The 70,908-nt window shown below is 42.5% G+C and overlaps 5 protein-coding genes and 1 pseudogene across 8 annotated transcripts; 3 read left to right on the forward strand and 3 right to left on the reverse strand.

The window, feature by feature from the left end:
* The first annotated feature begins 4,072 nt into the window (after nt 1-4,072).
* PDZK1 (PDZ domain containing 1) lies at nt 4,073-11,115 on the forward strand. Its single transcript, XM_053455571.1, has 9 exons — nt 4,073-4,200; nt 6,195-6,406; nt 7,424-7,679; nt 7,937-8,070; nt 8,629-8,824; nt 9,046-9,242; nt 9,479-9,736; nt 9,888-10,175; nt 10,539-11,115. The coding sequence occupies exons 1-9, from the start codon at nt 4,191-4,193 to the stop codon at nt 10,653-10,655; spliced, it is 1,668 nt and encodes a 555-aa protein (XP_053311546.1). The 5' UTR covers nt 4,073-4,190; the 3' UTR covers nt 10,656-11,115.
* A 697-nt stretch (nt 11,116-11,812) lies between these two features.
* GPR89B (G protein-coupled receptor 89B) lies at nt 11,813-30,408 on the reverse strand. Of its 2 annotated transcripts, XM_053455572.1 has the most exons (14): nt 30,261-30,408; nt 29,498-29,557; nt 28,777-28,880; nt 28,100-28,206; nt 26,750-26,851; nt 25,849-25,969; nt 25,322-25,402; nt 23,513-23,622; nt 20,992-21,080; nt 20,687-20,779; nt 14,470-14,565; nt 13,757-13,846; nt 13,326-13,391; nt 11,813-12,628 (listed from the first exon to the last, which is right to left on the reverse strand). In XM_053455572.1, the coding sequence occupies exons 1-14, from the start codon at nt 30,300-30,302 to the stop codon at nt 12,422-12,424; spliced, it is 1,368 nt and encodes a 455-aa protein (XP_053311547.1). In that variant the 5' UTR covers nt 30,303-30,408; the 3' UTR covers nt 11,813-12,421. The 2 variants fall into 2 exon arrangements, with proteins under 2 accessions (XP_053311547.1, XP_053311548.1); XM_053455573.1 differs by lacking the exons at nt 28,777-28,880; nt 29,498-29,557; nt 30,261-30,408 and having other exon boundaries at nt 28,119-28,172.
* A 2,302-nt stretch (nt 30,409-32,710) lies between these two features.
* On the forward strand, nt 32,711-37,066 carry GTPBP8 (GTP binding protein 8 (putative)). The gene is made up of 6 exons (XM_053455577.1): nt 32,711-33,040; nt 33,433-33,531; nt 34,119-34,249; nt 35,154-35,253; nt 35,859-35,977; nt 36,648-37,066. The coding sequence occupies exons 1-6, from the start codon at nt 32,717-32,719 to the stop codon at nt 36,718-36,720; spliced, it is 846 nt and encodes a 281-aa protein (XP_053311552.1). The 5' UTR covers nt 32,711-32,716; the 3' UTR covers nt 36,721-37,066.
* Nucleotides 37,067-38,100: 1,034 nt separating this feature from the next.
* LOC128472416 (aquaporin-3-like) lies at nt 38,101-40,691 on the reverse strand. Its single transcript, XM_053454253.1, has 6 exons — nt 40,584-40,691; nt 39,902-40,028; nt 39,351-39,488; nt 38,692-38,810; nt 38,406-38,623; nt 38,101-38,281 (listed from the first exon to the last, which is right to left on the reverse strand). The coding sequence occupies exons 1-6, from the start codon at nt 40,689-40,691 to the stop codon at nt 38,101-38,103; spliced, it is 891 nt and encodes a 296-aa protein (XP_053310228.1).
* Nucleotides 40,692-44,749: 4,058 nt separating this feature from the next.
* Nucleotides 44,750-45,436, forward strand: LOC128472421 (60S ribosomal protein L7a-like; annotated as a pseudogene).
* A 1,808-nt stretch (nt 45,437-47,244) lies between these two features.
* GJA8 (gap junction protein alpha 8) lies at nt 47,245-50,567 on the reverse strand. Of its 3 annotated transcripts, none has more exons than XM_053455575.1 (2): nt 49,554-50,567; nt 47,245-47,792 (listed from the first exon to the last, which is right to left on the reverse strand). In XM_053455575.1, exons 1-2 carry the CDS (start codon nt 50,565-50,567, stop codon nt 47,784-47,786), a joined length of 1,023 nt encoding a protein of 340 aa, XP_053311550.1. In that variant the 3' UTR covers nt 47,245-47,783. The 3 variants fall into 3 exon arrangements, with proteins under 3 accessions (XP_053311550.1, XP_053311549.1, XP_053311551.1); XM_053455574.1 differs by having other exon boundaries at nt 49,479-50,567; XM_053455576.1 differs by lacking the exon at nt 47,245-47,792 and adding an exon at nt 48,668-49,105 and having other exon boundaries at nt 49,217-50,567.
* Nucleotides 50,568-70,908: the final 20,341 nt, after the last annotated feature.

Genomic DNA, 70,908 nt, shown 5'->3' on the forward strand with positions numbered 1-70,908 from the left:
GTATACAGCACTGGGGGTTATTATGTATACAGTGTTGAGGGGGTATATGACTGTATACAGCGCTGGGGGTTATATTACTGTATACAGCGCTGGGGGTTATATTACTGTATACAGCGCTGGGGGTTATATTACTGTATACAGCGCTGGGGGTTATATTACTGTATACAGCGCTGGGGGGTTATATTACTGTATACAGCGCTGGGGGTTATATTACTGTATACAGTGCTGGGGGGTTAAATTACTGAACACAGCGCTGGGGGTATTACTGTACACAGCGCTGGGGTTTTTTTATGTATACAGTGTTGGGGGGTATATTACTGTATACAGCACTGGGGGTTATTATGTATACAGTGTTGAGGGGGTATATGACTGTATACAGCGCTGGGGGTTATATTACTGTATACAGCGCTGGGTGTTATTTTTATTACTGTATACAGCGCTGGGAGTTATTATTATTACTGTATACAGTTCTGGGGGTTATATTACTGTATACAGTGCTGGGTGTTATATTACTGTATACAGCGCTGGGTGTTATTTTTATTACTGTATACAGCGCTGGGAGTTATTATTATTACTGTATACAGCGCTGGGTGTTATTTTTATTACTGTATACAGCGCTGGGAGTTATTATTATTACTGTATACAGTTCTGGGGGGTTATATTACTGTATACAGTGCTGGGTGTTATATTACTGTATACAGCGCTGGGTGTTATTTTTATTACTGTATACAGCGCTGGGAGTTATTATTATTACTGTATACAGCGCTGGGGTTAATGCTCGATGAGAAAAATATATTCATGGGGCTTTCCCTAGGGGAAAATCACCAAGGTTAAACTCCCAGATCTTAATGGCCACAACACGAGTGTGAGAAATTTAGGTAGATTACGTCTCTTTCTCTACTAAAAACCCACAGAGGAATTGAAATTCACTTTGTGAGCCACAAATAAGGTAGAAAAAAAAACTCCAAAGAAGAACTTAAAAAAATCAATTTCTGGCCGCAGGAGACATAACACCACGAAAAAAAAAAAAGTGTGAAATGGTCCTTTTTTATTAACTGGTATCAGCCGAATCGCGAGAATGTCGGTGCGTTCATTTGAGCTTAATATGTATTCTTCATAAACGAGGCTGCGTAGGACATTAGGATTGGGGTCAAAGCCAAATACCGAATGCTTTGAGGGAAAAGCATAAGGAGATGTCGTTTCAAGGCCTTTATTCTGAGCCTGGAAGGAATCACAATACAACACGTGATGAAATCCGAGGCTCCGCAGTATTAGAGCGTTGCGGAGCGAGGACATGCGCAGATACTAGATACATGGTAGATAAAGGTCCTCTGATGGTCAGAGATCGGTGGGGAGCTTGAAGCTCTCATTATTGAACTGATGAAGGACAATCTAGACAGCTTCTAATTGTCCTCTGAGGAGATGAAGCGACCGATGGCCTCACTGGCCGGAACACTGGCCGGGCACGTGATGATCTTCGTGGGTGGTATGAGGGGTACATTGACTGCTCCCCCAAACCCTCCCAGTTTATCCAGCGATAAAACTGGTCAAGACTTGTTAACTCCCAGCACTTCTCTCCCTTCATACCTAGATATACCCTCAATTACCGTGTAGCCCTTTAATATCTGGGTGTTATTGCCTTGTCCCGAGTCCTGTACCAGTTTCCAGTTCCTTGCCTATGAGTTTGTCTTATCCTGCCGTTCCGTCGCCATTGGGTTCTGAACCCTGTACCAGAATTCTGCCTGCCTTTACTTTCCTTCCTCCTTTTGGACTGACGTCCCTCATCTAAGACTAAGAGCCGGCCTTGCCCTTCTGCACTACGTTCCGGAACCGTCTACCAACGCTTGGTCCGTCTTGACTGCTCTTCTGAGTCCCGCTGTTCACACCGGGTCACAGAAACATTGAACATTGAACATTTCCTCTTAATTTATCTTCAGATTGGAAGGCTGCCAGGAGAGTCGACGCTACAAAAAAATATCATCTGCAATCTTATGGCAAACTTCCCTTTTAGTTATTTATATATATATTATTTTCACAGACAACAGTTTCTTGGTCTTAAATGTAATAAAAGTGTATCTGTATTAGGAAACGATGGTGATACTATGTTATCCTCTGCCGCCGGTGTTTACCAGTATGTATGGACCAGTATATTAGCACTATGGAATTAGATGGCGCTATTTAAAACAAGAAACAAAAACTGTCTGCGCTTCTCACCCTAATAAAGTTGGCAACAAATATATAAACATAATATAAATGAGAGGTTTTGGTTATATGAATTGGCCAAAGCATAATTAAGCTCACCCGCCACGTCAAGGCACACTCTCAATAGGGTGAGAACCGACTCTCACCTCCTACGTAGTGGGCACACAAAGCAGTTTATACGGCTACCAAAACCTTATTAATGTGTTGGGGGAGGTGCAATTAAACCTCCTCCCCATTAACCCCTGGACAGCAAGCTGCAACCAGACTGATGAGGAGCCAACAACCTCAAATACGTGCAAACAGGGAAAAGAAAAAGTGTCGGTGCGCTAAGCTAGTCACAGGCTCAAATAATACAAATGTGTAATACGAGGCCTACCAAACAGGTGTAACCATGCTGCAAGAAACAGTGTATTGGGTGTACAATAAATAATAATAATAATAATAATAATATTCCACTTAGGTTATTTCTCAACTGGTATGAGGAACTCCTGTTGGTTCTCTTTTGTTGTCACTCCACCAAATTACCCACAAATAAAGAAAAAAAAACACAAAAAATGAGTAGTTAACCTCCTCAGTGCCATCGAGTTGCATACTACTTTGCAAAGCCATGGGACGGTATCAGAGGAGAGAATCCACAGAATATGGATCCTATAATGGGATCATGTAAAGGATCCAGGCATAGTGTAAATGCTGCATAGAATACTTATAAAACATAAAAAGACTACTGGCAGTGGCCTTAGATGTTTAAATGAGAGCAGCCCAAGGGGGGGGGCAATTGCCCCCTCCTCCATCTCCCCTGGGTGAATTATATTTCCAAAAGTAACTTTTTTGGTATACAGTACCCAATATTGTCATATCAGTTACTCTGCATGGATAATAAGTACATATTTAGATGAGGTAGCAATCACAAGTTTATTTCTGTTTATGCTTTATTTAAAGGGACACTCCAGCCACATGGTAGCTAAGAGGTTAAATTTCTATGGTGCAGATACAGGGGTATATCTGGGAAGTCTTTTTGCCTTATTCTCAGAGTGAAGGGGCAAATTCCCTCGCTGCCAAAAAAATAAAATGAAGGACCTCCCTTGGGGAGAAAAGCTCTTCCGTGATCTGATGGTTCACTCCACCGATTGGCTGCTTGAAGCATCAGGTCACTGGCAGGAAAGTGGTCCCCTTCAAACCAATGGGAACACTTTCTGGACATGTGTATGGAGGGTCTTTCTAGACCCTCAGAATGCTTCTCGAGCCAATGCAGGAGATTTGGCTAAATAGCCAGGGGGAGGGGCAATTACATATCAGGGGTCTTGCAGGATCCCCTCCCCCCATACAGTTGCAATGAGCACAAAATTTAAAGGGACCACATTTAAGTGCATACGATGGCCATGCGTCCCTTTAAAAACCCGATGAGATTAGCGAATCGTATACATGTTTATGTAGGTGCGCATATATTTATATCTTGCTCGATCATTTCGGTAAAAATGTTACAATTGCAAAAAAAAAAAATACAGATAATTAGAGAATAATTGGAAATTTAAATGTGTCACGTTGCGTTCTGACCTTTAGTCCTCTGAGTTTATTGTTATTATCAGAGCTGGGAATTAACCCCGTTAACCTATGCTATGGAAGGGAATTTTGCAAAGCAAGCAAAACATTTTTCTAATGCATAAAATTAGATGGGCTGGAAACATTTCCTCCCCCTCTCCAAAAAAACTATTTTTTATTTCTTTCGACAGGTACATTTTAGTGAATTTTGTGCTTTTGATACTATGAGTCAGTGAGTTGTTGATGCGCTTGGAGTATAATAAATACAGAAATCTAATGGGCGTAGTAAAAATATAACCAAGGTTCCGTGATACGGAGGAGAGGAGTCGCTGGTAAATAGATCATCTTTTACTTCAACCTTTGTCCAACCAAAGTCCAGCTGTGCAGCGCCAGCTCGAGCTAAGACTCCATCCTCACCTAGAGGACTCTGAGCCTGCCTTCTCGGTAACATGCTTAAAGGTAAGGCGGCTTGCCCTGGGCTCGGAATCCGGGGGGTATTCGGGGATTAAGAAATTGCCCCAGATGCTCTGCACGGTATATCGATTACATTTCTGGGATTTAAATGTTTTACATCCAGCTGGAGAATGGTTGCAAGCCATAGTAGAAATCTAATATGTTTGCGTGTATATATATATATATATATATATATATATATATATATATATATAGATTTATTTTTTATTTATTGATTTATTGATTTTTATTTATTTATATATATAGCCATAGTGGATGTCCTCAACGGTTTACCGTTGCCGTAGGTCCAAAATTTAGAACCAGGAGTGTAAGATGGACAATCCATTTCACCAAATGCTCTATGAATTATCAGGAAAGACTAAAGGATTTCGATATGTATGACTTGGGGGAGAGAAGAGAGAGAGGGGGGATGGGAGAGACATTTAAATACATAAAGGGATCTGACAAAGTACAGGAGAGAAGATTATTTCAAAGGAGGAGAAATGTTAGAAAAATAAGTTATAATCTAACACTAGAGAGTCGGAGGCTTAGATGGGATGGAAGGAAGTTTTACTTTACTGAGAGGGTGGTAGATAAGTGGACCAGCCTCCCAGCAGAAGTGGGAGAGGGTAATACAGTGAGGGGATTTAAACATCATGGGATAGGCATATGGCTCCTGAATCTAAGTCGAGATCAAGGACTGATTAAGACGGGCAGACTACATGGTATCTCACATACCTGATTTTTCTGATGTCCTGGGGATCCAGGCGATAAAAGCTCCTTGTAATTAATTGCTTCCTCGTCCTGCACTCAAGCAGCCACTCAACGCTACATCGACCTGATCTTTAGATTAAATGCAATTCCCGTGGCTGTGAGTCGCGGGTAAATTGAGGTGAGAGGAAACATTTAATCTCGCTGTGTTTATTATGCATTATATTGGGTTAACCCTTGGAAGGAACATGCTGGCCCTGCATAGTGCATAGTTATATAATGCAGAAACCTCACCAATATAACTAAGTTTTACGCAAGACCATTTTTGCAGAAGAAACTAACCAGACTGACCCTCTTAATGTATAGTCGGGACAACAAAATCAAATGGTTTGGATCTTAATCCAATAGAATTGGCTATAAATGGCTTTTTAATGCTATATTCAAAATCTGACGACTGTTCAGAATTAGGCCAGGTGACCCACGGACTTCAAGATCCCGATAACCAGCCCATCGAGTATTTGCAGGATTGCCCGATGGCCGTCTGGATATTATAGATATGTCGTGTATATAGTCGTAGATGGTATATAAGAGATGTGGGGCCTACTAACTCTATTGAGGCTGAGGCACCACGTCCATGATTCAGGTCCTCCTCATGCTCTGTTGATATTCCTTCTGGGTGAAAATGAAGAAACGTCCATTTTTTCCATCAACAAGCGCGTATGCCAAGGGTGTAACTAGAAACCACAGGGCCACGGTGCAAAAATTGTCCACCCAGGGGGAGAGAGACAAAAGTCAAGGTCAGTCAAGGTCAGCCAAATGCCCTTGTTATATAACAGCCCCAAAACAGAAACTTGATGCAAATGAATCAATCCTTCCCAATACACAGCAACCAAAAGAGACTGCGGAGAAAACCCCAAAGGTAAATACATCACTGCCTCTATGGCCGCCATCTTTTATGTTGAGTCACCGAGTGTAGTTTCTACGGAGGTTGCGCTGAGAAGTCAGTAGACCGGTTTCAAAGGAGATTTCTAAATTTTTGCAAACCAACCCATGGGGTAGTAGATGAGCCTCATCACCAAATCTGACCATCTGGCCCAGGTATGGAGCGGCTGCCCTAGGCCTGGACTGACTGGAAGACGTCACTGCTGAGTACATTGGAAATTTCATGACGTCTGCGGTCATTGATAGTAACAATACACAAAACAAAATCATCGGAATCCCTGCCAAAAATTGAAAAATGTTGTGTCATACGAGTAAAAATAATAATGATCCATATTGCTCTGTTGTAGCCATGGCGTCTCCTTCCCAGCCTCGCGAATGCACCGTGACCAAACAAGACGGCAAAGGCTATGGATTTTTCCTGCGTATCGAGAGGGACCAAGCCGGTCATCTCGTCCGGTCAATCGAAAAGGGCAGCTCGGCCGACAAAGCCGGTTTAAAGGATGGAGACAGAGTCCTAAGGGTCAATGGGATGTTTGTGGATGAAAAGGAGCACAAAGAGGTAACAGAGCAATTCAGAGCTGTTGTTTTGGTTTCTTTATTTAATACATGGAATGATTTGCATTAAATAGAGGGTACAGAAATCTAAGCCTTCAGTCCGCCCCATCATTTTTATCAATTTTAACACCATTATACTAAAAATAATGGGTATACAACTTGGAACCACTTTGTTCTATTTTATGTTTGAAAGGCGAGGGAGTGAAGTGTGAGCTTTCCAAATCCTGGTGTTTGACCTGTTGGCCAAGCTCAGACTTGTAGACAATTACCGCACACGCGCTGGACTGATATATAGCCTCTCGTCCCTACAAGGCTTCTTAATGAAGATTCATTGGTAGCAAATAACATTGCAAAGGCAAAAGTTTTCAGCAACCGTCTGACGCGTTTCGCACACAAAGTGCTTAATCATCTGTTGGCCAAGCTTGAAAATGTTGCAAGAGCTGCTCATCGTTCACCTGTCATGGAACTTACAGAATGGCCGACCTCACCTTCTTTAGGGATCATATTAAGCCGCTACTTAAAACCACATAAAAGTCTGTTTTTTGGGGGGTTTTTTCAAATCGAATGCCATTTCCTTGAAGTCGGTGAAGCATTTCAGAGAGAAACGATACACGTTGTCTTTTCCTGCCAACAGCTAAATATCTTCCTGTTCTCTAGCAGCAACAGATGTATCATAAAAATAGTATACATTTTACTCAGTGCTCTATCTGTATTGTAGCTCATAGGAAAATGTGTAAAAAAAAATAAAAAAATGAAAAAAAATTTAATTTAGAAGTGGAAGCAGGCCAGGGAAAGCAGGCATAGTTGGGGGGTTATAGGTGGTCATGAGTGAAAGAGGAGACAAGGACAGGGCAACCTTTTAATTTTTGGATGACACCAACTCGTCCTAAATCTACCCACTTTCTGCTCATTCTGCCTTTTTTTTCCTAGGACATTTTCCAAATATCACCATTTCCCCCCATGTCAAAATAGGCTATCTGGAGCAGAATTAAGAGACCTCATTAATGTTTTTTTTCGACAGGTGGTAGAGCTCATCAAGGGCAGCGGAAACTCCGTAAGTCTTTTAATTTGGGACGGGGAATCCTACGAGAGCGCCAAGAGAAAGGGAGAAGATTTGTCTAAACTCGGCCAAGCGCCATCCCAACCTGCAAAGCAGCCAGAGGTCAACCAGCCAACGAGCCAAGCCGCGACAAATGGAGAGTCCACCCTAAAGCCACGGATCTGCTACCTGAATAAAGACGGCGTCAGTTTTGGATTTGCCCTAAAAACTACGAAAGGTGAGAAATCTATTCGGCTTCTATGTAACTATACTGAAACTATACGCAAGAAGGTTACAAACAACCGTTTATGCAAAGCCGCAGAATAGGATGGCACTATATTATAAAATTGTGAATTGCAAAAAACATCCTTAAAGACAAAACTTTGAGGATTGTCTGATGGAATTTTCTGAAAACGAGCGGAATTATTAGTGATTGGTTGAATATGGTACTATAACCATGGCTAAATATTTGACATTGAATGTATCGTGTTCCAGAGAATGACCTGATCCTGACCGCGCTGGTGCCGAACGGCATCGCGGCCAAAGCCGGAATACGCGAGGGAGACCGTATCATTGAACTGAACGGAAAGAACGTCGAGGAAGACACGCACGACCAGATAGCATCCAAGGTGCTTTGAGACAAAAATCTTTTACATATGGGTCTAGACCGTTATCCCGAACAGCTTTATATGTATAGTAGAAGAGGTGGGGATTGAAGACTTGGATCTGGGGACCAGATTTTCATAGGATAACATCGGGAGGTTCATCTCTAAAGCATTAGCCTGAACAAAATAGAAGAGACAGGGAGTGAAGACTCAAGTGATCACTGATCATTGATGTTCCCACTTGGTTCTAAAGATGGTTCTCTAGCTACCTGCCATTGGACAGTGGTCTATGGACCACTAGTGGTCTTGGCACCATCTAAAATATCCATGGTATTAACCCATTTTTGTTTTTGTTTCTGGCCTGTGTTGGATGGTAGATTGGGTCACCTTGAGGAAACACCTAATCAAGCACCCAACTTTCACACTTTACTGGTTTCTGGAGAAAACTAAACCCCTAACTCAATACATATCCTGACATAAACTGAGCTTCTGAGCCATGCTCCCCTGAGAATAAATAGGATAATCTACTTTGGTGGCCTGGGAAGTGGTCAACATCTTTCTTTATTGTGTTATCACGTTTAGGTGAAGGAATCCGGAGCTAGTGTTGTTTTCCTGGTGTCAGACAAGGAAACCATGGATTACTTCTCCAAACGGAAGATGAAGATCACAGGAGAAGCGGCTACTCTAGAACTCCTGCCGCACAAACCTAGAATTGTGGAGCTGAAAAAGGAGCCGAGCGGTTACGGGTTTTATCTGAGACAAGAAAAAAATCAGAAAGGTTAGAAGCGTGAGCTCAGCATTGTATATAATGACTGTGTTATACGCAAGTGCGGGATGACTATGAAAGAAAAACAAGGATACGGAAATGGAACCCCAAGCCAGCACTCAATAATTGCATTAAAGGTTATTTTATAAGGAGAGCAGATCTTTGTGTCGCCCTTAATTCTTTGTCTTCTTGTATACATCCCCCTTTGAATGGATCTGATTCTTCCGTCGCAGGTCACTTCGTTGTGGATATTGACGCAGGCAGCCCAGCGGAAAAGGCCAAGCTGAAAGACTACGACCGCGTTGTCGCTGTCAACGGACAGTCCGTGGAAAGCTTTGACCATGAGCAAGTGGTGGAAGCCATTCGCAAGGGAGGAGAAAAGACCACGCTACTGATCGTGGATAAGAAGACGGATGACCTGTACACAATGGTGAGAAGTAAACAATCATGATAGTCGTGCCAGTCATGATGGTTGTTTCTATGAGCTTGCGTTGGGTGAAGCCATAGAAGATGAGAGTGGTGGGGCAGTGGTACTTACAAAGTACTTTAGTATGAAGTCTACTGCATGGGTCGCCAGTAATGAGAAGTTGTCTGCCCAAAGGAAGACACAAACAAGGTGTCCAGTGAATGATATTTGCATAAATATTCTATTTCTTGTTATTTCAGGCCGGCGTATCACCTTATTTATATTTGCAAGAACTAAAGGAAGAAAAGAAGAGCGAGGTTCAAAACGCGACGGCTCCAGTGGTCTCTCCTACACCGACACCCTCCATCAGCCCGGTCCCGTCCGCAACAGCCGCGAAACCAACCCCGTCTCCAGACCCAAAGCACAAGCCCAGACTATGCCGATTACAGAAGGGCACCGGCGGGTATGGTTTCCACTTAAACGCAATCAAGGAGGTTCCTGGACAGTTTATTAAACAGGTAACTCAAACATAGAACATTAAATAGCTGCCGAGCACCCTCAGTTATTGGGGGTAGTAGAAAACTCCATGTAAGAAGGTTACAAAAAGCTCTCCAGTGTGGCCGAATCCAAAGGTTGACACTCATTTTATGTATCCCCCCCCCCTCACAGGTGGCGAAGGGGGGACCAGCTGAGGTGGCCGGGGTTAAAGAGGACGATGTGCTGCTAGAAGTAAACGGCGAGAACGTGGAGAAGGAAAGCTACGTGGACGTTGTAACGAAAATCAAGAGCGGCGGAAGCAAGCTGACAATACTGGTCATTTCCCAAGAGGGTTACGAATACTACAAGGCGCAGAAAATCCCTATCGCAGCTTCCATGGCCGACCCTCTGCCCGAAAAGGAGAGTCCTCCGAGCTACGGGGAGGTAGTCAAGTCAAGCCCGGAGAAAAAAGAAGAAAAGGTAAGAAATATCTCACAATAAAAATATTTCCGGAGCGTTCTCCATCTTACGCAATACCTAAAGATGGCTTCCGATCAAGATGGTGGATACTTCGCCTTATTAAGGATTTTTTTTTATTTACAAAAAACGCTAATTTCCCTACCTTTCCCAAACATAAAATTCTGAATACAAATTAAGCGTATAAAAAGGTGTTTACAGATCACATTAAGAAAGATAATTTGAATCTGTTTTTTTGGGACCTGAACGATTATTACTCGTTATCTCTCCGTGACAAAATTTAGAACTTTGCCCCAAACAACTATACTTTTTTTTTTTTTACACAAACAACAATAAATAATGAAATCCCCTTTTTCTCTTTGACAGGCGGAAACTCCAACCGCCAAGGATAAAGATAAACCGCAGAGCAAAACGGAGGATAAAGATCACAGCGATAGCGATAGCGACAGCGACAACAAAAGCGATGATGACACCCAACTGTAAACATCCGAGGCAGAGACTATCATCCGTAGCGGAATATAACACCCAGCATCCTCAGGCATGCACCGAATTACGTACGACAGAGGCCAGCTGTCACAGGACTTCTACTCCCACTAATCTCTACCACGTTCCAGTCCAAGACGTTTCCTAGACCATCCAAACACTCTCGACGGTCCAGCTTACTAATCCGTGCACGAGAAGGGCTTGGTCACGGAAAAAACTCAAGACTGAATGTTTTTGTCACGGTATTTGTTCACCGTAATATTACGTTAATGTGTAAACCAGCGGAAATTCTAGAAGAAGCCGTTATAATGCCCAAAAGTTAATTCCATTCGCAGATCTTCGGCTTGCCCACCAGCTAGTCACCCAGAAGACAGGGGCGTCACAACGAGCCCCACTGCCATCTTCTAACTGTTAAAATCACAGATTTTGGTATAAATAAAAACCATTTATTGAAACCGTCTGTATCTTGTGTGCGTTTTGTTTGTTTCAGGATAATTCCTTTGCAAGTATTTAGTTTAAAAATTCATCTCCAAGATCCTGAGAATTTTTTTTTTTAAACCAAATTACTAATCTCTCCGCCCAATCATTGTGAAGGCTGCCTGAACCAATCAACAGCCATCAGCAACTAAACAGAAGGGGAGAGGTAGCTACATGTGCAGGGAAACTCCAGCAAATGAAGGGAGTCAAAGCTACTTTACAGGTTATAAACCACGATGTATTCAACGGGGTAAACATCATCCCACCATCATCATACGCAAGATTATTTTGCATACAAAAGTGGAGAATTTGGGAAAAGTGAAAGATCAACTTTAACACCATGTTTATTACGTGGATTTGGCCCAATAATCCATTGGACAAGAAGGTCAGAAGAGGGAGAATATATGTTATTTTCAATATATAGCACATGATGCAGGTATAAGGTATAAGGTTACCCTTTCACTCACCTTCACCCCTTGGTGTCTAGAAGGTGGCGCTGCGGTGCATCTGCCATGTCTGCTCAATGGCTGTGCGTAACACTTTTGCGGTGGAATGACATCTAGGTGCCAAAGAAACACAGGTGCCCTGCAGCCTTTTCATATGCATTTGCAATAATTTGGAATTAATCATTAATATTTTTTTCCTGCGTTGTTACGTAAAATCAGAAGAGACATTAATAATAGTATATATGGATATTGTTTTATTGTAACAATATTTACAATATATTTGTTTAAAAAAAAAAAAAAAACTACTGTACAAGTATTGTACCAGTAAAACAATCCTTCTCCCAGATTTCAATGCACGTTTTCAGATTAATTAATTTGAGAATGCGTAATACGATTTTCAATGGATTTGATTGGCGAGAGTCATTTTTTTAAATCAAAATTAAAAAGGCTTTTTTTTTTATTTAATGGAAGGTGCCTGGTCCTCTGTCAAAAAAGGAGAAAAACTTCTCACATTGTGGAATATACCCCATGCAGAAATAGGCTTTTTCTGTGAATGGTAAAGCAGTTGATACTATGAGCTTTTGATGTGTATAGAGCTTAAATCAGTATAAGGCAGGCTTGATTTATCAGATTTATATGGATTTTAACGTATTTAGGTTGAAATGGAAACCATAAATCTATAGTTCTTGCGCAGGAAGGAGAAAATGTCACAATAGAGGGGCCGAGTGTGCATGCTGATCCGCGGTACAGTCTGTAGATCATCATCCTGAGGCTCTGGTGAGCCGTACTCTCAGAATGATTGAGGAGTCTCTCCCACCGCTCGGTGTCCATGCGCGGCTTTTGTTACAAGGCCATGTGTTTCTCGGGAGCCTGCTTGTGGGCCAGGTACAAGAAGAGGATGCTGGACAAAGCGCTGACCAAGAAGATCACGTCGAACCAGCGGTGGTAGAAGTTGAACTGGAGCTCCCCCAAGACTTCTGTAATGATGGTGCGGTACTCCAGGGGCATGCTCATCCGAATCAGCAGCACAGACGATACAAAGTACATTCCCTGCAACGAGAATCAACGGGAGAACAGATTTGGGGAGCACTCAATGGGTTAACTACTTGACTTCTAGGGGCTACCGGAAATGGTCTAATCCTTGGGCTTAAAGGTGCATTGATGTCATGGGGTATAGTTACCCACCAGAAGGAGGCACCGTCAAAAGGTCAGTCTAGCCTTTTGTGCTTGTATATATATACACAGACACACACTACTGTTTAAAAGTTTGGGGTCACAAGAAATTTCTAGCCGTAACAATTTCAAAAGGGCATTCTAATGATCAATGAGTTTATATTCTATAAATAATAAAAGAGAACTACCATTTAATACTGAAAGAATTTAGCACGGCCCATTGCACGGTTTGGCAGACATCCAGTAGAAGGGAAAACCATGATAACAACAAACATGTTTACTGAGCAGTTGCAAAGTCTGCATCGTCATTTATCAGCTGGGAGCAACTTGGCTTTTCTTGCAGGGAAAAAAAATTAAATATAAATAAAAAAAACGACCTCCCGGGTTTTTCCCTTCACAAAGCTTATTTAATATTTTAACAAATTTACTGATTAGACCTAAATGAAAGTTATTGGAACAAACCCTGAAAAAAAACGGATAATTATTTATTTCCATACAAAGAGAGTGCCATGGTTTGCTTGCGTCTCCCAGGAGTACACACGCAGAAATAAAAAACATAACATAAATCACTCACCATGATCTGAGCCAGGAGGAGGACGATCACATTGGAAGATTTGCTGCTCGAGATGGCATAGAAAAACTAAAAGCCAACAACAAAAGTGCAATTAAATATTAGGATTTACGGAAACGGGTGAAATTAAAATTAAAAAGGTTCATTTAGATGCGAGGCAGTAAATATGGCAACCGCTTTTACCGGCTTGCACGAGAATCGCTTTATATAGGTGGCCCCCACCTGGCTTTCCTTCTCAGAAGATGCGGCATAAAATCAAACTGCTTTCTCAAAGTTCCATTTGAATCTTAAAGCTCTATTTTTCTTTAATAATAATATTATTATTATCATTAAGTGGTTTTGTAACATAACAGAGAGACTGGCAATGTTTCCCATAACGCTCGAATTTCATCAAAGCCCCGGACTGCATATTCGGCGTCGATCTGTTTACGTACCTTTGTGAGCGTGATCAGTAAGCCTCTGATGGACGTGACAATGATGATGCCGACGAGGATGAAAGAAATGTGCTGAGACCAGAACTTTACCTGCAGGGAAGTAACAAACGTGGACATAATGACCCTAAAAACGTAGCCGGAGCCGGCCGCCCCGGGAAGGCTCATCACTGTTGCAAGTTTTCTCTGTGTCAAGATAATGATGGTTGCCACGGCAGATCGCTGGGGTCCCCGAGCCTTGGGAATAGCTTTGTAACCCTTTCCAGACTAAAGTTTGGTTTATTTAGTTGATTTAATAACTAAGGGGGTAATTACTTTTTCCCATAGGGCCAGGTAGGGATGGATCGCTTTTGTCGATCTATGCGCTAAATCTTTAGTTAGAAACTGCATTTTGGGTTTACTCGGGTTATCTTGTCTAATATTAAAACGAGTTCGATCATCTGAAACATTTAAGTGCGACAAATAAATATAAGAAATGAGGGAGGGACGGATACTTTTTCACAGCACCGTACTGCTGCTTGTCCACTAAAACGTATTTGGATCTACTGGGCCTGGCATAATGGTAACTGTTAGTGAGAACACCCAGAATTCCGTATTTTTCTATATCTAGGGTATTTATGAAGCAGGGTGCTTTTTTCCTGTACGTTTACACGGAACACCACATGGGTTACACGGGAGCACAGAAACAGAACGATGTAACGTATGAATGAGCTTACATCAAACTGGATGCCCAGATAATTCACGGTGATCTCGATACCTCTGGTCACTGGGTCTGTCTTCCCAACTCTGTCAAAAACAATGTTGATGGTTGCCTATGAACAAAGGGGAAAGAAAGAATTCTTACCTGGGAATTCCTTTTCCTTGTCCATTTCCAAGGTGGCACATGAGAAGAAGGCTCCGCCTACCAGGTAGGGCAGGAAACACTACAAAAAAAGGAGACCTCCCCCTTCCTCCCCAGTGTGGTTAAAAAGAAAGACTCAGACAAATAAAAGCCAAACAAAGAAAATTTAATGGGTGGGAGAAAAAGTGTGCCACCTTGGAAATGGACAAGGAAAAGGAATTCCCAGGTAAGAATTCTTTCTTTCCCTTGCCATTCCAGGTGGCACATGAGAAGAATTAGCAAGATAGGGGGGGAAGGATTCCAGTCTGTAGGACACGCCGACCAAATTGAGACTCGTCTGAGAGGTGAAGATTCAGCCTGTAGTGCCTTACGAACGTATGAATCGACCTCCAGGTCGCTGCCTTACAAATAAGAGACGGAGACACCCCGGAGAGTTCAGCCCAGGAAGTCGAGACGGATCTGGTCGAGTGAGCCTTCAGGCCGGAGGGAGGTACTCTTCCCGCGGAGACGTAACATAAAGTGATTGCGTCTTTGAGCCAGCGGCTCACGGAAGCCCTGGATACTGACCTGCCCTTGCGGGTCCCCGCAAAGGACAGAAAGAGAGAATCGGATTTCTTCCAGGCAGACGTACGTGAGAGATAGGACAGGAGACATCTCCGCAGGTCTAGCGAGTGGAGTTCCAGTTCTTTGGGATTCTTGGGATCCGGACAGAGAGTAGGCAGGACGATCTCCTGATCCGAATGGAAAGGAGAGACTACTTTAGGGAGAAACTCCGGTGGCAAACGAAGGATAATGCAGTCCGGCAGAATCCTGAGAAAAGGTTCTACTCTGGAGAGAGCCTGGAGCTCGCTCACCCTCCTAGCAGAAGTGAGGGCTACTAGGAGGACAACCTTGTAGGTGAGTAGCTTTAGAGAGGTATCCTCTAGAGGCTCGAAGGGAGACGTGGTGAGCTGATGCAACACCAGGTTAAGGTCCCAGGGCGGGACCGACGGACGGAGCCTAGGGCGAAGTCTACACATTCCCTTAGAAAATCTGGAGATCCAAGGATGGGAAGCCAGATTGAAGTCCAAGAAGTTGCTGAGAGCTGAGATCTGGACCTTGATAGTAGCAGGTTGGAATCCTTTATCAAAGCCATCTTGAAAAAAACGCAGCACCTCACAGATAGATGGAGAGGATACTTCGTGCATATTGCACCAGGCGATGAATGTTTCCCAAACCTTCTGGTACTTGGCGGTCGTAGAATTTTTGCGGCTGGAGAGAATGGTGCTCACCACTGGTGCAGCTAATCCTTTAGAGGTCAGGATCTCCCTTTCAGAAGCCATGCGGAGAGGTTGAATCGGGAGGGATCTGGGTGGAGAACAGGACCTTGAACGAGAAGATCCTTGACCTGAGGAAGAAGCATGGGTTCGTCTATGGACAAGGTGGTAAGGTCCGAGAACCAAATTCTTCGAGGCCAGAAAGGAACCACCAGGATGACTTTTTGAGGGTTTTCCCGAATTTTCCGGAGCACTCTGGAGATAAGGGGAAGCGGAGGAAAAACGTATGCGAGATCGAAATCCCAGGTCTGCGAGAGTGCTTCCAGGCCTCGGGGACGGCCGACTGGTGAAAGAGAGAAAAACTCCTTTACCTGAGTGTTCAGATGCGTGGCCATCAGGTCTATCTGGGGAGTGCCCCATTTCCTTGTGATGAAGGTGAAGACCCTTTTGTTTAAGGACCATTCTCCCGGAGGTACTGAGTTCCTGCTGAGGTAATCCGCCTCCTGATTCAGTGAACCCTTGATATGGACCGCGGAGAGAGTACAGAGACTGAACTCCGCCCATCGGCAGATCTGAGCCGTCAGGGTCTGCAGGCGTCTGCTTCTGGTGCCACCCTGCTTGGAAAGGTAGGCCACCACGGTGACGTTGTCCGAAAGGATCCTGATGGACTTGTGCCGCAGGATTGGAGACCAGAACCTTAGAGCCCTCCAGACCGCCAGCAGTTCTAGAAGATTGATGTGCAGGCTTGATTCTTGAGGAGACCAGGTTCCCTGGGTAATATGGCTTCCCATGACAGCACCCCAGCCTGTCAAACTGGCGTCGGTGGAGATTACCACCCAATCTCTCGTCCGCCAAGGGAGTCCCTGTGAAAGCTTCTTGGCTGACAGCCACCAACGGAGTGACTCCCGAACGAAGGGAGAAAGCCGGACCTTCTTGCATAGGGATGTCCCGGAGCGATCCCAGTGATCCAGTAAAAACCGTTGAAGAGGTCTTGCGTGAGCCAGTGCCCAGGGAACCGCCGAGATGGAGGAGGTCATTAGACCGAGCAAAGACATGACGGATCTGAGGGACACTGATTTGCTCTGTAGGACCGCGTGTGCGAATTCCCGTAATCTTAGGATTTTGTCCTGCGGGAGAAACGTCTTCTGTACTTCTGAATCGAGGATCATTCCCAGAAAGGTCCGACGTCTGTTTGGAAGTAACTTTGACTTTAGAGAGTTCACCAACCATCCCAGGTTGTGGAGAGTCTTGAGGGAAAACTCTAGATGTGATTGGAGCAATGATGCCGAGGCTGCAATTAGGAGCCAATCGTCCAGGTATGGGACCACTTTGATGCCTCTTTGCCTCAGGAAGGCCACGACCACTGACATGAGTTTCGTGAAGATCCGTGGTGCTGAAGCAATCCCAAACGGAAGGGCCCGAAACTGAAGATGACGAACACCTTGTGGCAGTGTAACGGCCAGGCGGAGGAATCTTTGGTGGTCTTCCCTGATGAGGACATGTAGATAGGCATCCCGCAGGTCTATAGTGACCATGAAGTCCCCCGATGAAATAATCTCCGTGGCGGACTTCAGGGATTCCATCCGAAACCTGTTGTATTTTATACAGGCATTTACCAACTGTAGGTTGATTATTAACCTGAATTTCCCGGATGGTTTTGGTACGACGAAGACGTGGGAATAGGTTCCCTCTCCTATTTCTAGATGAGGCACCGGGACTAGCGCCCTCTCGTGAATTAAGTTGGTGAGTGTGGAGAAAAATCCCGCTCTTTTCCAAGGATCTGCGGGGGGCATGGACAGCAGGAATTTCTGGGCAGGTAGGTGAGTAAACTCCAGTGCATAGCCTTGATTGATGATGCGAAGGACCCAGGGGTCTGAGGTGATCTCTTCCCAGGCATGAAAGAAACCGGTTAACCTGCCCCCTACTTGAAGCCTGCTGGCGTCAGAACCTTCCTGATTTACCGTCCCTGCCTCTGCCTCTTCCTCTCTGGAATCTACCTCTTGCGTAGGGTTTACCCCGAAAGGACTGGTAGTCTTGATTGGAGGTAGAGGGCCTGTAGAACTCCCTGTCTCTTGGAGCTCTATAATAATTAGACCTGAAACGAGGTGGTCCTTTCCTCTGAGGTAACCAGTGCTTGTCGCCCGTGGTGGATTCTAAAATCGTGTCGAGGTCGCTGCCGAAGAGGTGATTCCCCTGGAACGGAATGCCGCACAGCTTGTGTTTTGAGGCATTATCTGCCGACCACGACTTAAGCCAGAGCGCTCGTCTAGAAACCGTTGAAAGTGCCGTAGCTTTAGCAGATGCACGGACAGATTCAATGGAGGCATCGGAGATGAAATCAATTGCTAAGCAGGTGTCGGCCAGGTTTCTTGCGACCTGCTCAGTCCCTGGAATAGCTGCCAGGTCTTCCACCGCTTGTTGAAGCCAGATCTTAATGGCTCTAGAAGTTGACGCTATTGCAATGGTTGGACGAAAGTTCGCCGCTGCTGCTTCAAAAGCCCTCTTGGCGGCATTCTCGGCCCGCCGGTCCATGGGGTCTTTGAAATGAGACGCGTCCTCCATCGGAATGGCTGTTTTCTTCGTAGCCTTGGCTACTGCGGTGTCCACTTTCGGAACTTCCCAGGCATCAGAGTTCTTACCATCAAAAGGGAACAGCTTTTTGATTCTGGAAGACGTGAAGAATCTCCGGTCAGGATATCTCCACTGCTCCGTGATTATTGCTGAAAGTGAATCGTGAACTGGAAAGGTCTGCGGTTTCCTAGAGTGACCCTGAAAAGGATCCGGTTTTGAGACTGGTATGTCATCCTGTAGATTCAAAGTAGACCTGACTGCAGATATGAGCTTCCCTGTTTCTTCGACTGGGAAGAAAAAGGTTTCCTCTTTAATTTCCCCCTCCTCATCCGAAGACTGGGGGTCATTCGACTGGTAGTCATATTCCGAAAAAGGAGCCGAATAATCTTCCAGGGTATCTGGAAGAACATTTGGTGGACCCTGCTGGTAAAGTTGATGGTGAGGCACCGGCGCCTGAGAGGAGCTTGCCATAGCCCGAAAACAGTCAAAGGTAGACTGAAGTTCCCCTTTCAACCAGGAGGTAAATTCCGTTGCGGAAACTTCTTTAGGCCGAGAGCAGGAGCTGCACATTTTGGCCGTAGGGTCGTGTAGGGTCTTTTTACAGGAAGAGCAGGCTTTGTGTTTCGTTTTACCCACAGACTTCCTATGTGGGGAGGCCTCAGGAGGGATGTCTGGATTTTTATCTGACATGACTGAGGAGAAAAAACACAAAAATGAGACCACAGAAAGCAATGGAAATAGGCCATGGAAATCTCCTTAAAACCCAGGAGGGAAACACCTACTTGAAAAAGGCAATATACAATCCTTAGGCACAGGCAGGCACAAAAAAGGAGTAGAAAATGCAATAACACAGCACAGGAACGAGAGCAAGGAAAGATCTTACCCATTCTGGCGTTTTTATAGAGGCATTTAGGCGCCCAGGCCCAGAAAACGTCACATCCGGAAATTCCTCGTCAATTGACCTCTCGTGACCCCGGACGCAGCCGGGGGTAATGCAGAGAGGAAAATAATGAACAACGGGTGCCGTGAAACCGGCACAGCCGGCTATAAAGTCCCGCTCGCAGCGCCTCCGGAGCGCTCTCCTGCCGTGCCTCACGCTGAGGATTCCTCCTCCCCGGGACGGAGGGAACCGGAGCCCGGGGATGCACCTCCCAGTGAGCCCCCTGGGCTGTGGGCAGCATATACCGAGGACTGAGCCTCGAGTAACCGCGAGGACCGCGGAGTTACAGCCTCCGAGGCTGCCGCATCACCCTGGATCCACCGGGATCACTATCGGGGATCGGAGAGAAGGACGCCCCCCCGGGGCTCCAAGAAAACAAAAAAGAAGAGGGAAGGTAAGCTAAAGCCTAACCGCTACCTGAGTAGGGCAGGAAACAACACTGGGGAGGAAGGGGGAGGTCTCCTTTTTTTGTAGTGTTTCCTGCCCTACCTGGTAGGCGGAGCCTTCTTCTCATGTGCCACCTGGAATGGCAAGGGAAAAATAAATAAATAAATAGACCCCCAACCAACTGTACTCACTCTGCTATTGGGACTACAACTCTCATCACCCCTATAAAAGGGGTATTTCATTCCCAATTCCCATGATTTCAGCAGCTGTAGAGAATGTTTCATTGAGAAATGTCATAAAAAAGCTCAGCCCCATTTCTTTGCTTATATCATAATCTAACCCAGGGGTGTCCAACCTTTGGCCCTGCTGCGGGACTACATCTCCCATAATGCTCTTGCAGCTAAGGGGCTGGCTGAGGAGGATGGGAGATGTAGTCCTGCAGCGGCTGGAGGGCCGCAGGTTGGACACCCCTGTTCTAATCCGCCCTGTAGGCTCACATATCCGCAGTCATTTGTCTAGTTTTAGACTGATGTGTTGCACACATGCGATTGGCCGTTGCCACGTCCACTGATTTATTGGACACACCCAGGAAGTGTACTTAAGTATGCTTCCTGCTCTCAGAGACATGCAGGGGGGAGGAGGAGGAAAGCGAGACAGAAGTTTGCTTTTACTCCAATAACTAAGGATGTTGGCACCAACTTGCACACATTAAAGTGCCAAACAAATTATGCATTAAAATGTTAAGGACACAGCCTACTGCCATTAAGACGCACCAAGTCATATGATATTCAAACATTATTACAGGTGTTTTCTTTATCAGGTAATACAAAGATTGAAGGCAAACTCTGATAGAGCAGAAGCAAAGTTCACTCGTAGCAACGTTTGGCTGCTGACTCGAGGAATGACCGGATCTTAAAGTAAACGGTCGGCATTCTTACCATAAAAATCTTCCACACGCAGTAGATGGAGAAAAAGTAACCCAGAAAATTGAAGTATTTCCCTTGGAAGGTTTTAGAATATTCAATGCGCTCCTAAAAAAAAAAACAAAGAAAAATAAGTGATGTCATAGGACAGGTTTTTAAACATCAGTGGAAGTCGGATCTCTCAGGCAGACTATGTTAGAAAGCCACCCGCCGGCCCAAACGAGAAGCTTTAACTCACTTCTTGGACTCAATGGCATAGAAAACTCCTACTATGACTACCACCGGAGGCTGCTTCTAGCTGGGCAGTCCCACTCTATTACCTTCGTGGCATGAAGGTCAGCCGTCTCCAGAAAGAGCTGCCGACTGAGCTCCTCCAGTGCATCCACCTCCTGCTGAATCTGAGACAGGTCTGATGGCGAGGTTTAGGAATAATGTAACAAATCAACAAACATAAGATCAACGAAATTCCATATTTATTCTCATTATAATATAATGTGTCCCAAAATATACATCAGGAGAAATCTATACAGTACCAAGAGACCTGGAAACATATACCTATAATGCGTGTGTGTGTGTAATATATATATATATGCACACACACACGGAAAACATGAATATTTCTAGCTATAACAAAAACAAGAAAATGTTTATATGATCTCAAACTTTCGAATGGTAACGGATATATTGTTTTTCACCACTGCAGTGAACACAACGTCCTCGGGAGTTTCTTTCACCAACAACAACGTTACGGAACAGCGGAGAGAGTTTTATGATGGGAAGAAAGGAAGCCTGAAGTGAGAGGATTTCGGCAGGGCAAGGAAGGTACTAGCAGGGTCCATAAAATAGCGTTCAATTGGGTATAAACGTCTAAAGTCAATGAGAAAAAAGAAGCTATAACCCAAGCAATGAGTCAATAATTGCTTTAGAATCGGTGACTATTCCAGTTTCTTTTTCCTCCAATTTTATGCAAAATCTTAAATGGTTGAAAGTCGTTATGGTTCCCTTTTTTCGAGTCAAATCGCACGGGAAAAGCAACATTTGGGACAGTGTTTCACATTTCTGCCCAACTATAAATCAATGCGGCATTGATTCTCCTATGAAATATTAGATTAAGTGTTTCACGGGACCGATTCACAGATACAGCCTTTAATTAAGTGTTTTATAGCACCGATTCTCACGTAAAAGGCTTGATTAAGTAGTTAATAATAAAGAGAACAACTGCAGGGTGATGCCGATGAGAACTTCCCCATTTTAAAGAGAATGGGGAGCCCCGGCATGGTGCCAGGCAGAAGTTAAGTGACTGGCAGCATTTAAGATAAGTTTTTATTTTATTTAAGTCTCTTATAATCCCCAACCCTTTACCCATTAATTCTACTTCCCTTCTCAAACGTGTTCTCCTGAACATTCAGAAATATTGATTTATTATTTATTGATCTATTAAAAGTACTGTTTTCCACATCTTTCAAAAAAAATATATACCGTATTTGCTCGATTATAAGACGAGGTTTTTTTCAGAGCAAATGCTCTGAAAAATACCCCTCGTCTTATAATCGGGGTCGTCTTCTAATCAGACCTCAAATAGAGGTCTGATTAGGAGACTAAGATCCAGATCCCCCGCACCGCTGCAGGGGACCTGGATCCTCCTATCGTCGCCCCCCCCCGCACGCACGCACTTACCGGTGCTTCCGGAGGTGAAGTTGGCAGCGGGGGTTTGTATGCGTCCGTCGCAAATACCTTCCCCGACTGTCAGAGATCAGAGTTCCAGAGTTCCTGATCGCTGACAGCCGGGGAAGGTATTTGCGACGGACGCATACAAACCCCCGCTGCCAACTCCACCTCCTTCCGGCTGCCGCGGAATGAGACGTCAACCCGCTGCCCCGGCAATACAGCAGGAAATTGGAAGCACCGGTAAGTAAGTGTGTGTGTGTGTGTGTGTGTGTGTGTGTGTGTGTGTGTGTGTGTGTGTGTGTGTGTGTGTGTGTGTGTGTGTGTGTGTGTGTGTAGGGCATTTCTGGAATGCCTTACACCCCTATATGCCACTCTGGCACTTAGGGGGTTAAAAGGCATATTATGGGGCAGAGTGGCATATAGGGAGGTATAAGGCATTTCAGGAGGCAGAGTGGCGTTAAGGGGGCATTTAATAGAGCACTCTGCCTCCTGAAATGCCTTATACCTCCCTATATGCCACTCTGCCCCATAATATGCCTTTTAACCCCCTAAATGCCAGAGTGGCATATAGGGGTATAAGGCATTTCTGGAGGCAGAGTGCTCTATATAATGCCTTTTAACTCCCTTAATGCCACTCTGCCTCCTGGAATGCCTTATACCTCCCTATATGCCACTCTGCCCCATAATATGCATTTTAACCCCCTAAATGCCAGAATGGGATATAGGGGTATAAGGCATTTCTGGAGGCAGAGTGGCACATAGGGGGTCAAAAGGCATACCATGGGGCACAGTGGCATATAGAGGGTTAAAAGGCATATCATGGGCCACAGTGCCATATTGGTGTGGCAAGCCTGGGGGCAGATGTGCGTAACTGGGGGCAGGTTGGAAAATACAAGGAAATAAAAACAAAAAAAATATTTTTCTCAATCATAGCTTTTATTAAAAAAAATAGTTTACATGAATTAACATTTACTGGTAAAACTTTTTTCCTTTAGGGTCGTCTTATATTCAGGCTTTTTCTTTTTTTCCTAAGTTAATATTCAGATTTTGGGGGGTCGTCTTATAATCAGGGTCGTCTTATAATCGAGCAAATACGGTATATACATACACACAGGCTGGATGAATATTTAACCCAAAATTATATATTTGATCTTTGATAATTGTAAAGGATACTTTCGCTGCCGGGTGCTGAAGAGGTCACACTTTTAATCATTCCCCAGAATCCACTGGGCTTGCTGTGAACCTCTCCTCGTTGGAACAGGTTTCTCCTCACCATGGCTATCCTGTCGATAGAATACAACAGCAGGGTGTTAGAGCATGGTTCTCTATCATGTACATAACCTTGTAACGGGGAACAGAGGCTTAGTTTAGGGTCAACACATTGTCCATTTTTTCCAGACGACTGGTACGGCTCACACACATGTACAGTGCTGCCCCCTGCAGTATGTAGGATGTATAACAGAGCGACAGCTTTACATCCCAGACACCGTACGGGGCAGCACTTTACACGTGAAATGTGATCAGGTACACAATGAACCTAAAACAAGCTCCATTGTCATGTAATGGGTCCTATTTAAAGGATTGTGAAAATCAGCAACTACCTAATGTAAACATTTGGAAATGAAACTTCAGGTCTGGAAAATGCACTCAAAACACTTGTTTTAACTGGCAGAAGGAAAAGGTTCGGATTGTGAGGCCGTGAGAAGTGAAAGCCTTGCTATCTACAGCATAATAGTTAAAAAGTTTAACTCTTGAACTGCGAGATAGCCAAAACGGTAACTAGATAAGAGCATTGAGACCGAAGTGTTAATAACGGACAACAGATTTAAAAGTGAAGCCCCATTGAAATATATTTTAACCCCAGCGCTGGATACAGTAATATACCCCCAGCGCTGTATACCCCGCACATCAAAGTGTCATATAAGGGCCTATTAATGCTGCCCTGTGCATCACGTAGCGAATTACAACTCCCATGATCCCTTGTCAGACTGTGGGAGTTGCAATTCACCAAGTCATTAATACCCGGCTTTCCATCACTCTCTTTGCCAAAAGGTAGTTACCAGTAAAAAAAAAAAAAAGAAAAAAAACTACAACTAAGATTCTAAGCTAATTGCTGATTGTCGTCAGAACTCTAGTCCCATAACATTTGTTGATAATAATAAAATGATAATAATTAGTTAACTGCAAAAGGCTACATTTTACATGTTTTAAGCAATGAATGAAACTTCAAGAACTAGCTTGCGAGCAGGGCTCTCTCCACCAAATGTATCGGTTTGTATTAGTCTGTCAATTCTTGTCTTGTCATGTGCCTTAAATATATGTATTGTATTAAGCGCTGCGTAAACTGTTGGCGCTATATAAATAAAAGATGATAATAATAATAATAATAATAAAGAACTACATTATAGAGCTTTGGAAGTTGCAGGGAGGTGGCGCCCTCTAGTGGCCGGAAGGGTGTAGTGTTCAGATGCTTTCATGGCACACACTATATCTTATTAAATACATCATTGACGGGAACTTGCAAATTACAGGGGACTTTTATATTAAAGAGATAGAAACAACTGTTTACTTCTCCTCAGGCAGATATCAATATGCTTTTCTTTTAGTGAAATAAGCAGCGTTTTACCCCAAGTGCTCTCTCGATCCTGGCCAGCAGCATTGACAGTCTACGGCATGGAGCAGCAATGAACCTTGCCAGCACCCATCAGGCACAATGCCACACTTGGTGCTAACAGGCTGGCAACTTAGAGGAGGCAGAGCTAAGCCACTAATATATTAAACATATAAGGGACAATAATTCCCCCCAAAAATAGGACACGGCTGTCCCTTTAAACAATATATACTAGACACTGCTTATCAGTCTATGTGAAAAGGTTCCACATGCGGAACGCAGAGCATACAGTCTTTCTTCTAAAATAAAAATAAGCAGGATCTTAGAATAAACGTCGTAATCCAGACCAACCGACCAAGGCTAATGTTTACCTCTTCTTTTTGCTGACAATCATGTCCATTGTTTGCAGGAGTCTCCTCTCCAGGGCCAGGATATCTGTCTCAGTCACGTTCCTGGAAGAGATCACGATTTAAAAACCCAAAAGAAATAGAACTAGAAATATAGTAAACCTAGCATAAGCATCAATTATCTATATATAAAGAGAGCATTCACCATTAATAAACAGGGAATGAAAATGTGAACACAAAGTATCAGTATACAGAAAGTATATACAAAGTATACAAAGTATACAGAATACAACAGTATGTAGAACAAAACTTGGTGTGCTCTGTATGTATCTGTCCACATAGTATGTACCGACATGTTTATTTTTGCTCGTCACATTTAAAATGTTTCAGATCATCCAATAATATTAATACAAGACACATACAGACCATAACGCCATTCGACCAAGATATAAATAGACACCATCCGATCACTTTTAACCCTATGCTTTACAGCTTCCTCCACTACCCAGGGATAACCTTTCTTAGCACTGCGTGATAAAACACCAACCTACCTCAAGAAGTAGGACATATACGTGTAAGGACAATTCACAGCACCGAATCCAGACAGTAAGGCCATGAGGGTCACTCCAATTACTCCCACCCTGCTAATCAACTGCTCTATAGAAAGGATACCTGCGGGGGGGGGGGGGAAAGGTTAAAGTTTTAAGAACAATTAAAAAAAAAAAAAAACTACTATTTTTCTAGAATTGGCCCAACACCCCTACTACATTATACAACCTCTACAGCTGACAGTCACTAGCCTAATCTCATGAATTAATAAAAAGTAATATTTTTAGGTAACTGAATAAACTTGTATTCTTTGTAAGAACATAGTCATTTAGGTTGAAAAAGAACCAACTCCATTAAGTTCAACTCTTCTACCTTTCATTCCTTCTTTTGATCCAAAAGAAGTTAAAAAAGAACAAAAACAATTTCTCAAATTCTGCCACACAGGGTGTAAAATTCCTTCTTGACTCCAAAGGGCAATCAGATTTCTCCTTCGATCAAGAAGCTCTAAAATATTAATGTTTATTCTATTTATAGCCCTGTATGTCCTGCTTTTTTTTTTACATCCCTTGTATTTGACAGAACCCCCTCTCATGGCAGTGAATTCCGTACCTTTACTGCCCTCGCTGTAAATAATCCCTTCCTTTGCTGTTCCCCGTCTCAGAGGATGACCTCTTGTAGCTTAAAGTGCAACGGAGGGATACAAAGTTATCTAAATCCATAGTTTGTTTATTTATTTTTAAGGACCAGAGCCCAGCATATTAAAGGCGAGGTCATACCATTGACTTGTAAAGAGGCAGATGCTATGCTCCTCCCATGAATCAATGCCTCGTTCTATACATGCCAACATAATACTGGCCTTTTGCGGCAGCTGGCTGGCATTAAATGCGGTTGCTAAGAACATACCGTGCTTCGGGCTGAGTATGGGAAACGGATCCCCCAGCTTCCAGAAAAAGTACATGAAGGTCAACCACACGACGCAGGCAAAGAGTAGCCTCTGGCGATGCACTGGGAACGACAGATCACGTCATACACTAAACAGTAAGGGTTAAATCATTATACACGTACAAGTGGGTAAAGAACATTTATACTAAAGTAGCACGGTTAGAAGGTTGTTCGCTGCACGCTGTGAAAAGAATAATTTTATAGAGTTCTTTTAATGAATAAATACATGTATTGGCTAACTGCGTTGCACAAGACAGCAGTCTAATGACGCTCTTTATATGCTTGAAGAAGGGACCTAACCAGTCTTCAAAGCTTGCAGTCTAATGCAATTAGGTTAACCAATAAAGGCACCCTCTACAACAAATGCACTTAATATGTGTTTTTTTTATTTCCACAGCTAGCATCACATAGTTCTATAACCCCGATGAAGAACATGACATGAAGTCTTTACAGCCACTCCAATACTTACAGAACATCCAAGTGGCAATAATCTCACGTTGCATTATTTAGCGTGGACCTGAGACCTTTGGGGTTTTCCCTCTCGCTAAACTCATTTCTATGATAGTTTCGTAGTTATCAAAATTATATTGAGCCCAAAAATGGATATTGCTTTGGGAATCAACAACAAGCCACGAGTCAAGGTACTAGAGGGCAGCATTTAGTATATCTCTCCTCCGAAAGCATACCCTCTTTTTAGCCCCCTCGTCTTGCCAACATTGCCCATCTAATTATATTATTATTATTATTTTTTTTTTTTTTTTTTATTTCTCCTACCGACACCAGGCAAGCATTTTTTTAGTTACTTAAAGCACAGGGCAAAGTACAAGAACCATAAATTCTTGTCTCCTTTCCAAGTGTGTGAGCTCAGTTGAAACTTGTGCCTCTGTTGGCAATCTTCTCAGGAGTATGGAGGAACGTGCGGGTCTGGGGAGATGAAGACACATACCTTACACTTCTACTATGGGCATAAGAGATCTCTGACCTCGCCGACCACCGTTGCCACCTGTTTTATATCAGCGCTTGGACTAATAATTAAGCGGGCTACTGTTTTACCCCTGCATTGATCGTTGTCTGGGTTACTGCACTACTACCAACTACCCTACTCACGATGGAAACCTCTATGGGGATGTGGATTTAAGAAGGTGACAGGTCCAAGATTAAAAAAAAAAAATACAACAAAAAGTATTGTCTGGGGAACCACAACTCCAATGAACGAAACCCCAGCCTCTATTATTCCATCCGACACAGGTTGAGCATACAGTCTTTCTAGAATGACCTAGATCAGGCCTACAGTGATAGATTTGTACTCACACAGTCGAATATTGCTCACCACAAAGTAGCCAATGTAAAAAGGAACCACGAAGACGAGAACCAGCAAAATCACGCACAGGTTCAGCTTCCAGTGAAAGTAGCGCGAGCTATAAATAAATTAAAAAAAAATTACAAATAAAATTAAATTAAAACTGTATTTACTCAGCAAATGATTTTAATGAGACAAATGCACATATCCTATTTATTGCTATTTCCATTTGTATGCGGCCGGTAACACTGTGTCTAACGGGGAATTCACCGCACAAAGATATACGCTTTGCTACTTTAAACCTTTTCTGTGTGTAACTATCAATGAAATTAAATTAGCATTTGAACATATACAGTTTTATATTTTCGCATAAAAAAAAAGACAAAAAACACAAGAACAACAACAACCAACAATTCAGGCAGCTGTTTTAGACTTTCAAGCTTTCACGCGTGTCCTTAGCACCTTGTAATGGTTACACATGAATGTACTGATGCTACTTTTGCTCCATTTAGGATGAATAAAGTGAAAAGGCAGACACGGGGATATTAGCCGTGGCCTTTAAGTTTGAGTGTATGCGACCTCTGATCAGGCTTCAGAGTCAGAGCACCGATGTTATATTCACACGACATGCTTTATCGTAGTAATTATAGGATATGCAGGCGGATGCCTTGGAGACATCCAAACCTACCTGCTGTTTAAAAGGCCCAGAATCTCAAAGATAATAAGTTCGAACATGGTGCAAGAGAAAGCAAATGTCACGGAAAATACAACTTGTACGACATACTGCCGGACCTGGAGAAAAAAAAAAACATAAGCATATGTTAATCGTACGACAATGGGGCTATGTAAGAAGTCATTCTGTCTGAAAGGTGGTCCTGTCACCATGACAACCACTGGCTGCCATGGCAATAAGTCCACATATCAAACTTGTGGGCTTATACATTAAAATGTTTCTTTGCAGAGTCTTCAGCCTTATTACTGTTACTTAGAGTGTCATTAACCCCTTAATGACAATGGGCGGTCCCTAAACCCATTGAAAACAATGCATTTTGAGCCCGTACATGTACGGGCTTTGTCATTAAGGGGTTAAACTGGAACAGGATGACCCTGTGTTATTAACTTATATGAAAAACTTTAGTACAGACCTTTGCAGCAGGCTGAGCTCCTCTCTTACAGGCTCTTGTGAAATTAAAACGATTTGCTGCCTGACCGATTCAGTCATAAATTAAACGGAGGCAACCTCAGCCACACACAATGTATTTTTTAATAACTGGACCTACATGCTAATTTTGGACCCATCCTAAACTAAAAACAGCACGTTTGATTAAAACATTCTATTATTTTTTTAGCCAAAGTGCTGTAGCTTGAATACTCATAATGACGGATCAGTCCGTATTTTAATCACTGACCTCATAGTCTTTAAACAGCCGGCGCATGAAAAACAGCCAACCGAAGCCGAAGAACAGCAGCTGGAAGGAAGAAAAAATAAAAGATAAAAAACCAAGAACTTAATAATAAATTAACATCCCAGCTTGCAGAAAATTGAAATGAAGGTCATTGTGATCTACCAGGCACATAACGGTTAGTTGTTTTTTTTAGTTATTTTGTAGTAAATAATGTTGAGCAAATATGTTGATTAGATGATTTAGATCCTAAAGAAAGGGTAGCCAATGGGCGTCCAAAGGCTGCAGAGACTGGCGTTAATAATCACTCCCATCACTGCTGTGCTCCAATGGCCCTTTATCACTCCCATCACTCCTATGCTCCAATGGCCCTTTACACTTTTGTAATTATGCAACTGCCAGAAGTTTCCTTCTTTTCCATGAAAACAGCAAAGGGACCCCAAACTTCTGAACGGCAGCATGGGTATTATACAGGGTCCAGTGAAGCGTACGTGAAGGAGTTGCGGTCAGGCATTAACCCTTCATAATTCACAACTAATTCATTTCAAATCAGTCATGTCTCCAGTGAACTCCTGGGTTTATCAGCGTAGATCTTTACATAAAATACACAAAAACAGCTGAGGATTTTTATATTTTTTGCCATTTCTGGGCTTGTTAAGTAACTAAGTTACAACGAGCCTTATCTGGAATTGCAGCCTTATAACGGAGGCCTGAAACCACACAAGACTCCATCAGTTGTATCCAAATAAACGACTGTCCTCTCTCATACCTGAGAAATAACCATGAAGACGGAGTCAACGAGGAAGCTCATGATTGCAGGTTGTTTCCCGACAGAAAATGGGACGCTTAATAGATCACGGCTTCGGCAGTCACAGCGACATCTGCAAAGACTTTCACCCGGTAACGGGGCGACTCTTCTCACATCTGGTAGGCTCGCTGGTTAGATGATAAACTGAAATAAATCACCGTTATGCATGTTAGAAACATATGTTATCACACGTCAGTCCTGATTCTACAAAGCCAGCACAGAAATGGTTTCACGGCAGGGTGACCCAAAACAGCATTTATACTTTACGGAGAGGGTGTAAAACAGCCCCCCAGCAGAAGTGGTAGAGGTGAGGAAATTTAAACATCCATGCTCGCTTTTGTTCGTCAGTCACGTGATAATTTGGGTGACTTTCCCAGCTCAAACACCACACTGAGCTGATGCTTTACGGCAATGCTAATGAAGTCCGTTCCTCTATAGACCTTAATTAGCAGAATATTGACTGAGTGATTAAAACTCCATTCCATGATTTCCCACCAGCAGTCAGGGTGTCAGCAGCTGCCCGAAAACATTATATTATGGGGCAAAAACTAGAACTGGTTTAAAAAACAGCTCAATATTGTTAAAGCGTATTTGTAATCTGATGCTAAGAATTAATCCCCGTTTTAACGTTCACGGTTCTCGGTTCCCGCTTCCCTCCCGTCTCCCGGGACCCCTTCTCCACACCCCCTTACTGTATATACCTCCATCCGGCAGACACTTCATATCAGTCACACACAGCAGTCGCGCGCTGATGACATCTTGCGCTTCGTCAAGCGACTACGAGCAATCCGATTGGTTGTAGGTGGAGACACGTCATCATAATCCTGTTTAGAGTGCTGGCGGAATGAGCGGCTAATCCAGACACCTGTATGTCTTCAAGTGCAATTTAATTGGTCAAAGCAGGTGTAGGGGCGGGGCTTGTTGCAGAAACGAGGGTTGGGACGCAACCAGGCGCCGGGTTGGATAGTGAGTTTCCCCCCTACATGTGAGAAGCGGTTCATGCCCCTGGGTGACAGAGCCTGACAGGGTAACAATCTTACACGGGGCTGTAAACCTGGCATTGGGTGAAGGGGTGGAATTAACTGCTCCTCTACTAATGGAAATATATTAAAATAAATATTTGCACTGAAGGTGACAGCATGGGGGCGTCCATAATGCTGGTTTCTTGGGACTACAACTCCCAGCAAGCTGTGCCATGATGTGGAAGTTGTAGCCTCCGGCTGGTGAAGTTACCCCTCTTGAGTTGGATATGGGGGGCATTTAATTTCTGATTGAAAGCAGTTTTGGGGGGTCTGGTTCAGTACCCGCCCCTTTGCTTTACTTTGGGAGTTGTGTTCTCCTTGTAAAAGGGGCAGCGAACACATTTTACCTCCTCGCTCCTTTCGTTAACCCCGATGTGATATATGATATATATGTAATATAGAGTTATTTATATAGCAACAGCAGATTCTGTGGCGCTGTTTCACCAGCACCCTGTGAAACCTATTAATAAAGACGATGTAAAATTAACGTACCGGTAACCGAAGCAGGAGAGGGGAGAGGGTCCTGCTCTTGTGAGCTTACAATCTATTGTTGTACCTTTTATATTTTTTGTATACTATAAATATTAATAATGCTGTTTTTATATTAATTTCTATGTTAATTACAGCCACAGGTTCTAACTTTTTTCCCCATTTTCTGACTGTGTTTTGCAAGGTCCTACCCCATGTATGTGTTTATATAAATATATATGTATAGTATATATTGCATCAGGGTTAACGAAAGTAGCGATGAGGCAAAATGTGTTCGCTGCCCCTTTCTGGGAGAAATATATATATATATATATATATATTTATATGTATATACACACACATTCAGGGGGTTTCCTCTAACAGCGCGTATGTTTCTGTATTGCTGTATTCAATTGGTAGTAAGTTCAGATTAAAACATAGAATCTGCCGGCAGATCGGCCCCATTCGGCCCCCGTCTAATCGCCCGTTTTTCCTGTTGTAAAGACTCAAACCTTAATCAGTCGTTGGTCTCGTCTTAGATTCAGGAGCCGTATGTCTATCCCATGCATGTTTAATACCCTCACTGTATTACCCTCTACCACTTCTGCTGGAAGGCTGTTCCACATCCTCTTTGTAAAGTAAAATGTCCTTACATCCCTTGTAAGATTTCTCCTCTGTGATAAATGTACCTCCTCTCCCCCAAAATCTCTTTTTAAGTGCAGACTTCAGTGTTGAGTAAGGTTATAATCTGGGGCTGGTTTTGGAGGAGTCTTGCCAGTTATCAATGTGAGGCGGCAAATGGCTCAGCTTCCCAGCACGTGGCCCATGTGTTAAAAGGTGTCTTGGGGTTCATGCTGTGACATAAATCTTTATAACTGATTTAAAGGATTTTTCCCCCTCCTCAGGGTCCCCCTCCGCCAGTCGATAATGTGGACCATGCCGAGGATCCGGCTGCTGCTTGCCGGACACTGTTCTACCTGCGTGAAATTGAGGAGCGCTGCGAGCTACGCGTCCGTTCACGGGGCAACCAAGCTGCAGGAGAAAAAGTTAAGAAAGCTGCTCTACCCCATCAAGGACCTGGAGAAGTATCTGAGCCACGACGTCGACCGGACAAACTACAGACTCTTTGATCCCAGCCTCGAGCAGATAATGAAAGCCGAGGAGGTGTTCAGGCCGTCCGGCAAACACGTCATTGATTATTACACCTCGGCTGTCAGGCTGGATCATACACCGGCTCTTATGCAGCCAGAGGTAAGCGGCGACTGACATTTTACCGATCCGGTGTAAATATTTATCGATTCAGTGTATATTATTACATACTGGGGAAAAAAATAGGCATTAACCCCTTCAATCCCAGGGGTTTTTGGTACCTCAAGTCCCAGAGCAATTTTGCTATTTTTGCGCTATGTGGGTTCAGCGATTATTCTCTTTTCCTGTGAATAGTGCACCCATTTAAACTATATTTAGTTTTTTTTCAAGGAGAGGTAGAGCTTTCTTTTGATGTCATAGTTAGATGATTTGCTGCAAATTTAGAATGAGAAATTTAGTAAAAACGAGCAAAAAAAATTTAAAAAACACCTATTTTTTTATATATTTAAATGGGTCACCATGACTTTACAAAACATTCTGTATTATGTTTGCAGGTTTGCTTCATAGGAAGAAGTAACGTCGGCAAGTCATCTTTGATAAAGGCTTTATTTTCACTGGTGCCCGAAATTGAAGTCAGAGTGTCCAAAAATCCTGTAAGTTACGCCATACATCGGTTCCCAGACCCTCTTCTATTCCTGCACTGTGAATTACTCACAAAGAGAGTTCTAGATGTATGTTTCAAATTTCTTAGTGTGAGCATTCATTTTTCTGTCTGGACTTTGGTTTGAGGATACCATGATAAACCGCCTAGTGAGTTGCGCATGAGGGTTCCTATAGAATCTCCTCTCTGGAAGGGACGTGCGTTCCGCTGCCATACATTGTTATTCTAGCCTAGTGCTGCCATGGCGGGTACATTTGCCAGTTTTATAAGGGTAATCCGCTTCTGCTGGATCTAGCCCCAGATCTTCTTGTACAGATCCACCGGATCTATAAGCGGTACAGTTTTGCATTAATTAATTCTGCCATGTATTAATGCATCTATATCTCGCTAATTTAAGGGACCACTAATGTTATATATTCCTGCTGCACCTTTATGCACAATTACAGAACTCACTATACCTCCACACATCTAGAATGCCAAGTAGATCTGTCAGGTGCTAAGTAAATAAATAGAATATACATAGACGATCATTAGACTACACCAATGACATAGATGATTTTGATTTTTTTTCCTCCACAGGGTCACACAAAGAAACTGAACTTTTTCAATGTAGGGAAAGCATTCACCTTGGTGGATATGCCAGGTTATGGTTATCACGCTCCAGCAGACTTCGCTGAAATGGTGGAGGGATATCTCCTACACAGGCAGAAGTAAGTCCAGTCGCGGAGGAAGGTTCACGTTGTTCCTTTAGAAAGCTGTACCCGGAACTGAGAAGCTTTTAGGGACTATGGATGAGAGAGAGAGAGTTTACTACAAACTGCCCGTGTCAGATTACCCTCCCATCACCATGGGGCAACTGGGTTTCAAATCTAACATTAGTGGTCTACTGCAGCCAATGGTGGATTATGAGTTAGGTACACTAGGCACCTGCCTAGGAGACCCCAGTGCTTTAATGGATAATCCATCCCCTACTGCTACATGCAGGGGGGGTGTAGACCCATGTGCCAGGCAGGCAATCATTTGTGTGTGTGTGCACACGTGTGTATGGGACCCTGAAATCTATAGGTTGTCCAATCTTTGACTTCATCACATGAAACTACCATGGCTCTTATTATAAAGCAGACGCTTCGATTGCTTAGTCTGCTGGAAGACATCACGTTGAGCCTCCACACGCTGGACAGTGATATGTAGAGATGGTATACGGGGGTTTCTTCTCTGTGTGTCCCAACGCCACCTCACTATAACTCCTTACATGTTATATGGATGCATAACCGTAGCTTACGTTCCACTAGCAGTACAGACTTTCAGGAGCTCCCCACATGGACAATAGGCGAGTCCACCTGTATCGTCTGCTTCATTGTGAGGAGATCCTGAAGGCACAGTCTAGTCTGTGCGTTGGCTGCATTGTGTATCTCCATCTAAGAAAGTAATAATAAATCCTTATATTGCATGAAAATGTTTGCATTCAGTTTCACATCATAGTTTTTCAGTAATATTATTAATTTATGTTTTTTGGAAAAAATAATATATATTTCAGTTTATTGAAGAAAAAAAAACAATATTCTTCAGATTAGTTAAAGATTAATATCTCATGGATCTTTTTGTACCTAACAGTTTGAAAAGAATATTTCTGCTGCTAGACGGATCAATTGGAATTCAGAAGGCAGATTTGATAGCCGTGGAAATGTGTGAAGAATTTGGAAAACCGTACGTTGTAAGTTTGAAACGACTAAATTAATCAATACTGGTTTTATTTTAGCAAAGCCGAGTAGTTACTGGTATTGTGCACATAACAAAAACGTACGTTAGAAACATGGAAACAAAATTTGCCGGCAGATCGGCCCCATCCGGCCCCCGTCTAGTCCCCCGTTTCTCCTGCTGTAAAGACCTTAATCAGTCGTTGGTCCCGTCTTGGATTCAGGAGCCGTATGTCGATCCCATGCATGTTTAATCACTGATATAAACATTTTATACTGATTTAGAACAAGCTGCCAGTTTACAAACGCAACACAAGCGTGGAGAACTTTGTGACCCATTTGTGTATTATTCACAAAAAAAACTATCTTTTTTTTAAGGCCCTGTTCCACTTGCTTTTTCGTAAGCAAATAATACTTTGCAGATCTGTCCTCTCCTTCTCTCGTCTAAAGCCTTAATCAGATAAAACCAACACAGAAACTGGAGGGAAAAAAGAAAAGTTCTTTTGAGTTTTAATGTTCACAGCCTATCAGTGCCTGCATTTGCATCACATGACTGTTTAACTGTTCCCATCAAATACTTGTTTAAGTAATCCTGTTTCACTACGTTTCGCTTTCTCTGGAGCTCGTGATGACGAAGATAGACAGAGCCCCTGTCGGAGTCTTACTGACAAGACTGCTAGAGACTCAAGAATTTATTGCCAAGAAAACCCATGGATGTTACCCCCAACCCTTCCTGGTCAGGTAAAACACTGGGGCTGGGGAACACGGATCAAGACAAAACTAGAGCAATGTAACCTTGGGCTTTATTCACTAAATAGAGACTTTACAGGAGAGTTGAGTGTTCCGTCTCCTACAGATTGTTACGCATTAAGAAGCGAGCTGCTTCTGCAAGGTATGGGTTAGCCTTGTATAATACGTAAGTCACAGGGGGAAATGTCTTAAAGCTCTCGAATGCTTTACTATACATTGTGAAGGGCCAGTTCAACCCGGTTTTCAGAAGGAAGCTTCCTGGGTTTGGTTCTTTATAATTTGCAGTAGAATCAGGGAGCTGAAACTGCAGACTCCCTCTATAGTGAATAAAAATAAAACAAAAAGCAAATGACAGGTTTTAAAACCTTAATGCATGCAAGGGAGTACTTGGACAGTATTTGGGGGATGCTGCTGGACATATATTTATTTTTTATATAAGTTTAAATAATGCCGCAGTGTCAACCTATGGAAGACATCTTAACTAGAAACTTATTTTGTATATAAACATTCAATAAAAATTGTGTCAAATGAAAGCCTTATGTGCCATAGAAAAGAGAAAATGATTAAGCATAAGGTAAACTACCCAAAAGCCAGGTCCTTGACAAGTTATGTTGGAAGAGTACTTGTCAAAGTGAATATTTTTTTTTCCTCCCCTTTTCAGCTCTGTCCAGTTTGCCGGGGTCCACTTGCTCAGATGCTTCATTGCTCACGTTACGGGGACCCGAACCAGCTGAGTAAACTGCTATTGTAGACCTGAGTACGTCCATATGGCACCCTTCCGATCAAACTGTAAGATTGGGGCCACCTGGCTGTCTTGTGCGTTTTTGCTTAACTGCCCTAAGAACCCCTCTTCGAGGGGCAATCAATAGGAGCCGAGAGGATGCTGAAATATCAAGGCGGTTTCCTGGAAAGCCCAGAAACAGAAGTGTTCACAATTATGGCTAGAAAGTTGTGAAGTGTGATGGGACCGTTTTTTTTTTTTTTTTAAATACATTTATATAGCACCTGCAGATTCTGTGGCGCTGTTACAATGCTCAATACCCTTTTGTAACTGAAGACATTAAACATACTGGTACAGAAGAGGGCTCTGCTCTTACAACCTTATAATCCATTTGGTGGTTGAGGGGGAAGACAGGAGAGAACTGCTTGGCTGGGTATGACAGATGGTTGGCCTTAAGAGGGAAGGTCATATGAGGTAAAGAATAAGCGGGTTATTACTGGAGGATGTACAATTAGAATAAGATGGAGAAAAAGGTCTAGTAGAGGAGTCCTGACAAGCGGTATGGCACAATACCAGCATGGGAATGGGCGACAGCAGTAGAAGGGTCCAGCTTTTGATTGGCTCAATTAACAGGCAGCTGCATATTAGCCATTTGTACGAGTTCTCAATCTGTTATCCGAGCCCCAAGCTACTAGACAGTCACTGATTCCTTATGCTGCCTGTGGCAAGCTATAGAACTGCTGTTTGACTCACACCCAGACTCTCAGCTCATGAAATTCTATGGAAGATTGGACTTCATTAGCATACCTCAAAACATCACATGGCTGTTAATGGCAGCCTTCAGATAAAGGGCATCTATTGGATCAAACTCAGATAAAGCCAGGTTTGTCAATGCCAACATACATTACAATTAAAGGGGGGGGGGAGTAAATTCCATCGAAACATTTAATATTCAGTATCTTATTGAAGCTTCCTTACACCAGCTGGAGGCAACATTGAATCGCACACCATTAGGGTTGATTTTGTTTTATTTCATATAAAAATTATACAGGTGCAAAAAAATTTAAATACTCCTAAAGCCTAGATGGGTTAGAGATGCACTGAAAGCTTATTAGTCAAAAATTATGAATAATTAAGAATTATTGGCAGCTACGATAAACCATATTAAAATGTTTTGGCATACAGCCTTAGATAAAGCTTTTTAAACTACTACTTGAAAATGAAACGCCAGGTCCCCATCAGATGTTCACTATGACTCGATACAGTAATCCTGCTGGGGAGATAATGGAAGGTAAGACCAGTCTCTCTAAAATAACTAGATGGGTAGATTAGACACTTTAAACAAGGACCAAAACCTCAGCGTTGGACACGTTACCATACAAAAATATGCGGACTATGCAGTCGATTGAACCAGCTCATACTGAGGTGGATGGGTCTGCTCTTCCTCCTCTTGGGCATCTTTCTGTTTGCTCACCGGGTGATGGATTTCAATAAAAAGTTCATAGATCAGCACCCCAACCAGTGCTCCTACTAGAGGTCCGATCACCGGCACCCACCACCAGTTATCTCCAGCCCTGGAAGAACACCAGTCATTAGTGAATACCCTGAGGGAGCAGATATAATCTAAACATGTTGATTTCACCATTATGGTATCAAGGCATCAAGCAAGCTTTCCATCCACTCCTATATATTCTTTACCTGAACACATCAAGACCCCAGCCAGCCATAGCCGTGAAGATGCGAGGAGATAGGTCCCGGGCAGGATTTATGGGGTAACCACAGTTGAAGCCCATTGACAAGCCGACCAGTAACACAGATATTCCAATTATGAAGGGCTGAATACTACGAGGAGGCGCATTGTTTTCTTCATCCAGTATGGCCAGAATAGCGATCATCAGGGCCGCTGTAGCAATCACCTGTGGACGGACGACAATTTGTGTCTGCGTTTATACAATCGGTGCGGAGGTTTAAACGCTGTCCTTACCTGGTCTGTAAATCCATTGATCGCACTCAGATGTTCTGAAGGGTATGAAGCAAATATACCAGCTGTGGCCTGAGATCCAGTCACTGTGAAATTCCCACCGCTGTACACATACAGGGCATCTAAAAACAGACGTTTCGGGAGAATTGCTTTAGTGAATGCGCCGTGATCAAGTCATCTACATGCGCCGTTAGATTTAAACTCCTGTCGCCATATTTTGATTCACATTTAGAAATCTACTGCAACAAGCCGTTAAGCTTGAAGTTTCATTAAACTCAATGTTTGCAAATTTGTGGATCAGGATTGATCCACTCACACAAGTTGACAATACAAGTCATTGAAGCCGCCTTGTAAGTTTGTAGAACGATTACAATGCATTAAAGAATTGGATCTCCCCCTCCCCCATCCAAGTTTAGGATGGTCACTTAATACACTTGGATGTAAATCCAGCACCAGCATTAAGGTTGTATTTCAGTGTGGGAAACCCAATGGCCTCAAAGTTGGACGTCACAGATGTAGCTTCCAACTGTTGGCCATTTCTTCCACGATCACGGAATACATTCTGTTTTGTAAACAAATTTCGCTTACGTGGCAAAACACAGACACCTTGCAATGTTGACCAGTGTGTGGATCTGGCACCAGCTTCAAACCAAAGACCTTACCGTAGTACAAGGCAAAGACCAATGCGGCTCCAAAGAACGCTCCTAGGAACTGAGCCAACCAGTAGACCAACATAAGTCTCCCACTCAGCTTCCTCAGACAGTACATTGAGAGAGACACGGCAGGGTTCAGATGGGCACCTGTAAGGCAGAACACGCATAGAGCATCGATGTGGTATAATTGGTAGCAGATCCAACACATAAAAGGTAAGAGTCCCCCATGACTAAGCAGCTACAGTAGGTGCTATCCCCAGGGGGGCAAATGCAAGGAACCCAACCAATCACATGGTCAACCTCTGCATGTCACAGGTGTAAGAATGTTAAATGTGGGGCTCTATTTTCCTTTAGAACATCAGCAACCTTCAGTGACTTATAAGGGAGACTTGTCTGCTGGTGATACAGACATGAGGTTCCATGAAAACCAGGACCAACCTCCATATCCCAAGACATCACCAGATTATGGTCTTAATTACAACATGCAGATGACACCGATTTTGCCATAAGCCACCTTTTTATTATTAGGGTTGCAGGAGGTAGCATGTATTAAAACGTACCCGATACTCCGGCACACACATAGGCTCCAGCAGTGACAGCGAAGCCGAACGCCATGTTCACACTCAGGAACTGGGCTTTGGCGAAACCACTCAACTCCATCTGAGCCACAGACCCACAGCCAAACAGCTAGAAGCAAACAGCGTTATTCTGAGTATATACACATTAACGATACACAGCATTGCCCTCTAAACAGACCCGCGGCAGTGCTGGCCAGTATTACTGGCCCCAGTCCATACAGTAGCCCCGTGTTGATTCTAACCCAGCTTCTGAGGTTTTAATGGCACGCTTCCGCCACGTTAAGTAGGATTCCATCACGACAAGATACGTTGCACCAAAGCAAAACAGACTCCTGGAGCTTCACCCGATTTAAATGCAAGCAGCTAGTGCCAGCAGCACCTCATGATCACCAGTCCATTCCCCAACATACACACCTGTTCTGATCCACATACATAGGAATACTAGAACAGGTTTATCAGGGCAATATATTTTTTTAGAAACACAAAAAATAAGGGAAGCATTTTGGATAAATCTGCCTTTAAGTGTCGCAAAAAGGCTTGATACAAACACATTGCAATTGTTTAAGATACAAAGTTTTAACACAACCCATAGACCTGCACAGGTGCACAAAAATAGTGATTCTTATACAAAAAAAATAGAGAATAACAAAAATAAAATACTTACAATTAAAATAAGCGTCCCCAGGAACTCAGCCAGCCCGCATCGCACATAAAGGTTTTCAGTCCGCAACTTAAGCTTCAGCTTTTTCAGCAGCATGACACGAGCCTCCATACCGACCGAGAGCCTCTAATCCACTGGCCACAGCCTCCCAAACACAATGAGCCCAGCAAAGCCACATCAAGCTCCCCGCCAGCCGCTGCATTTTATTGCTGGGACTGCTGATTAGGATCATTCACAGAACCTGATTCAATCAACTGGGTACTGATATGGGAGAGATGTTCATTTAACTATTTAATTCCAGGACATTCATGCTCCAGAAACCATTGACATCACAGATGTAATAACTAAATTAAGTTATTAACCGCTTCATGGCCAAGGGTATTTCACGTTCTATGTTTGACCGTTATTTCACTTTTTCATGTTTTTTTTTTTACCCACACAAGTTAAATATTTATATATATTTATTTTTTGTCTCTATATCTATCAATATAATATTTATATCCAATATATCCTATTTATTAATGATAAAATACTAAAAAAAACATTTTAGCTAGGACTTATGTACTATTGCAGGGCAAACGCTAACACAAGTTTAGCAATCCCCCAAATGCATGATTATCTTTATGTTTTGGGGGATCAAAACACCTCCTTACATACTACATCAATACTTATTTTTAAAACTTTGGGGTTGGGGGCAGGGAAGAGAGGTATTTCAACACTTTTTTGCTACATCATTTTTCTTTCTGTTTCTGCAATGTTTTTATTCTATTTTTTTTATTTTTTTTGTGTTGGGTGGGTATGAGCGGCAGTGGAGTTTATTCATCTCTCTGTGTATGCTCATGCAGTTGCAGTGATACCCACAGGGGCGTACCTAGACTATTTGGCACCAGAGGTGGATCCTGTATGTGCCCCCCCCCACACACACACACACAAAAAAAATAATTTCACAAATAAGCTTAAATAAATAACATTTAGTGATCAGGTATGGTACAGCATAACTCCTGTCACTATAAACTGAGCCAGACATTGACGGTAGTGCAGCATAACCTCTATCGCTATACGCTAAGCCAGACTTTGCCTGTGCTACCTCTGCCCCTGAAACAGCCTGCCTGTGCTACCTCTTCCCTTAAAACAGCCTGCCTGTGCCACCTCTGCCCCTGAAACAGCCTGCCTGTGCCACCTCTGCCCCTGAAACAGCCTGCCTGTGCCACCTCTGCCCCTGAAACAGCCTGCCTGTGCCACCTCTGCCCCTGAAACAGTCTGCCTGTGCCACCTCTGCCCTTAAAAAATAGTTTTCTCACACAGTGTACAGGCGCCAAATTTTGGGGTATTTGCCTTTTAATGATAGATTTGTGGCCATGAATTTGCGAGAAACATCCTGATAACCAGGCTTATATCACAGTGAAGTGTGCCCTTAGATGCGTTGGGATTCCTGGATGCTTCTAAGTATGCGGGTTAGTTAAATTTCACCTCCCCTTGTTAGGAATGGTTTGTTCCCCGATGCGGAGGAAAGTCTCCCTCTCCCTAAATTGGTCTGCTCCAGGTGCGTTTCCTGCCTGAGCAGGGAGTGCTTCCTCAAACAGTGTGTGTCTGTGTCTCAGGCAATAGAGTGACTGTTGCTTGCTTGTTTAGTGTCCAGCTGTGAGTGTCAGAGCACTCTGTTCTTTAGAATCCTCCATTCAGTTTTAGTGTGTGCTTAGGCAGGGAGAGATTAGAAGGTGACAAGATGTATACTTGTTCTTGGGGTTCATTTCTGTGGACAATTGGTATTGTTATTGATGAGGATGGTTATATCATTTTGGTTCAAACAAAAATGTCCAAGGGAGGAAGTATCGAGTATCACAGCATCAGCCGTTACATGCAGATTGAGCTCTTTGTTTGTCAATCAGTTTAATTAGGAGATATTTAGGTTACAAATTCACTTTATCAAAGTTGAGCTCTGTGTGTTAATGTGGCATAATTAGCATAATCCAATCAATTTCCTGTCCTGGCATTCTTTTTATTCTTAAAAGGCTGCCAGATCCAATCAACAACAATCAGCAACAATTAACAATAGAGGACATATATACACATATACGCATATATTTCGTGTATTGCTTCCGGTCAAGGGCTCCTCACGCCTGCATTGGCTGTTTAGTGGTTTAATTAAAGGGGCTGGCCCCTTACAAACTTGTATAATTTAATTGGCGAATGAAATGCCTCATCATTCGTGATTATTTCAGAAACATTGACTTTTATTAATAAACATACAGAAACAGAGGTTATCTTTGGTGTATATTCAAGTTAACAAGGCTGTCCCATGAAGACTACACATTTCAGTGCGCCCCTCTTTGGTCACCGACTGAACCAATAAGTCATTTAAGCATTTAATTCATTAATATAAAAAATAACTTCAGCCACCAAATGAATATTATAAGGCATAAGATAAAATAACTGCAGAATTGGAATAACCTTTAGGGGATTTCTCCAATGCATTCAAATAGCATTTACTTAGAAATTCATTTTTCATCTTTGGTTAGAATACCCCAACTTTAAACATATGAAGTGGGCTCATCTAGTCTCCCCGTTTCTCCTTGATTTAAGTTCTTCATCGTAACCTTCAAGATACCAAATAGCATTAAATATTATAAAGCTAATTCCGTGGGCTTTGGAATACCTTAGTCGCCAAATGCGTATATTAACATTTATTAAATAAATACCATGTTGCCTGATACCCACATTCTTAAAATATTTCTTTATAAAACAGCCAAAAATAAAAAAAAATTAGCATCAGGACTGGCCTTGGGTAAATTTGAGGGAATAGGTAATATTAGCTGAAAGCTTTCCGACACAAGGAAGTGACATCATATACTGTAATAGTTCCTGGATTTTGTGTTGAGGGTGTACTCTGATGATGTCATAAAATAGTACGTATTAATTTGCTAAGGCAGCTGTTGGCTTGGCTTCCTGTTGGATGGAGCCTTGTTGATCCATAGAGGAGTTTCAATCCAAGGGCCAGACCTGATTAGCATATCGGTTCCAGATACATATTAAATTCTAGAAAACAATAGCGACCCATTTGACACCGTGAATATTTAATAAATGTTTTACTGATTTTTTTCCGATAAAATAAGTCTCTTGAATTTGCTGATGGGAGGCCGAACCCGGGAAACGAGCGTCTAAACATGTCTCGCTACTCTGGGCAAGCTCCTGGAGAAGGGCATTGCCCGGTGATCACGACTCGGGCTTCTCGGGGGGTGAGAGGCTGACCACAACTAGGGGATGAAGAACGCTAGCAGAACCAGGGTACAGAAGAGACAATCTGTTGGGGGGAAAAAAAAAACAAAATGAGAAAATAGTTATATTTTGAAGACATTCTGAATAGAACATCACATTTAGAATTTTGTCCTCGGCAATATCATTCATCAATAAAGCTTAAAATGTACAGCGCTACGGAATTTGATGGCGCTATAAAAAACAATAAATAATAATAATAATACTGTTTATCTATGGATTCAATTTTTTATATATATAGACATGTAACATTTTAAGGTATTCTTAATTTCATGTAAAACCCTTAATGATCAGGGATATTTTCATTTTTTTTCCTCCAACCTGATTTTCTTTCTTTCTCATTTAGTGTGGCCGCAAATTATATATTATTTTCCGGACAATGAGCACTTTAGTTAAGAACCCATATTTATTCATAGAACGCAATATTTATTAGTTTTTCTGCCGCGTCCTAGATTGTAAGCTCCTTTGACCAGCCCCCCCCTTACCTTTTGAGTCTGTAAGACAAAATTGTTATGTTATGCACTACTTATGTACTCTTTACATATTGTACAGCGCTGCGCAATATGATGATGCTATAAAAAAATGTATGTGCTGCGGGCATTTTAGACCACTGACCCAAACCACCTTCTATTTTTGCACCAGTCCGGCACAAATATGGCAATATCCGCTCTGTTAGTTCTTTGGTAAACCATGAGATTGCATAAGTATTGAAACATTATAAGGGGCCGACCTGCGAGGTTTCTTTTTCAACCAGAAAGGCCAAGTTGATCCTGTATAATACATAGTTAAATTGATGAAAAGTCATTTAAATCTCAAAGAGATTAAAAAAAGCGAACACCAAAAGACATAAGAGTAATTGGGGAACATGATAGACTTATTGTTCTCCGCCCCTGTCCACCATGCCTGAAGTAAAGAAGACCAAGGGTAAGAAGGTGGCACTGGCCCTTTCCATAGTGAAGAAGGCAGAGGCCAAGAAAGTGGTGAACCCTCTTCTTGTGAAGGGGCCAAACAACCATGGCAAGACATCAGCCCAAGAGGGATCTGACTCTGACATCTGAATGTCTTAAGATTCCACCTTCAATCAACTAGATCGCCCAGGCTCTAGACCACCAGACAGCCACTCAGCTCTTTAAGCTGGGTCACAACCACAGACCTGAAACCAAGCAGGAGAAATAGAAAAAGCTGTTTGTAGGTGTCCACAGTGCAGTTGTCAACAGTGTCACCACTCTGGTGGAGAACAAGAAGGCCCAACTTGTTGTGACTGCACAAGATGTGGGTCCCATTGAGCTGGTTGTCTTCTTGCCTCCTTTGTGCCATAAAATGGGCATCATCCAGGACAAGACTAGACTGGGCCATCTGTTGCGCTGGAAGACCTGCACCAGTATTGCATTCACACAAGTCAACCGTGAGAACAAGGGAGCCCTCGTTAACCTGGCGGAAGCTGTCAAAACCAACTACAATGACAGATAAGATGAGATCAACGGGGTGGTGGAATCTTGGGTCCCAAGTCAGTTGCCCGCACTGCCAAGCTTGAGAAGCTTGCCACAAACCTGGGTCACATGTCCTCTTTGTTCTGTACATAAATAATAAAAACTTTTAAAAACCAAAAAAAGGTTCTAAAAAAATAAATAATAGGCCTTAAGCATAACGCGCAATTTAGTCACCAAATGATCTCTGAACTTTATATCTGAAATGTACCGGCTGACGCACCCTGAAGCCCGGCTTCCCCAATACGCTGACCACAGCAAATACCTTCCTTCTTTCTGAACAGCTCTAGGGGGATGTGCGTTAAAATCCTAGAGAAAGCCGGGACACAATTGGGCTGTATAGAACCAGATTACGGAAGCCTTGTTACTGTTTAATCTTGTCGCTTCCTATCAATAACATCTGTTGAATGATGCGCATGTTGACATCTGCTTGTCATGTACCGGCGCTCCGTACTGGAAAAAAAAGATAATTGTCTACGGTTCTCTCGGGGAGAGTTTTGGTTTCTGGATTTGCATTTGGGAAAGAAATCATAAAATATATAAAATATTCAGATGCAACCAATGATGGCGTAAATAAAAATACACTCCGAATGGTAGGGTCCGGATGTTCCAAGTATTTTCCTCCTACGAACAAAGGAAGGTCCTTTTAAACGTTCTATTGCAACAACCTAACAGAGCCTGTGTTTGTGTCACATGATAATTAAACTTTCCCTGAAAAATTATGAATGAATGTATTGTATTGTATGAATGAATGAAGTGATGCATTCTGCCACATAACACATAGTATAATTCACCCCATTAGCCAAAGAAGATTTGAGTGGAGGCAGCCATGGTACTCGCCCTGGTGGGTACTGGGCAAGACTTTTAATAGTAGACGCCTGACTCTTTAACGGTGTGGGCAGTTTGTACGCTAATGACAATCATGCTGCTGTGACAAAATGCATGTGATCTCTGTGATTGGTGATGACGGAATCACATGACTATGGCCTGCTCCCATTGGTTCCCTTGGGTACCTGCATTTAGCGTTTTGCACTGGAGCGTGCATTACTACTTTATGTTCCACGCCGCCATAGTAGAAGTTAAATCAAACCCACAATCCTCATGATGGCATGAAGAGCTCTGAAGACACAAAGGGTTAAAACTATCCATATTAAAAGAAAAAAAAAACAAAGCTCAACGCAAACCAATATTTCCAACAACAACAAAAAACAATTGATATTGGGTCATAGGTAGCCTTCCGGTGCGCCCTACTAGAAAAACCCAATTTCTTATGATTTAATATTTAAAAATACAACGAATACAGTAAGTAGCTAGTCTTTATTAATTACAATGGATAATTTTACTTACCTCAAGTTAAAAGCTCACAGCCATCCATAGGAAGGATGAACGATCTCCCCAGATGGAGCCAAAAAGACAAGGAAAGACAGAGTGATTAGAGACAACACGTAACTCAATGTCTGCCGTGACACTCTTACACAAAAATGGCCTTTCCTACCTGGCCGGGGGCAGAACGTGGAGTTTATCTGGTAAACAAGTCATGTTTTAGGGGTAAATTGAGGTGTTTAATCCTCTTTTAAATCCTTAGAGTCTATTGGGACTAAGCTTTCATCCACTGCCATTCAATAACAAAAAAGGTTTCCCAACACATTACACCAATACTGGGTTCCTCGCTTCTTCTGCACACAGCGAAGTCTCATGGTATAACCTGGGCATCTAGGCTGGTATCTGCACACATGTCCTCCAATACGCAGCCAAAGTCCCGTTATCAAAAAATGTTTCATTACACGCATATACATGTATGTATGTATGGTCTTCATATTATGGGGATCACCTAACCTTATTCTACTTAGTAGGGTAATTCTACCATTTTTCTACCATTGGTTTCAATGTACCTTCCAAAAATAAAAATAAAAAGATTACGCAGCTTTTCCCAATACATTACGACATGCAACGGAAGTGTCTTTAAGGTTCTTACCTACTCATTGGCTGGCATGTATGCCTTTCTGCCCTTTTTCTAAGTCAATGTAAACATAAAAGTCTGCCAGCACCCACGCCTGTTGCTTTTTTTTTTTGTAAACATTTCTAAATCCGCAATCAAATAGCCGTCTCCCTAAATCCGAGTGTAGCAACAGGCTTCACAATACAAACAGATATATTTCTTCACCTAATTGTTTTCGATGAGAAGACACATTTAGGGTTTTTAAACCTTCCGCAACTTGTAAAAGAAATATTGTAAATGGGGTCCACCCACAACTAGTGTAAACTCTACACTTAATTTTTTGTTAACTTTTTTTTTTTACTTTTTTTTTTTAACACGAAAAAGTATGGCGTTTGTCTGCCTATACCTTTTTTTTTGTTTCTATATTTCTTTTTTTTTCCTTTTGGGCTGCATTACATTGACAGTGAACTCAACTGGAAGTAACATCAGGATTCCGGAGGACAATTACAGCCACTGAGAAGAAAAAAATGTTTTGGTAACAATATTAATTTAACAAAAACAACACACTCTTCTCCGACGGAGAAGAACACAAACTCCTTTGGATTAAGAACATTTTTTTTTGGGGGGGGGCTTGGAGTTATTACAAAATGATCATTAATTTCCAACATTAATTTAGAGGATCAAAATGACAAAGATGGCTTTTCTTAAAATAAAAATATTTGCTAAAAACAAAGTTTATCAACTGATTAGTGTAATTTTTTCCGGTCTTTGTATTTGGTCCTAGAATAGATCTGATTTTTAGAGCTAGATCGATAAGAAATCCAGTAAAATGTCGTACTGTAAACATTAGCTAATTAACAGTAAAGCTTATGATTATCTTTACATTGATCTGTAATAAATGTTTATCATCTTGTTTATCTAAATCGTTCCAGAGGGTGGACCCTCAAACCATCCAGGTTATCGAGATCCGCTCACACAAGCAACAAATCATTCATGAACTCTGAAACTGCCCATTCCAATTTTGTACCCCAATGAGGAGATCCGGATATCCTGCGTTACTGGGGACCCCAAAACTACATTTAAAAAAAATAATAATAATGTGTTAAAAGGACTATTTAAAGCCCATCGCTATAACTAGTATGGATATTTTCCAAGGGATTGAGTGAAGCTGCTTCTCGATTTTATTATTTAAAACAACTGTACTTTTGATATATTAAACATGATAAGAATTAACCCTTTTCGTTCCCTACAAATCATATACGTAACTGTAGTGTAAAAATGTTTACATGATTTTATCCAAGTACAGGGGTCCTGAAGAATAGCCTGTACGAATGTACCTGTGTAGACCTCTCCTCAACTCAATATCCTATATGGTTTAGCCTGTTTTGTGTGCCTCGCACCTCCTTATAGTCATCAAGATGTCAATGAATTGCTTCATACTGTTAAATCATCCGACCGGGCTCTGCTGCTTGCTTTACTTAATCTACTCAAAGATCTGGAATCTGGAATTAATTCGACACATAGCAGTGGCACGTCAGGGCCTGGAGGCTCTGGATCGGAAACACCTGATTCTAAGGGCATAGGTTCTGGAAAACCATGCTCAGGGCCAGTGTGATCAGAGAAAGCCCTGGATGGAGCATGCTCGCATGGGATCTGCTCAGAAATGGGCTGAAATGGGGCTGTTGGTGAGGACACGTGTTCAGTAGGAATCGTTTCTGGGGGTGGAAGGTCAGAAGAACTGTCTAACTGCTCAGGAACTGACTGCGTTTGAGATGGTATTGGGTCAAATGGTGCATGTTCAGAGGTTGCCCGTGAGGATGCTCGTTCTGAGGGTGCATGATCAGAGGCAGCACGGGAAACTGCTCGCTCAGAAGGCGCATGCTCAGAGGCAGCACGAGAAGGAGCTCGCTCTGTGGGTGCATGCTCAGAGGCAGCACGAGAAGGAGCTCGCTCAGAGGGCACTTGCTCAGAGGCAGCACGAGAGGGAGCTCGCTCAGAGGGAGCTCGCTCTGAAGGGGCATGTTCAGAGACAGCACGGGAGAGTGCTCGCTCAGAAGGCGCTCTTTCAGAGAGGGCATTATTGGAAGGTGCTCTGAGGGAAGGCGCACGCTCGGAGGGAGCTCTTTCTGAAGCTGCGTGGTCAGAAACAGCACGAGACATTGCTCTTTCAGAAAGTGCACGGTCAGAGGGTGCACGCACCGAAGGAGCCCTCACTGAGGGGGCACGCTCAGAAGGAGCTTGCTCTAGGGTCTCAGCCACTTGCACTTTCACCACCTCTTGTTCTTCAGCTTGCCGATAGGATGGCAGGGTTTCATCGTAAGCCTTGGAGATGTCTTCCAAGAAGCCCGTGCTGCTTTTCTCATAACCATTAAAGTGGGTAGGGAGCGGGCTTGCTTCTAATCCCACCTCAGTCATTGGATAGAAATGGGAGACAGCCTTTTCTTCTTCCAACAACTTGTAGCCTTTAGACTTTGGAATGGAAGAGATGGCTATGGAGTGTAGGGGCTTTTCAGTAACTTCTCCCAGCAGCTGATGCGGTTGATGATCAATTGCCCGCCCGAACGCTAGGCGGATCTTTTTCCAACCCAAGTGGCTGATCTCCACCACGTTCAAAAAAAGCGAGACCGCAGCCACAGCTAACATGAACATGATAAACACAGTTTTCTCAGTCGGTCTGGACACAAAGCAGTCCACTATATTTGGGCAAGGCCACCGGCTGCATCGGTACAGGGGAAGGATCCTGAAACCATAGAGGAAATACTGGCCTACCACAAATCCCACTTCGAAAAGGGTTTTGAAGATAATGTGGCAGATGTAGGTTCTCAGCAGTGTTCCTTCCAAGCGAAACTTCTTTGTACCCTTGGTACTGGTTTCTTTCGTGGTTCGGATGCTCCCTTGGTCAGGGGCAAGAGGCAACCTTTCTTCATTCATTTCCTGCTGCCTACTCATTTCCGCCTCTTCTCTTTCCTTTCGCTTCTCCTCCATTCGTACGTGGTGCACGGCATGCCCCACGTACACCAGCGACGGCGTGGAGACAAAGATAATCTGCAGGACCCACAGCCTGATGTGGGACAGAGGGAAAGCCTCATCGTAGCAGACATTTTCACAACCGGGCTGCTGGGTGTTGCATACAAAGTCGGACTGTTCATCGCCCCAAACAAACTCTGCGGCCGTTCCTAGGATAAGGATGCGAAAGATGAACAGGACCGTGAGCCACACTCTACCGATCACAGTAGAATGTTCATTCACCTCCTCCAAAATATTCCCCAAGAAGCTCCAGTCTCCCATCGTTTACAATCTGTAACAGAAAAAGTGATGTCAGTCCACGTAGAACAAGTTTACAATTGTGAAAAAAACATTATAAAAACATCAAAATGACAGACATAGTCCTCACGTGACATTTTCAGAAGGATCTTTCCTTACCGTAACATATTTATAAATTGTAAAAATATTTTCTATAGCCAAATAATAATTATAAATTATGAATTTAGGTCGGAAAAAAAAGTTGAACCTCCCTCCGTCCGCTAAAAGGGAGCAAAAAATCCTTCTTCACTCCAAAATAGCCTCTCATTGGTGCAACAAGCTATGGTCAATCATGTCCTTATAACCAATTATATTACTTTGTATTTTGATTTGCCCCGAAATGATCAAATAAAATTATTAAAATTATTTTGCCAGTTTCACGCATCATATGCATAAGTAATCATTAGTAATCATCTTTGATACTCTGCAAAAAAGTGCTTTTAACTTAACCCCTTAAGGACAATGGGCGGTCCCTAAACCCATTGAAAACAATGCATTTTGAGCCCGTACATGTACGGGCTTTGTCATTAAGGGGTTAAATAAACACATCCATTTTCATGAAATTCTTAAAACTAGTACATAAATGTTTAATTACATTATTCAGAAACAAAGTCTAGCCAATTGCATAAAAAGCTTTGTAAAATTTTCATACAAATTAAATGGTCAAGAAACTTCAAGTCACAGCCAAAAAAAAAAACAATAAAATACGTAAATATTAAAATTAAAAAAATTCAAATATCTCTTGCCATCATGACGTTAAAAAGACAAAGAAAAACATATCTCTACAGACAAACAATGATCGGGTGTTGGTTAAACTATTTTTGTCTTTTCCAGAAAAAATCATTGGAATTTAGTACTAAATTTGACCGGTAAATTCTAGAAGGAAAAATACTTTCCAGAAGGAAAAAAGAATTCCATTGAATTTGGTGCTAAATTTAAATAGTAAATTCAAGAAGGAAAAATTAATTTCAGAAAGAAAAAATATTTTGAACTTAGTGCTAAACTTAAGCAGTAACTTCAAATAGGAAAAATTATTTCCCGAAACAAAAAAATATTTGGAATTTACTGCTAAACTTAAACAGTAAATTCGAGAAGGAAAAATGATTTACAGGAAGAAAAAAATATTGTAAATTTGGTGCTAAACTTAAACAGTAAATTCGAATGGGAAAAATTATTACCCGAAACAAAAAAATATTTGGAATTTAGTGCTAAATTTAAACATTAATTTAAAAAATGTATTTGAATTCGGTACAAAATAAAGAGCAAATTCTACTATTTGGCGCCCAGGTCCTATTTGACCAAATCTTTGTAACATAAATGATCCACACTATTGTTGACTGTGGTTCTTCTAAAAAAAAAAACAACTGTTCTGAAGCATTCTAAATCCTAAAAACCATGAAACTAGAAAATGTTTGCTGCCTGGTTTCCAAAAAATATCTAAAAAAAAAAAAGTCAGAAGAAGAGATGTGAAGGTAAAAGTAAAAAGTGGGCAACTTGCCACAGTCAAAGCTCCGCCGGAGAATGCGTCCCCTTCTCTTGGCACCCCGCTGTCCAAACTGAACTTTTGTCTCTGCTTTTTCCTACCTAAAGTCCCGAAGTTATCGCATGAGCGAGCAGATGTGACTCTATTGACCCTGATGGGTGGGTTTTAGCGTCCAGCAATATTTAAGCTCTGAGCCAGACGGTCTTTATGAAAGGGCGACAATTGGTGACGCTCGAAACAATAGACAAGAAAGAGGCCGAGCGTTGTGAAACGGGAACGCATGTGATATGAACAAAAACTTTTGAGTCCAAATTTAGATTCCAAAAAGTAACGTAAAGATGAACGTTTTTCCTATGTTTTTTTATTGCTAATTATTAAATAATAATCATTAAGTCGAGCTTCATCTCATTTTGTCTTATAATTGTTTGTGGCGTTGGCTATACTTAAAAAAAATCGAGAACGTATAAGTAACAAACCTCAATCTTCACGGTTTTATTCCATAAACTCTTAAATCAAGTTGGTAAATACGCACGTCGTTCATTCCTAATTACCTCTGAATGCTCACGCCTTTCCCAGAAATAATTATTTTATAAATATTTAAATTAATGGTTCAATCATATAAAACTGATAGGAAACATTGATATTCTGTTGCCACAGAAACAGAAAAAGCTACTTATGGGCTGCAATTTTTTGGGTTTTTTTGTGAAATATCTTATTTTATAGAGTTTGTGGCATTTTTTCGTCGTTGTTCGTCATTTTGCATCAAATTTTTTAGTTTTCAGTGCCATGTTTACTAGAGATTCCCAAATAGAGCAGCCTATGGTTTATATTGTTTTATTAATTCATATGAATAAATTTTAATTAAATATTAATTATAATAATATTAATTATTATTATTAATTCCATTGTGTTAATACGTTTTCAGCTTGATGGAAGTTTGTCCTTAAAGTTGTTTACAAATAAAGTTATTTTGAAATGTTGACATTCTGGCAAACCCCTTGATCAACACATTGCCTGACAGAATCAAGCGCTAAATAAGTGTATCGCTAGGCAATTAGAAATTAAACAAGAAAGACATATTTTTGGAAAATAATGAGGCTTGAAAACATATAATTTCATCGTACTCACTAATGCTCCCTTTCCACCGCGAGCGCCCGGCTTTGTTCGGTTCACTTTGGGCTGCTGTTGCTAGTAATATTTCTTGCTGACGCAGCTGGAACGCTGTAGAGACAGGACCGTCGGTGGCGGGTGATCATGTTAACCGGAGAGATTTTGGGATAGAGTCTGTGTGAGCTGAAAAATTCCATAGCGGGGGGGGATTAACCCTTTCCGGCTACAAAACATACTGTAGCAATTTCATCTTCTCTTCTATCTTCTATTTTCTGTCTTCTACCTGAACTGTCTCAAATTACTGGTCTGGGAGCCAAGGGAAAGATAATTTATATAAAACACTGCTTAAAAAGGATGGACAACTACTGCAGGTAGTTTGTGTTAATGTCTGGTGTTAGTGTGTGTCAGCATATAGGGTGAGTGTGTGTGTAGGTTAGCTTGTGGTGTTAGCGTGAGTGTTTGTGTTAGCGTTTAGTGTGAGTGTGTGTGTTCGTATATGGTGTTACAGTGTCAAGGTTAGTGGCAGCTGGGAGAGAAGAAAAGAGGGACTGTGCGACATGAGCTGAAAATGTGTGTGTGTGTGTGTATGTGTGTATATGTGCATGTTTGGTGTTAGAGTAAGTGATAGTGAGCAAGTCTTTATGTACCAGGGAGACCCAATAAATACTACATACCACTAACCCTAGGCTCACCCCTGAGGCACGGGCTGCAGAAAGCTTATAATCTATTGGGAAATGGTACAGGCTGCGGGAAAAGTAATAAAAGAGAGTAATTCACAATGCTGAATATATTTTTAGTATTCATAAAACAAATGGAGAATATAACCAGAACATCAGATGCGTAATTTAAGGGTTTGATTGAAAATGCGATACTAGCTATGATTAAGTGACAGCTTTCTACCACAAACTTTATGCAATACAGTACATTGGTCGTAATGGAGTGAATGGTGGGAAGACGCTCAGTCTCTCTAGTTGTGGGATGGTTAGGACAGGCTGCGTCTGCGTGTGTGTTGTATGTGCTGGGTAGCAGAGCATGTTATTTTAACGCGAGGCTTCAGAAGCATCTAAAATGTGGAGCTTTGAATGTCGGGTGGATTTCCAGCAGAGACATGATGTCAGGGCGAAGCATGATACCCCCATTGACCGGAGGAGGTCATGCATGAGGACAGACTGAGCCAATTATGTAAAGCCTGACCCAGGATAATTGGGCTCCGTCCTCTAACAAAGTTATCTCCTCTTTATCTGCTTATCCAAAAAAGTGTTGCTCACTTCCCGTTCTTGGCTTTTGTGCTGAATGTGCAGGACGTAACATTTGATAGAGGGCGGCCATGCGCCAACCTCTTCCCTCGGTGCAGCCAACTGGTTGCATGTGCGCTTTGTTTTAGGAGGTTGTAAATGGGTTTAAAGGGACTACGAGCCTGAGATGTGGCTCGTAAACGGATCTGGTGGCTTCCTCCTGGCTTTAGTTAAGAGCTCCATTGACTGCGAGAGCGAGCGGCTGTAGCCTGCAGACTGACATTGAGAACACGTGTTCATGCAGGCCAACGACACAACGTCACGGGCTTATGTTACTATTCTGATAATAGATTCTTCATAATTGATGCATTATTTATTAAAATGTAGTGTACTCGCACTCATTTATAATGTTAGAAGCATAATAATATACATTATATTAAAGTTAGCCACAGCCATATGATGACTTTTATTAACTATATTTGCCCTTTGTGCTTGGTTTTGTTTTTTGTAGTAAAGGATACCGTACGCGTTATGTTCAAGGTCAAGCAGGCGTCTAACAGTGAGTGACAAGTTCAAGATCACTTTCGCTGTGCTTTATGTGATGATGTAAATCATGTTATGACTAGGGCTGCAACTAACGATTATTTTAATAATCGATTAGTTGGCCGATTATTTTTTCGATTAATCGATTAATCGGATAAAAAAAATGTAAATTTTTCATTTATTTAGTATAATTTACTAAACAAATGATGTTAAATACAAACAGCAGAATAAAAAAACTTTGATAATACATTTCTTGTCTTTATTTCCCAACCAGCCCCCCAATATATGCACATTTGAGCCCAGGCTTGCTACGCTGCCTCCCAGACATGCCATGCTGCCCCCCCACATATGCCACGCTGCCTACCACAGCACTCTACGCTGCCTCCCACATCTGCCACCCACGCTGCCTCCCACATCTGCCACTCCACGCTGCCTCCCACATATGCCACTCCACGCTGCCTCCCACATCTGCCACGCCACGCTGCCTCCCACATCTGCCACGCCACGCTGCCTCCCACATCTGCCACTCCACTCTACCCCCCACATGCCACTGTGCCTGATACGCCTTATACCCCCTGAAACACCACTCCATCCTCCCCAGACATGCCACCCTGCCCTCCCCACATATGCCACGCCATGCTGCCTCCCACATCTGCCACTCCACAATGCCTCCCACATCTGCCACGCCACGCTGCCTCCCACATCTGCCACTCCACGCTGCCTCCCACATCTGCCACTGTGCCTGATACGCCTTATATCTCCTGATACCCCACTCCATCCTCCCCAGACATGCCACCCTGCCTCCCAGACATGCCACTTCTCTACCCCCAGATATGCCTTATACACCCTGATACACCACTCCGTCCTCCCCAGACATGCCACACTGCCCTCCCCACATATGCCTTATATACTGTATATGCCTTATACCCCCAGATATGTCACTTCACTGCCCCCAGGATTTAGATTCCCCTAAATTAACCCTAAACTCCCCATTAACCATAACTGCCCCTAAATTAACCCTTAACACCCCCTTAACCACAGCATCCCCTAAATTAACCCTAAAGACCCAATCAACCACAGCATCCCCTAAATTAACCCTAAACACACCATTAACCACAACTGCCTCAAATTAACCCCAAACACCCCATTAACCACAGCTGCTCCTAAATTAACCCTAAACACCCTATTAACATAACTGCCCCTAAATTAACCCTAAACACCCCACTAACCATAACTGCCCCTAAATTAACCCCCACCTCCCCTAACTTTCAGTAGCCCAAATATATATATATATATATATATATATATATATTACATACATATATACACATTATATATATATACACACATACACATTATATATATATATATATATATATATATATATATATATACATATACATATACTTACAGTTAGATGAGTGTCACAGCCATGTGGTTCTGGCCTGGAGAAGGAAGGGGCGGGGCCAGTTGTCACAGTGATTACAGGGAGGGGGAGTAAGTAGGAGCTGCTGCTGTGAGACGGTGAGTCAGACTAAACGGATTATATAATGAGGGGGATTTTTCAGAGCGTTTGCTCTGAAAAAACCCTCATTTTATAATCGATAATAATCGATTCAACTAATCGATAATGAAATTCGTTGCCAACGAATTTCATTATCGATTATTATCGATTTTATCGATTAGTTGTTGCAGCCCTAGTTATGACATCATCTTTATTCGAGCTAATTAAAATTGGATATTTTGCTTGGCTTTCATTCTGACTTTAGTTTCGCAAGCTACCTGCTATACATTGAAGTTGTTCGTAGAGAAATGTTAGAGCAAGAAGTCATCATCTAAAACTGGAGCAATGGAAGGCTTAGGTGTGATGTAAGGAAGTTTTACTATACTGGGAGGTGGTGGATAGGTGGAACAGCCTCTCAACAGAAGTGGTAGAGGCTATTACAATGAGGGAATATAAACATACATGAGATAGGCATATGGCTACTGAATCTAAGACGAGACCAACGACTGATTAAGGTTTGAGTCTTTACAGCAGGAAGACTAGATGGGGCCGAATGGGGCCTTTAAGTCCTATGTTTCTTCGCCATCTACCAGGAATACAGATGCATGGATGGGAAAGGCACAGAAAGGCCTTTTCATAATGAATTATATTATCCTAGATAAAAAAAATAATTATAATGCTGCAAAATGCGCAAAGACAGACAAAAGGTACGGACGTGAGCGAGCGGCACAGGGGGGCTTTAATTTGGTGGTTTGTAAAAGTACACGCACTGTGCCTTTTACGTGATGACACCCGGGGGCCGACGTTAGATTTCACATCACAGGTATCAAATCACACCACCTAAGGCAATGAATACACTGATGCTGCGGCCAGATGGGATTATCAGATTAATTAAATCATGAAACGTTAATTCCACCAGGATGATCGCTGAACAGCTGCCTGCCAAACGTTTTATTTAACGTGAAGTCTGAAGCGTTGCACCGCCAGGCACCGTATAGCACCGTGTGAAACAATCCAGCCTTCTGGTGGATTTGCCCTTGGCGTTTCAACATATAGAAACATAGACTCTGTCAGCAGATCGGCCCCATTTGGCCCCCCGTCTAGTCTGCCCATTCTTCCTGCAGTAAAAACTCACGCTTTAATCAGTAGTTGGTCTCGTCTTAGATCCAGGAGCCGTATGTCTATCCCGTGCATGTTTATATCCCCTCGCTGTATTATTAAGCTTTTCGGGGAGCCTGTTCTACTTATCAGGGCCGCGCTAAGGCAGGTGCGGCAGGTGAGCTGCACTAAAGATAAAGGCTACAGGGAAGGCAACAGGGAAGAAGATAAGGCTATGGGGTAAAAGAGAAAGTGTGTGTGATAGTGTATGGTGTTAGGGTGTGTGTAAGTGCACGGTGTTAGAGTGAGCATGTGTGTGATAATGTATGGTGTTAGAATGTGTGTGTAAGTGCATGGTGTTAGAGTGAGCATGTGTGTGATAATGTATGGTGTTAGGGTGTGTGTGTAAGTGCACGGTGTTAGAGTGAGCATGTGTGTGATAATGTATGGTGTTAGAATGTGTGAAAGTGCATGGTGTTAGAGTGAGCATGTGTGTGATAATGTATGGTGTTAGAATGTGTGTAAGTGCCTGATGTTAGGGTGAGTATAGGGTGTTAGAGTATGTGTGTGAATGCATGGTGTTAGAGTGAGTGTGTGTGTTTGTGCGTGTTGTTGGAGTGTATGTTTTAGTATTTGGAGCCTGTGTGTGTTGGCAAATGATGTAAGAGTGTCAGGGATGAGCTTAAGGTTAGAAGCCCCTGGGAGAGAGGGGAGAGTGTGTGTATGAATAAGTGTATGGTTTAGGCTAGGTTTCCACTTGTTTTTTTTTTTTGCTAAAAACGCCCATAAAAACGCCAATTCAACCACACAGCGGTTTTTTTGTGAAAAAACGCTGCGGCCAGATGTTAGCTGTTCTTCAATAGGAAATCGCACAATGCCATATCCACTTGGCGTTTTTCTGTTCGGCGGGTTTTCAGTCCTCTTTGGCGTTTTTCTGCTTTTTTGGGCTCTGTGGCAGTTTTTCAGAATCGCAGCATGTTGATACTCTGGCGTTTTTTGCAAGGAAATCTTGGTGTTTTTCTCCAATAGAAGTCTATGGGAGAGAAAAAAACTCCAGAAAAAACGCCAAAACGCAGGAGAATGCAGTGGCAGTTTTCTTGGCGTTTTTCGTCAAGAAAATAACGCAGGACAAAAACCCAAGTGGAAACCTAGCCTTAATAGGGAGTTTGTGACCGGTATCTGTGAGTGTGTGTATTGGTTACAGGGTGGGGGTGCAGAAGAAATAAGGGGCAACTTACATCATCTACCACCCTCTCAGTGATATACAATTTCCATTCTAGAGAAGGAAGCAGAGTTTATGATGTAAGTGGGTCTGATTCTAAAAAGGAAGAAAAAATATCCAATAGGGCATTAAAATAAATAATAATACGTCGTTGTAACATTTTTAAAAATAAGCTTTATATCCTTTTTACCGCATATATTACTTTTCTATTTAAAACATTTCCCACCCTAGACCTTCTTAATCTGATTGGATGATATTTATTTTTAAATCATATTATCATGTTATACGAAAGGTGCAGAATGCAGAAATTAGGAAAATATGCAGCTTAACCTTTCAGAAAAAATAATATGGTGAACAAATTAGAGTGAAATTAATGTTTTTTTTTCCTAATTGGAACAGCACCCTGAAAGGCTGTAGGATAATTAGGTCACTGGCTGGTGGATAGGAGTTGTATATTAACCCTTTTTGTGGTGGATACTGACACACTGGAATATGTATGTAGGGGGTACCTACGTTGGAATAGAATTTCACCGAATCCTCTAGCGGATATTTACTCACCTGATTTCTGAACGGTTACCTGCTGGCAACATTCTGACCCCTTAAGGACAATGGGCGGTCCCTAAAGAGAGATGGGAAATGTTAAATGCAACAACGACATCTCAGCGCCAAGCTGTTCCTAAAGCATTGCACAGAGATCTCATAAAAGATGCCTGCGCAAGGAAGGTAGACGAGTGAATACAACCTTGAAGATGATGACGGTGCAGCAAAGCATGAGAGAATCCCAATGGCAGCACCCTGGAGAGGTGGAACCAGCAATAAGCGGTGAGACAACATGAAACTAATCAAAAGAAAACCAATAAACCCCTTTTTTGTTCTGATGCCAGAGGCAGTTGTCTAATGCGTAACCCCTAAACTTCAGGTAGTCTCTGCTCATTCAACAATGTATGTGGGGATCATCAATGTATAATACTAATTACTTTGGGCCCTGAAAGGCTCTAAGCTCTTTCTTTAGGAACCCAGGAAGCTGCAGCTACATTTTTAACCATAACACAGTAACTTTTCATATATAATTCCCAATATGTACCTACCAAATGACTTAGTTATTCTGAAATTCCTTTATTTTCAATGTAAAATCTTAAATGAACTCTAGATGGCGCTACGAGCACAGCTTACCTACTGGCTTAACGCATTAATGACTTAACAGCGCGCTCGCTGACACTTCATTCAGAGAGTGTAACACTTCAGGCGCTACGTTGTTAAATTATTGATATCATGCCACAAGAGTGTAAAGAAATGTTTCTTTTTCCCAATTATACACGAATGAACCCCGTAATCACTCTTTTCACGCTAATTGAATTTAATGACTTTACGGAAACCAGCGTTAAAGTTGTAAAGAAAATTTCATGGGGGGGGGATACTACGCTAATGTTCGGGGTGAAAAAAATATTAAAGTAATTATTGACCTGTCAAAGGGTTTATTAATTAATTAATCATGTGTAATTTAACTTCTGGAAAAAGTATTTCATATATTATGTTATATCTATTGTTCTTTATTAGACTTGAGGTATAGAGTTGTTACAGGTTTAGCCGTGGAAATAAAATAAGCAAATGACATAAAGATGGACCCTTATTGGATACCTGAAATGTATAATATTGCAAGCTTTTGAGACTACTTTGATCTCTTCTATATATAGTTTTGGGTCATTTAGAAATGTCCTTCTTTTTGAAGAAATACAAATTATGTCCATTAAAATAACATGAATTGGATCAGAAATCCAGCGCAGATGGGGTTAATGTTGTAAAGGAATATTTTAGCTGGAAACGACTGATTTTTAATGGCATCTCTTCATAGGCTATAGAGGCCCTTTATCACTCCCATCACTCCTGTGTTCCAATGGCCCTTTATCACTCCCATCACTCCTGTGTTCCAGTGACCCTTTATCACTCCCATCACTCCTGTGTTCCAGTGGCCCTTTATCACTCCCATCATTCCTGTGTTCCAGTGGCCCTTTATCACTCCCATCACTCCTGTGTTCCAGTGACCCTTTATCACTCCCATCACTCCTGTGTTCCAGTGGCCCTTTATCACTCCCATCACTCCTGTGTTCCAGTGACCCTTTATCACTCCCATCACTCCTGTGTTCCAATGGCCCTTTTTCACTCCCATCACTCCTGTGTTCCAGTGGCCCTTTATCACTCCCATCACTCCTGTGTTCCAATGGCCCTTTATCACTCCCATCACTCCTGTGTTCCAATGGCCCTTTATCACTCCCATCACTCCTGTGTTCCAGTGGCCCTTTATCACTCCCATCACTCCTGTGTTCCAGTGGCCCTTTATCACTCCCATCACTCCTGTGTTCCAGTGGCCCTTTATCACTCCCATCACTCCTGTGTTCCAGTGGCCCTTTATCACACCCATCACTCCTGTGTTCCAGTGACCCTTTATCACTCCCATCACTCCTGTGTTCCAATGGCCCTTTATCACTCCCATCACTCCTGTGTTCCAGTGGCACATTGTGTTCGCTGTTTAAAAGGCTTATTGATCATAAGAAACCCTTTTGCAATTATGTTACATCCATAAATTCTCTTGTTTTCCATGACAACAGTTAAGATAAAGCTGTGTTAATGCATGTTACGATATGCCCTTTTATTCAAAATAAGAAATAGAGATACATTTTGTTTAGCTCTGGGGGGTTTCTATAAAAGCGATTTATCACCACAGCAGCTGTTATTTATTAATCACTAACATATTCCACAGCGCTGTACAATTAAAATGTGGGTTGGTTACTTACATGCACGTAACAAATATACAATTACACTTACAAATATAACGGGAATCAGGGAATGATCCAATCAGAAGCATCGTAGTGCTGGTTGCTATGTCGACAAGACCATATCTCAGTCATTGCCCCAGAATTCCCGGCGTACTCACTCCAAAAAACTTGCATGTCAGTAATTTCATTTCAATGTGCTTAGAACCCACCGCCTGATAGACTAACAATCATTGGAAGGCATTGATTTATTTCACCCCGGTTTCTCTTGATAATTGCACATGTGTATATTTAAAGGGACTTTAAAGGGACACTCCAGCCATCTGTATTCTAATGCCTATGATAGCTGAGTGGTCCCTTTAATTTTTCATGGTGTCCCCTTTGCATGTAAATGCATTTGCCCCATTTCCTACCCAGCTACTGTACATACTTACTCACTCGCTCCTTTCTAACTCCCTCACTCCCTTATTCCCTCTCTCCAATATCCCCTTACCTAGCCCAGAGTCTCCTTTCTCTTCGTTTTTACCGCAGGGTCACATAATATTGTATTAAGTGACCCTGTTGAGTTCTTGCCTCTGTGGGTGGGCCAGTCCAAGTTGCTTCGGCCCTTTTTGAGGAATTTTGGACCAGCCGGGGATCCCTTGAAGAGGCAAAAAGGTGATTATTGTTGACCTTATTTGCATGCGCCTACCCAGAATCCCGTGTGGTCGTGGCAGCACCCTGAGATTTCTGAGGGGAAAAACAAGCCTTCTGTGATCCCCTCATACCCAGCACTTATTCTGAGCTTCTATTACAGATCGACAGTGGTATTGGGGGTTGAAAGGGGGACTGTGCCTCCTGAAGAGGGACACTTAGGAGGCAGATATTGTATGAGTAATGAAACATCAACACACTCTGTAACATTACGAGAAATATATGCAATAATACATTGGTAGAAACAAGTATTTTTCGGAGATTTGCTAATTTTTCCACCCCAAAAATGCAAGCACATCACCGGCACATTTTCCCTTATTATCACACAAATGTTTTTTTTTAAATCTTTTTTATAAAAAAAAAAAAACTGGGACATTTTTACAGTATGGATTATCAATATTAGAAGTATATATTATAGTAAATATTATAAATGATGTAATAACGTATTATTCAGTATTGTTTTTAAGCTGTGGGATACAAATTGATCAATAATACCCAGAATGTATATACGGTTTTTATCGATATTTTCTTTTTCTTCAATTTATAAAGAAATAACTCCAGAATATGTTACAAGTCACGTAAATGTCATGAAAGTGCGCACATGTATGTGCTTAGCGAGCATTTTCCTAAATTATGATCGTAATGTGATTGATTAAAGGAGCCAATAACATTTATTGCATCCATCTCACAGGGTTTTTTGAAAAAATGTTGTAAATTATTTAACCCTTAATGGGCAGTCCCTAAACCCATAGAAAACAATGCATTTTGAGCCCGTACATGTACAGGCTTTGTCATTAAGGGGTTAAAGGGGACTCCCACCAGCCGGTATTTGTCTGGATTTGTTCAGTTTTTTACCCTCGTTCGGGGATTCTCGTTATTCCGGTGTAACAGCACTCGCTCTAAGCAAAGTTACACCGGATCACCTGATCTCAGAGAAAGAATTGAAGTGCATGCGCTGAATTCTTGCCCTGTTTTGTGTACTTATTGGTCGTTATTATTTTAGCAGCGACCCGGGAATCTGAATGCCTTTTATTCTCTTTAGGCTGCGCTCTCCTTTTCTGTATGTTTTTGTTGCATTTTCTTCTTGGTGATCGTTTTGGGCAGAGAACTCCTTGAGTTATCATTGGAGAGGTTAAAAGTAGGAATAGTAGCTGTTTTAGGGGTAAATGATTTCAGCATGGAAAAGATGATGTATAAATTATTATTATTATTTATTGTTTTATATAGTGCCATCAAATTCCGTAGCGCTGTACAAATAAATTGAACGGGCAGGTGGTTTAGTGCTTGGTTTCAGATGGTGTTTATATGGTGCAGGAAAGCTAAAAGAGGAGAAAGTGGGAGAAAGTTAAAAATGGGGAGAAGTTATGGCTGTAGGAGGTCAGAGGGCGAGGGCCAAAAAAGAAACAATGCCCCCGAAATACATATTTGGTACATATACAGAGAAACCGGCATAATTATACAAAATATGAATTAAGAAAATTCCTTGCAGATCTGGCATGGTAGCCCAAATGAGTTTCAATGCCCTTTCTATCTTGCAAGAGCTTGGCTTGAGAAGGTCGTAAGCAGGAAAGCTAGAAGAGGACAACGCATGATAGACCATGAAGCATATTCTATGGCTAACTATGGCAACCAAATGGTTCTAATGACAATCTTCATGAAAACCATGACTTGTCAGGAGGTAAAACTGTTCCGAATTGTCCCCTTTAATCATTTTAGATCTGATTGTGTGACCCTCGGGACTCAAGAGCAAACCATGCCACCTCCAGGTATGTAGTATGCGACTTTAAGGAGTTATGGTGTATGAAGTAACACGCCTGGCACCCAAGCCGCGCAGCCACCCTGTCCACGTACTTTAGCGCCGTGGGAACCGGCTAATAAATAACTTCCTTTTTTCCCACAAGACTGTTTTATGGAGCGTTTAACCTCGTGGACAGTTCCTGTTTCTCCGCCGCTCAGCGATTTATCTTCCTGAGTCAGATAGCATTGTTTTCGGTCGGCAAAGAGCAAAAGATGCCCAGTAACCGCAAGGAAACCAAAAAAAATATATATTGTATTTAGTCATGGAGGTCACAAATTGTTTTTCTTCCTTTTTGCCGTTCAGACCAATTCCTCTCCTGATAAGCGGCAACATTTCTGCAAATTCCTTACGCCGCCCTGGAAATGACCGACGCTGGTCTCGTCCCTTGGAAGTATCCCTTCTGCATGGTATCCTTTTTCTGATGGTTTTTAATATGTTTCACGTGAGAAGAACGTGTTTTTTGGGGGGTTTACTCGCTGCTGGGAGTTTTGAGCCTCCACTGCTGGAAGAGCATGGTTGGCCCTGTATAATGTATAGTCAATATGGCAGGGGTTACCAAAAATCAGCTGGCTGATTAAACTATGCATTATGCAGGACTAGCCAAAGTCAGCAGGCTGGCCCTTCATAATGGAGATAATTTAGCGAATTGAAACCGCGATTCTCTTGCAAACTCCCTCTTTAGTGAATAGGGTTTGCCCCTAAGTCTCTTGAGTTTTTGCCCCAATCCCAGGGTGAAGGGGCAGATTCTCAGGGTCACACAGTCTGGAGCCGACTCCTTCCTATTCTACATCGCTGTCATCATATATTAGACTCCCAGTTGTTCCATTCGCTCCTAACATGTTAGGGTTGATATTCCTGCTTGAATGCAGGTGACTCAGTGAAGCCATTTTTTGTAAATATTTGGGAGACTTGAAGAGAAAATGTTTCCCCAAAGCAAAGTCTGCACTTCAGTGGTGTGTTCAGCAATCAATAATCAATAGAAATAAAATATATGTACTAAATTTACACTTAATTGCAAAAAAAGACCAAAAATGACTGCATAATGTTGACATTTAAAGGGTCGGAATTATCGAAAATGGCAAATTCACAAAACATGCAACGGCAAGTATCAGAGAGATAAGGGGGTCTATTTACTAAACTGTGTGCTGGGTGGGTCGCCATCGGGGGGGGGGGTACCCCTGATACTGGTGAAGCCGGCCTGGCCTCCATGCTTGGTAGCAGACACCGCGGGTGAACTAAAGCACCCAGTGGGTTGTGACCCTGTGGTGGTGGAGACAGCGGAAAAACAGAAGCCCCGCGGGCCCCAAACACCATCAACCCCTCCACAGGCATACCGGTAGGTCGGGGCTGAGGATCACGTTTCCTCAGGCCCGACACGCTGAGTCTGAGCGCCAGGATATGAAGCCGTGTCCCAGTGTTCAGACGTACCATATGACCTTGATGGAGCAGAAGTGCTGGTTACCCCCACCTGAGCCAGCAAAGGTAGGTTGTGTGTGTGAGTGTAAATAAGTATGTTAGCGTGTGTAAGTATGTTACTGAGTGTATATGCGTATATTAGTACATGTGGGTGTAAGTATGCAATTGTATGTGTATGTATGTTATATGTGTGTAATTATGTTACTGTGTGTGTTAGTATACAGTATGTGGGCATGTAAGTATGATACTGTGTGTGTAGGTATGTTACTCTATGTGTGTATGTTAGAATGTTAGTGCATATGTATGTTAGTATGTTAGTGTGTGTATGTTAACGCATGTGTGTGTTAGAATGTTACTGTGTGTGTATTTGTATATTGGTGTGTGTGTAAATATGCTACAGTAAGTGTAAGTATGTTACTGTGTGTGTAAGTACATATGTTAGTGTGTGTGCGTAAGTATGTTACTGTTTTTGTAGGAGGAACTTTGGGGCTCCTAACCGTATGATCTCGCAGGGGGGCCCCGCAGTTTATGTCATGACATTGAGTAGAGAGACAGTGATGTGACAGCTCATAAGAGGAGTGCAAGCTGCACGTGAGTCAGGACCCAGCAAGGTAAAAGGGGGAGTAGAGTGTGTGTGTATATGTGTATGTGTGTATATGTGTATGTGTGTGTACGGTGGAGTACAGTGTGAATGCAAAGTGTTAGAGTCAGTGTGTGTATTAGATTAAATATGCACAATGACTTGCTTGAGAGCATATGGTGTTGTGTATGTTACTATCTGGCATTAGCCTTAGTGTGTATATCATCATGTTGTGTGTATTTTGGTGTATGGTGTTAGCATTCCTGTGCATACGTGTATGATGTGTTACTGTAAGGTGTTGAGTGTTTGTGAGCAAATGCTGTTTTTCACACATGGAGTGTGTTAGTGTATGGTGCTAGCATGAGTCTGTGTGTGTTAGTATTAGCATGTGTGTGTGTATGAGTGTGTGCTGTTGGAGTGTCAGGGGTTAGCCTAGGGCAGGGGTAGGCAAACTTCGGCTCTCCAGATGTTGTGGACTACAATTCCCTTGATGCTTTGCCAGCATTATGACTGTAAGAGCATTATGGGAGATGTAGTCCACAACATCAGGAGAGCCAAAGTTTGCCTACCCCTGGCCTAGGGTTATTGTGCCTGGGAGAGGGTGAGAAGGAACACAATGTGTGTGTGTGTGTGTGTGTGTGTGTGTAAGTGTACAGTGTTATAAAAAGTTTGCTTGTTAGAATGTTATTGAGGACCCTGAAGAAATATTGCCCCCGGGCGCCGCTAAGCCTAGGCTAGCTCCGGCTCTCATCAGGTGTGCTTATGGAAAGATCATAAGGCAGAGTGACAGGTGGAGCAATGAGTGGTGCGTGGGCAGGTAGTGGGCAGGCCCCAACGCCGCTCCCGTGACCCAGAGATTCCCCAGAGTGGGAGGCCAAGTTCACAGAGAAGTGGAGGAAGAAAGAAGACAGAAGAACAAAAGAGTCAAGAGGAGAAGTGGAGCTGTGACAAAGGAGACAGAGACACAGAAGCAGTTGGCAGAGCAGGGAGATAGACATTAAGAGAAAGCATGAGAGCTGGAATGAGAGTGTAAGAGAGCATGAGTGAGCGAGCGTGAGTGTAAGTGTGAGAGAGCATGAGAGCTGTGAATCCTGGAGGGTTCCCAGTTCTGTACATTACCCAGCATTGTGCTCCCGCTGTACAGTACAGGGAAATCTCTAACTATTTATAAAGAATATTATCGTATAAATCCAAAATAATATATTATATAATAAAACAATTTGTAATTAAAAAAATTAAAATATTCAACACAAATTTAGCCAGGAGAGTAAAGAAGTGCGCAGTTTTTGTCTTTTCTTTTTGCGCCAAAATATCCTTATACCAGACAGTTTGACAAAGGGGCATTTAAATAACATACTTCGCAGATATATACATCAGATCCTTTAGTTGTCAAACAGGATTAACCCTGACAGATTGTGTCTCGTGAGCATCTTATAAGGACTGAGAAAAGCCCAGAAAAAGGCAGTAAAACGCACTATTCAAAACAACGGCGCGGTCCAAGAACGCTTTGTCTTAAGAGTGGAAGGAACTTCACCTCGCCCAATATTTGGCCTCAATAGTGATAATTGTGAATGGCAATAACCAAGATAAACTCATTCAGGAAGCGTCGCTGCTAAATAGCGAAGAGATTTATATCATGGGAACACGGGTTTAGTATAAAGCCGCGACACAAAAGACATGAACGTCGATAAGATAACTGCGGGATAAAATAAACATTTAACATTCTATGTTCCATTAACCCATTGAGAAGAAGAGTTTTTGGTGCATTTTGAGGACAATCAGAGATTAGGTGACCAAATCCGATGATTCAAATGTGTGACCTTCTTAATGACTTTGCGTATATTTATTTGACGTGTTAGTATTATCGTGTAATAGCTTCAGATGATAGTTTTGGTTATAAATAGAAGCTCGTGGACTTAAGTATCGATAAGGAGACTGTCCTCTGAAGCGGGTACACTGAGTCACTCTGCGAAGTTTCATGAAAACTGAATTCTTCATTAATCGTGGGTATTATTATTATTGTACACAATATTTTATGCTGCCCGTTAGGCATTCTAGGTGAACCCACAGACCTATTAGGTCGATATTTCAGGTTCCAGCTGTAGGGAAGTACAGGAGATCGCATTCATATTTCTTGGTGCTCCCTCAGAACACAATTGTTGTGCCACCACATGATGCTGTCTCTATGCGAGTGGGGAGTAGGACCTCCAAAGTAAGTAAAGTGGTCAGAAGGAAGGTCTTCCTTTGGTAACCCGTCTAGGCCCCCATATAGTCGGAATCTGTTGTGCATTGCTGGCCTATGGGTGTTCTGAAACAAATGGCTGCTCCTTGGCCTGTGGTTGCCATCAAGTGTAGGACCTGTGAGAGAGGGAAGCGCTTGGTCCTTAGGGTAGGAGAGGATATGAAGCCTGAAGTGTGATAGGTGAGGTCCACTAGGGTCCTTGACGTGTTGTTTGGGCTGGTAAGCACACCAAGCACTATCCTTCATGCACTTTTTCATCTTAAGTTCAGGAGCTATTTGCCTATCCCATGCCGGTTTTAAATTTCCACATTAAATGAGCCTCTACATTATATGACACCCCCAATGAAGCAAACATTCACAGAGAATGGAAATGGAACAAGGTGAGACTCCTACCTACCCAATAAAAGTAAATAAAACAGAAGGTCTATCCACACTAACACCGTACTCATGCTAATGCTAAACACGAACATATAATCACAGACTAACACCATATGCTGACACACGCACACTCAAGCTAACTCCATATATTAAGAGACATACTCTAACACCCCACAGTAACATTCACGATAACATGATGCACTAACATGAAAGGTGAGGCCTGCTACAGTCCTACCACCACCCTACTATCGCAAGGACTATTACGTGACCCCTGGCCCGCGCCTAGGCTACTGTTGGCACCTGGGCACCACAGAACCCACCTTAGAGCACCCCTGGATTTATACAGCCATATACATCATATAACCGTACACCATACATTGATTGTCAGGGCAGGCCGAAATGCTCCTAAAGCTCTCTGTAATCCGTGATTTCGGTAACCCATCTCTCACTCATTAAGAAGCTTGAATGTATCATAGCTGGTCTATGCGGTAAACTCACAACCTGATTTCCGGCTCAGCTTTTAATCTATCCCTATGGACCACGTGGGCAGGATATCTTGTTTTCAACAGGTTGTAGACACTTAGACTACTTCCAGTTGTGGAGATCAGATACCCTTATCTGATACCCCTGTTAAGGTGGCAACGTGTTCAATGACACCCTCCTTGAAATATGCAACCCAGATAAGAATCGGTACGAGGGTGAGTATTTATAAAGTGCCTTCTGTTCTTTTCCCAATATGTGGCCTTGAGTCACTAATGGTTTTGTTGTTCTAATCTTTTGTTTCTCCTTGCTTCGCTTTTGATTAGGTAACAGCATTGGCAAATTTCGTTCCCAGTGCATTGTTATTGTAAATAGTTTGGAATTTTTTTATGTTTTTTTTTGTGGAAATTGGTTGCCAGGAATAAGAGGCACAAAACAATAAGTAGTTTAAATAAAATATACAATGGGAAGGAAAACAATCTTTAAATTCAAAAAAATATCCGCTTCCATCTCTGGGATTAAAAAAAAAAGGTGGAAATCGTCGTTTCAGCAGACAAAAACAGCCTGTGCCTACTTCAGGAGCGAGCGGGGCTTATGGGTGGAAGGTCCACCTTAAAAGTGACCCAAGAAGAGGAAATGAAGGGGAACGCTCGCAAAACGCTCTACCACGAAGCAAGGAAGTCTTTCAAAGTAGTTTTTTTTTACCTGCGGCCAACTGTAATTCTCAGTACACAATGTTATCACCGAGTACCGGGGCCTAGGTCATTTCCAAGGCTCGCCAGTTCACACAATCTAAATGTTCAGGCGGGTGGATGGATTTCTTTTGACTTTGATTCCACCTCTTCAAGTCCTGTCGGATGAGAAGTTTGCCTCCGCCGCGATCTGGAACGTTAATAGAACATACTTCTGGCTGCGATAACCTTGATCCCCAAAGCGTTTATCAGTCGTATTGTGTTATATGGGTATTAATTCTGCCAGCTTTGGCTGTGGAGGAACTTGAACCTGTATCATATCACTCCACACAGCGCACGGCTCTCCGAGCCGCTATCTCGAGGGTATTTCTGTAGAGCCCGTCAGGCATTTAAACTCCTGACACGGAAACCACGAAAAGAGGGGTTTTTTTTACCGGACGCTACAATGTTTTGCATTGCATAAAAATTCCCGGCGTCCCGGCACCTGTCCCGACGTCTTCATCGGTGGCTTAGAAAGACCGTAAAAATCCAGCCCTGTGCTCGGAAGCATTTCACTTAAATGGTAGACGCATAAAAGCGGGATTCACGTGCCAGAAATAACCGGCGGATCGGTTGATCCGGGCATACCACCCGGACCATGCACCTCGGAACATCTGTTACGGTGTCTGCAAGCCCCATACAGAAATAGCCGGCACTTCGGGGATTTGGAAGAGAATATAATATTCTGCCGCATACCGAGGATTCTCCGCACACCCAAGCAGCACGCGGGCATTTACAGATCACACGAATTAACATCATCTTCCCGTTCAACCTTTGATACCAAAATTACAGAGTATCCCTCACCTAAAATAACAGTTACAATAACCAACTGGGTATATAAAATATATCAATATCTCTATATATGTTAGGGGAAGCGCCATGATAACAAATCATTTTCCTCACTAAGCATAACTCCCAGCGCTGTATACAGTAATATAACCCCCCAGCGCTGTATACAGTAATATAACCCACAGCACAGCACTGTATTCAGTAATATAACCCCCAGTGCTGTATACAGTAATATAACCCCCCAGCACTGTAT

The sequence above is a fragment of the Spea bombifrons genome, chromosome 2 (assembly GCF_027358695.1).
Source record: "Spea bombifrons isolate aSpeBom1 chromosome 2, aSpeBom1.2.pri, whole genome shotgun sequence".
NCBI classification, from domain to species: Eukaryota; Metazoa; Chordata; class Amphibia; order Anura; family Pelobatidae; genus Spea; species Spea bombifrons.

Coding starts and splice junctions, on each gene's coding strand:
- PDZK1 (XM_053455571.1), top strand. Junction 9,737..9,887: donor CTGGACAGTTTATTAAACAG/GTAACTCAAACA, acceptor CCCCCCTCACAG/GTGGCGAAGGGGGGACCAGC. Junction 10,176..10,538: donor CGGAGAAAAAAGAAGAAAAG/GTAAGAAATATC, acceptor TCTCTTTGACAG/GCGGAAACTCCAACCGCCAA.
- GTPBP8 (XM_053455577.1), top strand. CDS start 32,717: ATGTGGACCATGCCGAGGATCCGGCTGCTGCTTGCCGGACACTGTTCT. Junction 33,041..33,432: donor CGGCTCTTATGCAGCCAGAG/GTAAGCGGCGAC, acceptor TTATGTTTGCAG/GTTTGCTTCATAGGAAGAAG. Junction 35,254..35,858: donor AATTTGGAAAACCGTACGTT/GTAAGTTTGAAA, acceptor CTTTCTCTGGAG/CTCGTGATGACGAAGATAGA.
- GPR89B (XM_053455572.1), bottom strand. CDS start 30,302: ATGAGCTTCCTCGTTGACTCCGTCTTCATGGTTATTTCTCAG. Junction 29,558..30,260: donor TCTTCATGGTTATTTCTCAG/GTATGAGAGAGG, acceptor TCTTCCTTCCAG/CTGCTGTTCTTCGGCTTCGG. Junction 25,403..25,848: donor TATATGTCCTACTTCTTGAG/GTAGGTTGGTGT, acceptor GATCTCTTCCAG/GAACGTGACTGAGACAGATA.
- GJA8 (XM_053455576.1), bottom strand. CDS start 50,567: ATGGGAGACTGGAGCTTCTTGGGGAATATTTTGGAGGAGGTGAATGAA. Junction 49,106..49,216: donor CTCTGAGCGAGCTCCTTCTC/GTGCTGCCTCTG, acceptor ATGCACCCTCAG/AACGAGCATCCTCACGGGCA.
- LOC128472416 (XM_053454253.1), bottom strand. CDS start 40,691: ATGGAGGCTCGTGTCATGCTGCTGAAAAAGCTGAAGCTTAAGTTGCGG. Junction 40,029..40,583: donor TGGGGACGCTTATTTTAATT/GTAAGTATTTTA, acceptor GTTTGCTTCTAG/CTGTTTGGCTGTGGGTCTGT. Junction 38,282..38,405: donor TGGGGTCTTGATGTGTTCAG/GTAAAGAATATA, acceptor GTGTTCTTCCAG/GGCTGGAGATAACTGGTGGT.